The 71,777-nt window shown below is 45.7% G+C and overlaps 2 protein-coding genes across 5 annotated transcripts; one reads left to right on the plus strand and one right to left on the minus strand.

The window, feature by feature from the left end:
* Nucleotides 1–5,544: 5,544 nt before the first annotated feature.
* LOC117003003 (nyctalopin-like) lies at nt 5,545–6,825 on the plus strand. The gene has a single exon (XM_033072594.1). It carries the CDS (start codon nt 5,545–5,547, stop codon nt 6,823–6,825), a length of 1,281 nt encoding a protein of 426 aa, XP_032928485.1.
* A 2,769-nt stretch (nt 6,826–9,594) lies between these two features.
* On the minus strand, nt 9,595–58,057 carry PLS3 (plastin 3). Of its 4 annotated transcripts, none has more exons than XM_033072512.1 (17): nt 58,019–58,057; nt 29,585–29,671; nt 23,237–23,400; nt 20,754–20,883; nt 20,180–20,312; nt 18,810–18,891; nt 17,975–18,140; nt 16,750–16,892; nt 15,519–15,545; nt 15,311–15,406; nt 14,627–14,822; nt 13,907–13,985; nt 13,636–13,750; nt 13,383–13,516; nt 12,404–12,527; nt 11,692–11,816; nt 9,595–10,900 (listed from the first exon to the last, which is right to left on the minus strand). In XM_033072512.1, exons 2-17 carry the CDS (start codon nt 29,649–29,651, stop codon nt 10,768–10,770), a joined length of 1,914 nt encoding a protein of 637 aa, XP_032928403.1. In that variant the 5' UTR covers nt 29,652–29,671; nt 58,019–58,057; the 3' UTR covers nt 9,595–10,767. The 4 variants fall into 4 exon arrangements, with proteins under 4 accessions (XP_032928403.1, XP_032928404.1, XP_032928400.1 ...); XM_033072513.2 differs by lacking the exon at nt 58,019–58,057 and adding an exon at nt 51,713–51,829; XM_033072509.1 differs by lacking the exon at nt 58,019–58,057 and adding an exon at nt 40,107–40,224.
* Between the last annotated feature and the right edge of the window lie 13,720 nt (nt 58,058–71,777).

Below are 71,777 nucleotides of genomic sequence, written 5' to 3' on the forward strand. Positions count from 1 at the left end.
CAAAAAACAAACAAAAACAAAACAAAAAACAAACAAAAACAAAACAAAAAACAAACAAAAACAAAACAAAACCCAACCAACCAAACAAAAAAACCCAAGTAGCAGCACCACCCACAATCCAAATAGCACCTTCTGATCAACTGTACAAATAAAAAGAAAAGGATCCATGCACTCCAAGTCCTGGGTTTTGGATTTTGCAGGGAAGTGCTGCCTCTGTCAGGGATGGAGTATTCCAAACAATCAGCCTGGCTGTGCTGTCAGAGCCACCTCCTGAGGCTGAACCTTCCAGCCTGCCAAAGGCTCAAAGTCATGTGAGATCCAGATGCATTAATGAGCTTGATTTGCTCCTTTTGGAGAAAGCAAAAGGGGGAAAAATATTTTATAAATGTGCTCCCCTGGATGCACAACCCAGCATAGATCACTGTGGCTGTGTTTGATGTTGATTTACAGCAGGGTCCCTGACTCCCTGGTCCCAAGGCTGGCAGCAGGAGTTGGGGATCCAGAGCGTGTTTGGAGCACCATCATCATCAACAATGATGATTTTCATCATGCCAGACCCTGGGATTAGCTTGGTTGGATGGAGCATGGTGCCAATAATGCCAAGATTGCAGATTTGATCCCTGCATGGGCTGGAAGAGCTGGACTTGCTGATCCTTGTGGGTCCCTTCCAACATTCTGTGACTCCGGGGTGTGCTGTGCCAAACAACAGGCCTTCTGTACACTGTCTCCAAAACCATCCTGCCTGCAGCTGGGCTCCCCCAGCATTCCATAAACTTTTCTAAGCATTCCTCCTTCCTGCATTTGTTTGTTTAAGGGTTTCTTTAGGGATTCATAGCTCAGTCCTGCAAGTAAGATTGGATATTCTTCCGGCACCCTTCCCCAGCCCCAGAGCACTCCTTCAGAACAAGCTGATTGCTGGCATCTTTCCTGGGGACTCGGGGAAGGGAGCAGTTGTGAGCAGTGACCTTGAAGGCTGAAGGCTGAGGCAGTGAGTCCTACTCCCACCCAGCATCCATGGCTCTTGCTGGGTCACTTCTGGCTCTCAGCACTGCCTCGTGCCTCTGCAGCAGGATCGGTTCTGGCAGGGGGTGTCTGCCTGCAAACCCTGTGTTTGGTCAAGAGGGAGAACTGCCAGCATTCTCAAAGGCAAGACCTTGGTCAGGGTTTCACTGTCCCTGCTGGAGCCACGATTCCATGTGGAAGAGCTGGGCAGGCCTGAGGAAAGTGCTGCTTTTTCACTCCACAGCAGCACAGCAGTGACCACAAGGGCCATGCAGAGCCCAGCAGATACTCTGAGAGTATCTGGTCCCATTGAACAGACCTTCTGTGCTGGAAGAGGTCAGTTTTGGAGCAGATCAGTGAGTAACAGAGGCATTTGGGAGGGAAGAGGGATACCCTTTCCACCTCCAGCATGCAGAAAACTTATCCAAAGCCTTATTTTATGGGAGATGTTTGTGTCCAGCTAATAGCACTGCCAAGATTGAGGTTATCCTCTGTGACATTGTTTGTTCAAATTATTGGCTGTAAGCATTTTACAAGCTACTAAAAATAATAAAGAAAACAAGCACATAAGTGATTTTGAAAACAAGCTGCACCCGTTGCTATTAAAGGCAAGGAGTGCACACACACCCTGGCACTGCTGCCTGTTCTTGGGTTGTGCCTGCTCTTGCTGAAGGCAGCAGGACCTGGTCAGAACTCCACTCCTGAGTGCTGCACAGCTCCCAGCCATGCCCCCAACACAGATAAACCACCAGGGCTTGCCAAAAACAGGCACAGAGCCTTCATGGCCATAGCAGCATCAGTGGCAAAGGACAGCATTTCAGCAACAGAGAAAACACAGGGATCCTCAGTCAGCTTTCATAATTAATCATCAAAGGTAATTTTCTCCTGCTCACTTCTCTCAAACCTGGTGCTGTGATGAGTGTCTAGACACTGGTACCCATAGCTTGTGGGAGAGAGTTCCCTCCTGTCTAACTTCTGCTTCATTTGTACTAAAATAGTTGTATGTACCCTGGCATTTAAAGGATGTGGGAGAATGCTTCACATTTCTTTTTGAGGTCTCAAGGTGATATTTAGGAAGAGTTAGTACTCTCTGGAAAGTTTTATGGAGTTACAGAGTGCCCAAAGGGTCTCTTTCCAGAGATCTTTTAAAAATAAAAATCTTCCTCCCTTGGCTATTTTGAACTATAACCACTGCAAACAGCTTTTCCACTTTGTAAGTGTTTTTACTAGAAATTTCTCTTATGTTCCAGGAATACTGAGATACACACAAAAGAGAATTCACCAGCTAGATAAAGCTTTGGGGGTGTCAGATTATTTGATGTTTGCATATTCCACCTTATTTAATCAATCTTTTAACCAACAAAGTTATTAAGCAATTCTACTCATTCCATCTTTCCCCAACAAAAAGTTTAAAGAAAGCAAATATTTTAACTTATTAGACCAGCAAGACCATCCCAAAGTAGATGTTTGACTGCTGCCTCGATCTTCTAAAGAAAATTTGTCTCCTTAAAATCTACAGTGTTAGGCAAGGCTCTTGACATCAGCTACAAACAATTTCTGAAGGGGACGTGCTGGGCTGTAAATCCCAGCTGTCAGATAAATCAGTGGCTGAAAAAAAGACAAAAACACCACCATGGTCATGTGGTGGGTGGAATAGGTTTTAACAGAAGACCTGCAGTGGTTCAGCTTTTCCATAAAAGCTGGGTGGATGAGCCACCTCAGCCAAAACATGATGCACTCCAGAAACCCTCCAAGCAGATGGAGAGAGACAATCAAAATCCCTGCACGTGGAGCACAGAGAGCTGAGCCTGGAAAAGAGAACCCAAGAGCAAGATGCTGATATTTGAATGGACCATAAAGGGAAAGTTTGTTTAAAAGGTAGGTGGAAACTCATGTGTCAGTTCTTCTCAAGGAGCATGTCCTTACCTTGTCTCTGCAGCCCTTGGTGTGGCAATCACTGCAGCAGGGATGCCCAGGAGGCTGCAGCTGGACAGGCAATGCTGAGCACTCCTTGCACAGGAGCACTGGGCACTGCAGCACACACAGGACATTCCTGTGGCCATGCTCCTGGACCAGCACCCAGCCCACAGCAAAGGTCCAGCTCTCTGCAGTGCTGAGTGTTGCCACACCACTGCTCTGCTTCTACCCAAGGGAGCTGCAACCAGGGCTGCCATCAGCAAGTTCAGGCAGCCACAGCCAAGATCCTGCAAGGCAGCTGCCACCCCACCTCTGTGCTTTGAGGAATCTTTGCAGGGAGAAACTGGAATTGCCTAAACTGACAAACTGTAAAAATCTGGTCACTTTGATACATATGGGTTTCCTTGACCCTATTAGGCTATAAAGCAAGGAAACATTCTGCAGCTCTGTGGTCCTGTTCCACCACAGTGCTTCAGTCCAGTTAAGCAACATCTGGCAGCAATGAGCTCCAAGAGCTGCATGCTTTTGGTCTGAAAATTTCCAATATGAAATCGAGGAGAGTTACAGAGAGCACTGGGCTTAACTAAGAGCTAGAACTGCTGGAATTACAACCAGAAATAAAGCTGTGTAGAATAAAAAGTTACGACCAGAAATAAAGCTGTGTAGAATAAAAGGGACAACAGAGCAAGAGATCCATCTTTTCCAGCCTGAGCTACAAACACACAGTGCAGCTCCCTTGCTCTGCACAGAGATCAGCAGAAACCTGTCTCCTTCACAGGGTTGCACTGATAAAGTCACAGAGGGATGGATATTCCCAGCTGTGCTGCACCAGGAGGCAAGGGAGCCCATGGAGATCCCAGGAGCAGGACACCCCTCCAAGGTGATGTCCTCAAAGGAGCAGTCCCAGCTGAACCAGGAATACAGAAAACAAAGATTCACCCACCAAAACCTTCAGCCTGACCCCAGGCATGATCAGCTGGAGGGGGTGAGCAGTGCACATTTCCACCTTCCTCTGGGGCTCCCAGGACCAGCCCCTGGGCACAGTGCCATCACTGCTGCTCTTGGTGGAAACCAGCTTTTGGCCCCCAGAAACACTGCACCAAAGCCTGTCTAACTAAATAAATGATGTTGTTTACAGCTGGAAGATGGTCACCATTACACAACATGATCGTCCTGGCCAAGCTTCCAGAGAGAAGCTGTTCTTCAGGGGATTGTTGCTTGAAAAAATGAAGAAGAAAACAGAACTAGCTGAAGCCAACATAGCAATTTAACAGCACAGGAAACATAATCTGCTTCTGCTGAGAAAACAACAGAGCTGCAAACTTGTCCAGGTCACACTTACTGTTGGGCATACTAGATATCAGGGGGTTCAGCCACTGTCTGGACAGAGCTGGCAGAACAGGGGAGAGAAAGAAAACCCAATCTGTAAAACATGAAAAAAAGCAAAAAGCTGAGAGAGACCAAGAAATTAAGAACAAGGAAATGCACTGGAAGTGCACAAGGAAGGCAGGGGGCTGACAAAAGTTGCTTCAAGCACATCAGAACATATGAGAATTCCAGCAGAGAGAAGTGGGGAAAAAAATTAAAAGAGTGACAAAAAACAAGAGCAGCAATTGTGCCACTGGCTAATGACACATCAGCTGCAAGCCCTGGGTCTGGTCCTCCTGTCATCATAAGCAGAATGGCAAGTCTGGAGATTGCTGATGGCTGTTGAGTTCATCACTCAGGTCCCCAAATGCACTTCCCTTGAGCTGTGGATATAGGATAAAAAAAAGGGCAGGGAAAGGACACAGATTTTTAAGGACACAAGTCCAGCTCCAGTTGCTCAGTGCATCTTCAGACCTGCTGGAGACAGGCAGTGCCCTGGGAAGGACAGTGTGCCCTTGGGGGGCTCCATGGGGTTCATCTTTCACCACTCAGATGGCTCAGGGCTTATCCCAAGAAGAGGCACTGCCAGCACACAGCACTCTCCTGTGCTTTCCCAGCTGTCAGACAATGTGGAGCTTGCACAGCTCCTGGCAGACTCCCATTTTACTGCAGAGGAGTCAGAGCCATCAGTGAGGCTGTGCTCAGGGCTTGGTCACAGCTGCATTTCCCTGAGCCCAAGACATCTGTCAGTGTGTGCAGCCACGCTGGGGTGAGAGCCCTCACCTCACACCTGCATGGCAGAATCATCTTCCACTGCCTTTGCTGAAGTTCTACTGGAGAAAATCACAAAAATTCCTCCCAGAACAGTTTTTTTGAGCCAGCTGCCAAGCAGACTCTGAGAATGGTGATAACCCATGAGCAGGAGCCTCTCCCAGACAGTGACAGGGGAAGTCTGTTACCTGCTGCTGTTTGCAGAGGGCAGGAGGTGGGAAAAACCACTATCAGAACATGATGCTGGGCTGAGGAGTCTCCCTGCCTCTCAGGGCAGTGCTTAATCAGCTCTGACGTGCCTAAACACTTAATCCCCACGGGGCTGCAGCAGGAAGAACCAGCTGATTTATTTTCACTGTCGGGGCACAGTCCAACCAACCCTGCCATGCCCGTGGTTCACCTGCCCAAAAGGTACCTGTTCTTTTTCTTGCCTCCTTCTCTACTGTCCATCAGGTATTAGATGCTGTGGCTGACGTGTGGCTGGTCATGTTCTTTCTCGTTATATTTATATTTACTTGTGCAGCAAAGGCTGGGCTGAGTCTGAATGTCTCCAATTCATGCCCAAGCATGTGCAAATGTACACCTGAAGAGACCATACTCTGCCAGAGAGCTGGACTGAAAACCCTACCTGCAGAAATAGCAGCATCCACCATCTCTCTAAATCTCTCCAACAATTATTTGCGGAATTTCAACACCAACACCTTCAGAAATCTGACTTTCCTTCACAGCCTCTGGCTAGATGGGAACAATCTGACTTTCCTGACCCCAGGAACTTTCCATGCTCTCAGCAGGCTGCAAGAGCTGCACCTCAGCAGGAACTCACGCCTCACCCACCTGCACGCAAACACTTTCAGAGGACTATTAAACCTCATCAGCCTGGATTTGTCCCACTGCAATATCTTCGAAATCCACCCACTTCTATTTTCACACTTGCCTTCTTTAGAAAGGCTTGATTTAGCCTCCAATAACATGAGGTATGTCCCACAAGCCTTTAAGAACCTCTCCAGCCTCACGAGGCTGTCCCTGGAGGGCAATCACATAGAAGCCATCGGCAGAGATTCCCTGAAGGACCTGGGAACCCTGCGTGATCTGAATCTCAGGAAGAATCGGATATGGATCATTCAAAATGGAGCTTTCACAAAGCTTCTCAGGTTGGGCACGTTAAATTTAGGACACAACTTCATCACTGATTTGCCTAATCAGCTTTTTGAAGGATTGATCCAGCTCAAGACCATGCACCTTGAAGCCAACAGAATCACTGCTGTCGACTGCACCTTCCGACAGCTGCTCAGCTTGAGAAACTTGTACTTGAACAACAACCAGATCTCATCGATCTCAGACTCTGCTTTCTCATACCTCACCAAGCTGCACTTCCTCCACCTGAGCAGAAACAACCTCAGCTCCCTGCCCGTGCACTTGTTCTCTGACCTGAGCGGGCTGAGGCGCGTGCTGCTGTGGCACAACCCCTGGCGCTGTGACTGCAGCACGCTCTGGCTCTGGCGCTGGACCCCGCGCCGCGCGGCCCTCGAGGGGCTGGGCTGCTCCTTCCTGCACCCTCCCAACTCCACAGCACCTGAGCAGCCCCACCCTGCACACCTGGGGGACTGCACGGTGCCACTGCAGCCGGCCAGTGAGGACAAGTGCAGGGTGGCTGGCACCAGCGTGGCTCCCAGGCCCCCTGCTCTGCCCGGCCAGCTCATCCTGCTGGCACTTGCCTGCCACACCTGGTACAACGACAGGGGATGGGGCACCCTGCTGGTGCTTTAATGGTGTTTTGATTATAAAGTGGAGGTTGCTAAATTAATTTTCTTGAAATCTGTTTATGAACAATGGTTTTCATGACAGGTGGATTTTATATGGAAATAAAGGGGTTTTATTATAGGGATAAATTATTTCATTCATGGGTAATGCTCTAATCTGAAATGCTAACATCAAACTTTACTGCAATGCTCACATTGGCACGTTCAGGGCTGGTGCCCGTGCTGGTGATGTGGGGGTGGGAAGCAGGTTCCCCTCTGTCCTCCCCACTCCCAGCTGACCACAGCCAGGTGTGATCTCCCTGGCAGGAGCTGCCTCCCTGTGCCCAGCCCATACTGGGCATATTGTGAGTATTGCTGAAATAGGAATAAATTGCATGTGCTCCAGTATATCCAGGGTCCTTATAAAAGGCCCAGTCCCTCAGTGTCACTGTGAGCATGTGTTCCTTCCCACAGCAGGCACATGGGCATCTCTGCTGTTGGAATGTAGGACAGTGTTGGAGGTGTGGGCAAAAATACCACGTAAAACATTCTATCACTCAGCTGTTCCTCACAGCACTGAACCCCAGCTGACATGGCTCTGCATTTACCCTGCAAAGAGGTATTTTGGTCTGTACAATCTGTCTCCCTGCATGCTGTCAAGGAGCTCTGTCACAGCACAATTCCAGTGCCATACCCCCAGTCTGCCTCCCTTCAGCTGCTGGGAGACACAGATCAGCCTTCTCCGTGCTCCCACATGGAATTTTCCATCTGTGCAGGTACATAAAAAACCCTTATCCAATGTTTACTGGGTGCTTGCAGAAGGAAGCAACGGAATGTGTGCCAGACACACCACATTTGTCCCTGTCCTTAGAGGAATTATCCCAAGCTGATAAGAGGTAACAGAAAAACAAACCCTTGTTTAGGGCTGAAAACACACAAACCAGCACAATTTGACATGGGAAACCTGCCATGGAGTGCAGAGCAGGACCAACTTTGCTGTTATACCAGGGAAGGGACGAAATGGGGCTTCACAACAAAACCACGCACGCTGCATCCTTGCTATATTTGTGATTAGGTTTGCGCAAAGTATTTAATGGTCAACATAAATTTTTGCTTACATTGTTTGTGCTGTTTCACCATCCTCACTTTACTCAGCTTAACATACTTTGAGAAGTAGTGGAAAAAAACTCCAGCTGGTTTCTTGCTTTTGCATTCCTCTCTATCAAGCTGCAATAGAAAAAGGCAGGAGCAAAAAAAGCGAGTGAAGTCCACCTCAGCAATTTCCTAAGTCCCTAAAAGATTAGATTCTTTTCCATTGAATAATACAAATTGATGAAAAATTTATATGGACAAGAACCTTCTCTGAATGCTTTGAAAAAAACATTCCTTCCACTTTTACACACCACCTCATTAAACAGTGACACGAGCACAACTAAATTGCTTCCTCTGTGCTATGATAAAAAGTCATAGAAATATTTAGCAATTTATACACAGTACGCTCAGGGAGAACATGTGGCTACGTTTTTAATCCACATAAAAAGAAACTTGCAAGGAATACAAGAGGCCAGAAAACACAGGCCCTGAGAAGGCAGTTTGGGCTTGCAAAGACATTTGAAGGAGGACCTTAAGATTAAGGACAACAAGCACCCACAAGGGCAGCAGCAAGTCCAACTGTTTAAAAAAAATTCATTCTGAACAAAGCTGACACTGCTAAAAAAACCTTGGAAAGAAAAAGCACATAATTGAAGAAGCAAAACAAAGTATAAATACTAACAAATAATTTAATACTAAAGAGCAAAAGAGTTGAAGAAGGAAATGTCTTAAAGTTTACATCTCCTATTGGAAATTTTAGGTGTGTTTGACAAAATAAACTATTTGAAAACTGGATTTGTCCTGATTGCCCTGCACTGGATCTTCAGGGTGAGAGATCCACCTTGTTGGACCCCAAACTTTTCCTTCTTAAAGACATCCAATACAAGGAGATGCTTTCCCATTCTGTAATTGCCAAAGTGACCATTTCTCCCTCTTTAATGTGGTACCAGGAAGCAAAAGAGGCAAGACAGGAGACAGATGCACGTGGCCACTTCCAAAGTCCAAGAATTTTGACCTTAACTACACCACACCCCCAGCCAGTGCCATAAATCACCAGAACTCTGCTTCAGTGGGATGTCTGTGACTCTACTTACAGCACATCGCTCCATCTTGAGTGAAAACATGCAATTTCCTGTGGGAAGCTTTGTTAACATACTTTTCTTGTGAAAAAAATTGTACCAGTGGAAAGTTTCCAGCCAGCTCTGGACAAGGCTTCATGCAGGGAGGCACTGGGGTGGTTTGCTGACACTCCCCCCTCAGAGCAGGGAGCACTGCTGGTGCCACTGCAGCCCCTGCCCTCACCCCTGCAGCAGCCAGGGCTCCTGCTCATCTCCCCCCAGGTGCCCCAGCCCTGCTTCAGCTCACTGTCAAATTCCTCCTTTTCATCACCTGCCCTTTTTTTCATCTCCTACACACAGAAAAAATAAGTCCCTTTTACTCAATTAGCCCTCACACAAATGTTAACCTCTGAAGCCCCCAAGGCACAACAATACAGAAGCTACTGCTTTCAACAAACTTTGCTTTTCAGGGACCTTTCCCAGCAGCACCAACCCCAGAACATGCTCTGAAGGACCAACACCTGTGTCATATTTACACCAGGCCGTTAAAGATGAAGAAAGATTGGGTGTGGCACTGCAGCCCAGAGAACCAGCTGCAGCTGCAGACAGGCTGCCACGCTGGGTCAGTGCAAATAAGGAGAGAAGCATGTATTTAAATGTTTTTATTTCAACTAATGCTTTGCCACCATATTACATCACTTTGAATAGCTTGGAATAGCAATATGATCTCAAAATATAGCAAACAGCTTGCCAAAGCAAGAGAATATTAAATCCTATGGATACAGCATCTTCCTTCTTTGGCGACAATGCTTCCTTCCATTTATCTGTAAAAATAATTTTATATTCCAGCATATTTGCTGTTCACTTTATTGAACCCTGCTGTTTATACCATTTGCCTCTTCCCTGCACAAAACCTCTCCACAACGTAGTATGGTTTTGTATCTAACAGCATTTTAAATAAAAAAGTTATAGTTTTCATGCAGAATTTTGTAAAAATTATTTTCTAGGTGCACAGAACTGAACCAAGATGCATACAAAAATGCATTCACTTCCACTCTCAGGTGTAACCGTGCCATCAGCAACATGATCATATGTTACTGCAAGAGGTCCAAGGATGGTGGTATTATCATATGTAGTATAACCTTAAAAACAAACAAACAAAAAACCCCCTTTATGTAAGCAGCAAGAGAAAAAACTGCCATGCTTTATTTGTAAAGTAATCAAAATAGTTAGATGTACAAAAAAGCACCATGTACAAAGAATACCAGAGGAAGTACATCTTCCTAATTACACATTTCTCATTTAGCATTGCGAGCTGGCCTGCAGGTCCCAACTTGTACTGTAGCTTTATTTGCAAAATTAAGGATGTGGTCAAACCTAAAATGTGCTTGGACTGTATGATAGAAATTAAAGTGGACTGCAGATAGAAATTAGATTTGTTTCCATTACAACTCATACCAACCACCTTAAAGCCCTCAAGGGTAAAAAACCACACGTCAAGTATCTGAGAAATAATGGAGTGAAAACAGCTCCAGAGCAATATTGCAAGATGCAGGTCTGCTATGAATGCATTTCTGTGAGCTCTTGATAAGTTAAACTTTCCTTTGGGAAAAGAGCATGTCTGTTGGTTAAAACTCCTCCCCCTGAGAATTTTGATAAATTTGTCTTGCAAAGCAAAACAAAGTCCTTTGAACTTCAACAGTTCCAAGGCCAACAGCATTTCAACATGGTCACAGCCGATCTGCTACTCATGCACCCAGGGTGGCAGGTTGGGTTTTTGTTGCATTTTGGGTTTTTTTTCTTTATGTGGATCTTCCCTTTTATACTCGCTTCATTCCTCTGCCCATCAAGCAGGCAAACACGGTCATGACCATCTTTGGCTTCACCTCCACGAGATCTTCTGGAAGAGCATAAACTCTGGCACCAATTCTTCTTGCCATGGACACAGCATACCTATTCACCATGAAAAGATGAGGATGTCAGCACTGAGACTGCTACCAGCAAATGAAAAATTCTGTCCCATCCAACACAATTTCACCTATTGTTTATTAAGATTCAAGATGTGGAACAGTTTAATCACACCATATCCTATTGTTTTACAAGTTTTTCTCATTTTTGCCATTTTCCTTTTCAACAGTAAAGTGTTTTTAATGTGCAAATTGACCTTTGAATGTCAAGTCCACTTTACCAACAGTTAAAAAGGAATCTTAATTAATATTTGTTAGGGCTAATAGCATATATAATGAAGGATTAATCATGTAACACTTCCTTTTCTGTTTGCTCCTTATGAATAACAAAGTGAGACTATCATCTGCCAGAAACATTCTGTCACTGCAGAACAGTCACAGAACACACATTTCAAAGGCATGTTTTAATAGCCATACTTTAAACTTGACAATCTGTGATGATTCAACAAGACAAGACATACAAGGGTTCAATTTCAACACTCTGAGCCACCAGCTGAACACTTCAAATGCCTGAAGTGTGAAAGTGAGTATCACTGGTAAGAGCTGCTGGAGCTGCTCTGCATTTCTCTCAGCCAGCCAGAGCTCAGCCAACTGCTCCCTCCAGCGTCACAGGCAAGGACAGCAACTCCATTTCAGTAAGTGCTGCCTGCGTAAAAAGTGCCAAAAGAGACTGAAAACCACAGCAATAAAGTGTGGTCAAAACACCTGCAGCTTGAGGCTAGCACATTGAATGTGCACCCTTTCGATGCAAACCAGCTTTTGAGAGGGTAAACTTACTTAGCGTTATTGTGTTTGTCATCTTCTGATAGCTGACCAGTCTTTACTAGGTCATAGTTGATACAACCAGGCTGGATGGCATCAATTAAATCCACAACTGCCAAGCTCGTGCTGATAGTCTTGTCCTAGAGAATACAGGGACAGAGAAGTAAAGATGAGTGTCCAGTCCTTACAGCATAATTCTCACCTCAATTCAGCGCTCTGCAACATGCAACCAAAGAAGTTTTAAAGGAGCCTTTTCAAAGCAGCAGTGTGACTATTCCCAGGTGGACCAGAGGGAAAACCAAACTGTTTTTTGATTGCTGTCTCACCTTTGGTGCCAATACTATTACTTCAATTTACTGCAAGTGCTCTGAAAATCCGAAGAAGTAATCATTGTGCAGGCAGCAGCTCTCCCCTGCTGAGCACAGCCCAAGGCACAATGCTCACCTACAAATGCACACCAGCTCCAGCCCCTTGGCTTGCCAGCATCTCAACTCCCCTCCCTGCCCCAGATCCTGACCACCCTCCCTCCTCTGCCACCATTCCCCACTATGGGCAGTCCTAAACAGTCTCCTATCTCCTAGCTTGAAGCCACTCTTCTGTATTACCAGCACAGACTGAATCCTGTCCTGTTTAAACTCCTTTCTTAAGATGCCCCTGCTGTTCCTCCAGCTGAGGAAAAAAATTTTGGGCACTCATCTACTTTTGTAGGCAAGAAGGGAATCTGCACCTTGAAGTTCTGGATGGAGGTGGACTTGCCAGCTTCTTTCAGAGTCTGGTTTACCCAGCTGACTATAATGTCATCGTTGGCTTTCTGACCATCACCCAGGTCCTCGAGGACATTCAGTGTGTACCTGAGAACCAGCAGAAAGAACAAGATTAGGCACAGAGCCAGGACAAAGCCATGCAGCCAGGATGCAACATGAGCCACAGCAGCTTGGAAAGTCTTTACACAGTCTCAGGGTTTGGTTTTTTTTTAAAACTCCTTTAGCAAAAAGAAAGAACCATGTATCTTATCTGAAGTGTGATTTCTGTTAAAGCATTTAGTCTTTCCAGCATTTCATGTCCTTTAACAGGAGCTCACAAAATTGCCTGGGCTCAGGACACTTGTTAAACTGTTTGATCATTGAGCATTTGCTCCATAGGGGTAATTACCTAAAAGGTGTGGATTACCCCAGGAATTGGCAATCAAACCTTTAATGTCAAATTAGGAGCTAACACACACCTTTTTTCCAGACATATATTTGCATAATCTTATAATTCTTCAGAACTGGGTAACAGGAAGATCAACTTTATCTGTTATTAAGTTTCTTCTTTGTCCCATTCCAAAGCAAAAAAAGGAGGGCTATGAAGCAGCCCCAGCATGTTTCCCTCTCAATTTCCAATTAAAAAATCAGAACTTAAAAGTTGTGTAATACTCCTGCTCGGGGTTTCTGCTTGTGGACCAGACTTAAGCAGGTGAAGGAGAAGTGATCCTTGGCACAGGATGATCACAGGTCCACCAACAGGCTGTGCAGAGATGTCTGCTCCAGCCTCTCACGTGCAGGTCTATCACAGTTTTGTCCAGGTGTGTCTCACACCACCCAAAGGATAGAGGTTTTAAAATCATTCTGGGTGACCCATTCCAGGTACTGCAACACTCTCATGGAAGAAACTTCCCAAATTTTGTATTCCATTCTCAAGTTCCACATGTTTGAGAGGGGTCCTACCTTCTCATCAACTGCCAGACCAAGGCCAGTGTCAGTGTTGGGTTTCCATCATTCAGGTCTTGCCCTCCGATGCCAACCAGGGAGAATTTAGCTGGATGCTTTCCCAAGTCTACAGCGTAGTTACAGTTTTCCAGCTATACAGGACAAGAGTTTAAACAGAAAAATCACTTACAAATGCACTCACTTGACTGAAAACCTTGAACAGGAATTTCTGGTGTCCATGGCTTCCTTAAAAGTCTTTTGACATATTTACCTTTTTCATATTTGCTCCAAGTTTAGGGTACGGAGGCTTGTTAACCTTATTCCAGTCAACAGGAACTTTGATCTTTTCATATAATTGTAGTATTACCAGTGCATCTTGCAGATCACTAAAGTGGAAAACATGAATTTAGTCTAACATTTCAAGACCTGAGTGCACTCTGTCACATCATGATTAATTACTGTTCTTCACAGGTAGTTGCAATTTCAACAACACCCCTAAAAATAAAAAAAAAAGCTGGGTCTCCCAAGAGCCTAAAGCTTACCCATAGAGGTGATTTACGTGGGGGTTCACACCAAGGGAGTTCATCCAGTTGCGGAAGGTCCGTTCCTCGCGTGTCTCTCCTACAGGATGGAAAACAGGTTCACTGCAAATTCTGCAAGCTCAAAGCTGAGCAGGGATTTCCACCTTGCAAGGCAGGGAGGGAGCTTTGAGCAGCAGAGCTCACCAGGAGGTTTTGAGCAGAGAAAGAGTATTTTTTTGTACTATATTTTTTTCAAAGGAAGAGGGTGACCCTGCTATCTAGTCTTGGATATCATTTTGATTTCCTCAGGCCTCCGAAGAGCCTTTTGCACTTTCTACAAGAAAAAGGAGTAGAAAGGTCTTTCATACAGGTATTAGCTAACTGCTGTCACAGCCCAGTCCCAGTTGTGCCAATAATTAGTGCTCCCATTAACATCTCACTGCATTTCTGAGGTTTTCTTGCCCATCACAGGAAATGGCAAAACCAAATTCCCCAGCACGGTGAGTGATGGGCAGTGTGCCTACAGGTTCAGGCTCCACAACAAGGTCAGAGCAGCTGAACAAGGTGCCAAATGCCCATCTCATCTGCTCCAAATGAGTAAACAACCACTGCAGCACCAAAGCCTCAAATCATAGGTGTTACTTCAACAGAGATACCTCTGCAGGGCACAGCCTCCAGTGACACAACTGTTTACTTTAGATAATCCCCCCCTGCTAATTCTGTGACTGATACAGCCATTACCTTCCAAAAGGGTCCAGTCAATGTCCTGGTTTTCAGGCTTGGTAAGTGCTGGGTACTTGTTGAACAGGTTGGCAACGAAGGCCAGGTTCAGTTTGGGGTTGCCACTGACCACATCAGCCGGCGTGACGAACTGCCGGCAGCCGAGGCGATCCGCCTGCTGCAGCATGTACTCTGCCCGCCGCAGGTCATCCTTCTCCTGCCAGGGATCAAGGGACAACAGCTGTCATGGAGCACACTGGGCTACAAAGCACATGGGAACCTCCTGACCACACAGGGCAATGCCCAGATTTGGACAGCAAGTCCACGTTTGGAATCAGTCACTAAGAGAGAAAACACACACCAGCCCCTGCTGCTGTGCCATTGTCATGGCTTGTCTTGCTGTTTTTCTTAGCATGATGCTTTCCAAGCTCACATGCTGTCAAATTTTAATGCTTTTGGAACTTGGTAGTTCAAAAGGAGCAAGCCCACAAAGTATTTCTCAATCATCTCTGTTAATTGGAGGGTAGTGACCAGGCTGGCAGCAAGCACTCATTGAGCACACACCTGAGATGTGCACATGGCCACTGACACATGACCACACTCTAGAAATTAAGATACCAGGTTACCCAGATGTCACAGGGCAATGATAGGGTACAGACAGTTCATGATTCCCAAGGATGAGGACATGACAGCCTGAATACTTACATTGAAACCCGACATGTTAATATCAATCTGAGGCTCTCCTTCTTTCTGCCCTTTGGGTGCAATTTGATTGAGGAGGTGGAAATAGGCTCTGGAATCCTGAAATGAATGAAAAAGAAAATTCAGTTCCCTTGCACAGCAGTGAATACACCATAACAATTAATTTCAAGCTCATTTTTAACAAGTCACCGTGCATAATTGGCTTATGTACCTTTACTGAATTGCCAAAATCTGTAAGCTTAAAAGAGAGCACAATGGTAGAAATCCAGGCAGCAGGAAAAGAAACAAAGGGAAAAGGTTAGAAATATTTAAGATGACAATTATGTGTTTTGACTGTTTGCTACAAGCTCTGGTGGCACAGCCATGTCTGCAGTGGCTGGAGGAGGAAATGACCCCACGCTGCTCACACTCATGGCCCCCAGATGCCCCAAGGCAGCCCTAACCTCTAAACAAGGTAGCCATTCCTACTGCCACAGCAATAATGAAAATGGTTCAGTGAAGACAAATGCCAAGAAAAAGCTGATTAAAATATGCCTGAATATTTTCTCCTGTGCCTGCACATTAGGTAGAACAGCTTAGAGGAGAGAGTCCAGGGATGGTCACAAACCAGGAGGAGCCAACAGCTGTAGTGATTATTTATCAACTACATGTCCTTTTAGTCCTCAGCACCACGGAGGACCTCAGTATATCATGGCAGCCTAGGGGATGCACCAGAGAAGCCAGCAGCTATCAGCAAAACTGTAGGTAACTTTTTAGTTGGAAATAAAGAGTGACCATGCACACATGCACACAACAGAGCAGATCTATGATCCCCATACACCTCAATTAGCAATTTTTTTTCCTATTTCAAACTTCTTTCTCTTACTGGAAACTGCTGGTCATGTGAATAAGCTCCAGAAAACTGCTGAGACCAGTGTCCAGATGCCCCACTCTGGAGTCACCATCCTCCATTTCTCACCAGTGCCCCCACTCATGTGAAAAGCAGCTTTAAGAATCCCCACTCCCATTCCTACTAAACCCAGTGTGAAGAATAAGAGGTCTTGATTCCCTTCCTCTCTCCAGCCCACAACATTTTAGATGAAATGCTATCACCTGCCAAGAGTATGAGGAAGTCTCACTCTCCCTGTTATCTCCATCAAAAGATGGATTAAGGAAATTTGAAAACATGCAAGTAATGCCAGTTTCGTAGTTGATTAAAACACACAACAGCAGCACTGGAGGAAACAGACAGTTCAACACTGGACTCATCCTCATGGCAAGAGAGAACTGCACTGCAGGACCTCAAATCTAACACCCAAAACCCCCCTGGTAAGACCACTTGGTGTATTAGGGTCAGGAAAGGTCCTGCCTGAGGATGAAAGGCCTCATTTACACATGCAAACACATCCCTGTCCAGCTCCCATTATTTTCCCAGGCACTGCAAATCAGGAGAGCTTTGGTACCTTGATATCTGAGCTGAAGTTACTGATTTTGTGCCAGCCTGCGTTTTCCAGGTGGTAGTTGGCCCATCTTAGGAGCAGCTCTTCTGGGGATAATTTCATAAGGTCCTCCAGATTTTCACCATCACGAAGTAAGGCAGCAAGCGCTACAAGAACAAAAAAAAGTAAGGGAAGAGTCAAATCTGCATGCCAGAATTCAAGCTGCAGCAAGATTTCAGGGGGGTACAATAGCAACTACTGATTATGTCAAAATATTCTTGGTATTAGCAGAGTTTTCCTGAGTTGGTTGTTACACAAAGAGGAGTATAAATTATCTAGAAAAATACGTGTAAAATAGTATTTTCCCTTTTCTTATATAACAAAATTCTCTGGACTTTATGCACAGTCTTTTAAGCTGATGACAGGAAGTCAAATGCAAATGCACTTCTATCTCAATGAAAAATGCTTCCAAGCAGTTTCATAAGTACTGTTAAAAAAACCCAGAGAAGCCAAGATAAGCACCCTTTCAGCTGGCCAGTGCTTCCTTTGCCATGAATTTTCAATCTAAGCCAAACAATGTCTACACTTCATGATGGGAAAGCTTAAATAGAAGACACTGAAGCCCCTCCATCCATCTGGATGCTCTGATAGCACATGCAGGAATATCAGAGCTCTTCAGATGATTTGAAAAGTTTAAATTTTGGAGGCAGGACTGAGTGAGCACAGGGAGAGATTTGCAGCATCAGTCTCTCACCACCAAGGACAAAGCAAGAGCTGCAGCAGTGACAGCAGCAAGGAGGATTTTAGAACCAAATCACTACCACAGAGCTACAGCCCCCCTTTTTAATTTTTTTTTTTTTTTGAGAAAGATATGCAGCTGTCTATAATCCTAAAAGGATCCAAGCAGCTTTTGCCACATCCCAACACTATTAGGAACCTGCAGCTGGAGCAGCCTAGGGCATCACCAAGCAATGTGCTCATTCACTGCCAGGCTCAAGCCAAGCTGCATCCTGACTTACAGGCTGGTGTTCAGCCAGCTCTCCAAGGCTGATACACATCACCAGGATGGCACAACCCACCTGCACCAACCTGCTGCACAGCTACAAACAGCCTGGAGAACATTCAGCTTGGCCCTGATGAGCCTTCTTCCAGAGAAGAGGGAGGGAAGAGGTAGTGGCAAGGTTGGGGCTGACAGCACAAGCTGTGCTGTGTTCGTGCTTTAGAAGTAATCCCTCAGAATTTAATTTACCTTCATTTCTGCTGAGCTCGATGTCGGCGAACAAGCCGATCTTGATGATCTGCCAGAGCAGCCCAAGGACCAGGTGGGGCTTCCCTTCCCTCAAGTCCTCTGCACCAATATTGACAACATGACAGCCGATGGCAGATGCAGAATTCAAGGCCAGGTTCAGGTTCTCCTGCAAACAGCAAAGCCCAGTCAGACACAGCCCAGGGAGATGCTGCTTCCCCTTTCATCCAGCACCAGCAGAGCAGAGGTTTCCCCCTCGTCCTTGCTCCAACAGCAGCAGCTCAGAGGAAACACTGTGAGGAAACACTGGTCACTCTCCAGCTGAAATTTTAAGGGAGCTGTGGTGGCAGCAGGCTGAATCAATAAAAACTGAACTAGGCACCAGGGTTTAATTTCAGCCTCTGGTATTTAGTTTCAGTCTCTGAGTTAGTTGCATCTAGTGGCATCCACAAGAATAAGGCTAGAGAAGTGCTAATTTACACACACACACACACACACAGACATCCTCACAAAAACAGCCTGCCCTAGTATGAAATGATTTACAGCCAACACCAATAGCCACACAGTTTAAAAAAGTGCTATACATAATCACCACAGCAATATCACGTGTGCACATTTCAGTCACTTTACCCTTTTTGTCATTAATTCAGTATTTTTGAACCATGCCCACAGAACTGTCAATTATGCATGGTACAAAACTGCATTTAATAATTAAACAGAAGTTACAAAACTTGCTCCTTTCCAACATTCCACAGTAATGCTTTGAGCCACCATGCTACATTCATTAATTCTATCTTAATAGGAATTTCAGAAAATAAAATACAGAAATGTTTTATACCTGAATTATGAATGGTGTGAGTTTCTTCTTATTAATTGCTCTTTCATCAATTGTGTCAGGAACAGAAAGATTGATCATTTTGCTGTTAGGAGGAAAACCAATGATATTTGAACAACATTTAGTATTTAATCAAATACTCAATAACAAATACTCACTGTGACAATACTCACCACAACACATTTTCTTTAGCCTGCTTGTTTTTGTGTAATTTTTTTTTATTAAAATCAAGACTGCATAAATCAGAAGTTAATATTTACATTATCAAGAATGTATTTGTAACTAATAGCTAAGCCTGAAACTTTAAACATGTTCCCAGCCACTACTGATCTCAGGAGCTAGAGCAAAAAGAGCACATCAATTATTCACAGTGCAGTCCCTGAACTAGTCAAGACTCACTGCTCTGCTGACATCCACTGCACATTCTAGTAAGACAACAAACTTCCTCCTATTGTAAAGGTTTACTACTGCTGGCAAGAAAACCTGCCCCAAAAAAAGAACAAACACTTGGAGAGCCCAGTGGGGAGCATGTGAGCACAATGAAATTTTAATCAACACAAAATATAGCAAATTTAAACTTTAGGAACTATTTCCTACTCAGTCTTTGCCTAAAGCCATGAATTACTTGAAACTTGGGAAATAAATAAACTAAAAATATGCATTACAAGCTAAAGTTAAAAAATAAAAGAAATTAAAGGTAACTTACTTTGTGTATTGACAGAGTTACTGAAATTCCAGGTTCATCCAGTGTATTAACTCACTTCCAATAAAACAAATGAACCTAACCCATAAACCCAAAAAAAATCTCACACACAGAAGGTTGCTGGTATTTAGCAGTCCTGGATGCCTTCTGCTCTCAGCATGTAACTGAATAAGTCACCTAATTTACTTAGTGCAGTTATTAAAAAGAACAAGAAGATCCCCAGAAAAATCTGTTTTTGGGTTAATGCATAATAAGGTCACTAACATTCCCACAGAGGACACAGCCTGCCTGAACATCCAAGAGAATGGGCTATTTACCACATGTGCCCTCCTCAAGCTACCCAGCACCAGGCTGAGTTTGCACCAGGAAAACTCCTGCTCCCACAAAGCACCTCCTGCCCCCTCAGCAAACTCAGTCTCAAGCCCAAACAAAAGCACTGGATGAAAATATCAGCTGGCACCAAAGCTGAGGCATCACACAATGGCAATGAAAGCCTGAGAGACTGAGCCTCTTTTTATATGTGCAAAACGTTATGCACACACACCAGTCACAAAACCAGCCTGGAATGGGATGAAAATTCCCCTAACAACAGTTTGGGAAAGTTATTTTGCTGATTTTTGACTTTTTTGCTTGGTTATTTTTTTTAAATTCAGGAGCCATCATGACTTACCATAGCACAATCCCATCTCCCACAGCTTTGAACAGGTCATCTGTATTTGGGTTCATTGGAATAACATGTCTACAGTCGGGATCATTTTCCAGGGCTTTGTTTATCCAGTTTACAAAGGCATATTTCTCTTCCTCTAAGAAAACCAATGGTAAATTTAATACAGGTTTTTTCATAGCAAAGATTTTCCCAAAAGAAGCAGAGTACAACAGCCCAGGGAAATAACAGCCCCACTATGATTACCACACATTTGATTAGTCACACAAAGTTTAAAGAAAGAAGACTCTCACTTACAACTATCAGAATATTCCTGTTATTTACTTGTTACTTAATTTTATCATACTCAAGTGTGACACAAGGACTTCATCAGCAAGCACAGTTAACAAAGCAAGTAAGAACACATTTAACTCATACACTGCTAAATTTTCAGCACATAAATTCTGTCCTGCTATCACCCTGACGTGAGATCACTCAGCTCTCACAGCTAGAGCACAGCACAAGGCATGGTGACAGAAATGGGTTGGTTTTGGCACAGGACCTCCAAAAACCCAAGGGAAGAGTGGGAGGCAGAGTGTACCTGAGTAGGAGTGCTGGGTGCCCTCGCTGGAGAGCTCTGAGGTGCCCCCAATGGCACAGATTCCTTCCTTCCTGTTAATGGCTCTCCGGAATGTTTTAGCGATGTCGCTGCTTTTCACCTCTTGGAAAATCTACAATTTAAAGTGCTCTGTTAGACAAGAAATATTTGTCCTCGTAAAACAAAAAGGACCACAGAAGGAGCTATTTCTTCTCAGGTTTAAAGCAAACTTCACGGTAAAATCAGCAATTGTGAAGGGCCCAGCAAGGGTGTAGTGTATTAAATCTGACATGGACAGTGGGCAGAGTCATCCCACTTACTCAAACACACACTGCAAGTGCCTATTGAAACAGGCATTAGGCATGAAGTACCTTGCCTATATTTACCTTTACAAGTAGATTTCAAGAAAAACCCATGAAACCTTTGCAGTCTGAGCACAGGTAACACATGCAGCAGGTCCTGCAGGGCAAAACTTGAGAAAGCTGTGGTGCAATTTAACCCTTCTGTGTAAGCCAGATGCTCGTGAGACTGTGACTTTAGTTCACACAAAAGACTTTGTCCACAACTCAAGAAACAATTCCCTTTAAGCATGTAACAGTCAAATCTGCAATAAAGTGTAACAATGAGTGCTCCAGGTGAAGATTCCCCCTTCCTCAACAGAAGGCTTCAGCTCACTGGCAAAACACCCTCGTGCTGGAGGGCAGAAGAGATGCTTCAGCACAGGAAAACTGCACATGCCATTTGCACAGGTTGGATGCCACTGTTAGTGGCGTCAAGGCCATACAGAACTGAGCAGCTATTAGTAAAAAACACATTCAGTGGCTGTAAAACCTACTGCAACTCCCTCAAAACTGAACTAAATTAGTTTCAACCAAGTTGAAAATACAAATGGAACGTGTACAGGTTCTCTAAACACTATCCAGAAAAAGACAATGAAACAGCACTGTAAATCAGGACAGCAACATGCTTCTGCTAAAGGGAGAGGACAGCAGGCTGCAGAGGTGTCACTACAGGGCCAGGTTGCTGGTTGTCACACCCTACCTTCCCTGTGCCTTAAACACATCATCTTGATGATACAGTGCAGTTAAATCACCTCCTGATGGAATGCAGAGGTTGATCAGGTAAAGCTGACTGAAGATCTGAGAGCCCAAAATTTGGGGGGTTTCTGGTTGGTTGGCTTTAACCATGAGGATTTTGTTTTAGATCTATTTATTTTAAAACTTCCTGAGTTAACTACTGGTATTGCATATCTTCTTGAGAATATGTGCTCTAATGCTGAGGTACCACTAAATCACTTGGAACCAATGTAAAGTCAGTTCATGTCATTCTTTGTACCATAAATTCCAGCAAAAATGCTCAGTTAGAAAACAGCAAGAGTTCAGTTTGTACAAATCATACAGTGAAGCATTGCTGCTACCATGCACCTCAGCTGTCCTAGACATTTTGTCTTCACTCAATCATTGGTACCTTCCAAATGCAACAGAAGAGATTTATTTCATCCTTCCTCCTAGTGCAAAGTTAAGAGTTATGGACCAGTTCAAACCGACAGCTGAAACATGCACCCAGCATGCAAGTGTTTACAAACTGCAAACTCCAACTTACTAGTTGACTCCGAACTCAAAAAGTTCAGAGGGTCTGAAAACAATTAAGGAACAGAAAGTGAAGACAAATTAAGAAATATCAAGAAAACTGACATGAAAACAGTTCCCTCAAGGTAGTGCACATACTTTAATTACTCATTCAGCATTCAGTCATCAGAATGTCAAAAGGATGAAGAATGTACATTGAACCATTATCTCAGAAATCTTGTGCTTTTGTAAAAATAAATATTTTTTTAAATTGTGGTCTATTTCTATTAAAAAAGACTGATCCTTGTCCTATCACCTCACTCTTGTTCTTCCCTGTCAAGGTAAGAGATTTGAATTTTCCTAGATCAGCACCCACCACAAATCCAAGTGTGTTTTGAAATGCCCTTTCAGCTCTTTAGCAAATACTTGTAGTCCCATTAAACAGAGAAAGGAAATTATACTGATACACAGGGAAAACAAGCATTCATCTGTGTGCCCAGAAAAACTGAATAGCTTCCAGTAAATATTGTAAGCTTGGATCATTGCAAGACTTTTTTTCTAGTTGTCACCTCATGTGGAAACAATATTTTGGCCTCCAATGAAGCTATCACATAGGAAAACCACTTGGATTCTTCTTGTTTGTTTGGTTGGTTTTTGTTCAGACACTAACCAGTATTTTTCTCCTCTGTCCAAATCTAAAGGCTGTCAATAACAGCACAAAAGACTGATCATATACAGATACCTGTACGAAGAACTGATTTTTACATGGCTAGTCCTCAGAATTGATCAGTTTGTCAAAAGAAAATTAGCATTAGGATTAAATGGTTGAGAAATCAGGTTTAACCTCTTCTGTGGTCTTCCTCAGCTTTGTCTAAAAGGGGCCCCCCAGGCTGCTGGCAATTCAGAAACATCACTTACATAAACAAACTCTTCAAAACTGATCTTCCCATCTTTATTCTTGTCGCCATCAATCATGAGCTTCTGGATGATCTCTCTCACTTTGTAGCCAGGGAGAGGCAAGCTGGCCTCCTTGAACAGCTCGTGCAACTCATAGTCACAGATGAAGCCATTGCTGTTGAGGTCTGAGGAAGAGAAGAGGCAGTAGAAGGTTTTAGAAAAGTGCCTGTACCTCACAGAACTGACCCCCAACAGAGGGGCAAAAACCTCCCATGTCCAAGAGCTTTATGGAGAGCAACCTGCACACTGGGAACCTGCTGAATCCCAGGGCATGGGCACACAGCAGGATGGCCATACCAAAAATATCAAGGAGTCCATTGTTCAAAGGCACACAGTAAAGACACACAGCACATCCTCAGAGTGTCCCAGCACGAGTCATGGGAGCCCTCCAGCTCTGGGCAACAGCAGCTTTGAAGCAGGACTGACCAGGATGACTCTGGGCACATGTGACAAGGCTGGTGTTGAAGTTTCACAACAGAACATCTGTATTTTCATAAACAATCTCCAGAATGTCTCTTTTCATGTCTAAATACCACAGCCCTAGCATGTTAAAAATAGATGGTAATGAAACACAGCACCTCTTATTTTCTGAACTAAAAACACCAAGTCAGCTCTGCAGTTGCATTTTTGTCATGTTGTCAATTATGCTCTCCATTTAACACTGACAGCAAATTGCAAACAGATATTTTATTGCTGCCCAAGAATGCTCTGCAAGGACAATTGCTTTCACAGCCTATCACACCAAGCCACAGCAGCACCCTGTGTTTAGTGAGATAGTGTCACCTACTAGACTGAGGAAGAAAACAAGAATACTGTGACACAGGAGCTTTGCACAAAAGTTAATTTAGTGCCTGAAGAGCTGCACCAGCTCCAAAACTTGGTTTACTTCAAGGGGGAATCTCACTACGGCCACTGGAGTCAGTATTTATGGTTAAAGGGAGATAATTGCAAGAATAAAGAAAACAATCAGGATAGCTCTAAGGTCCAGGGTTATTTTTTCTAACCAAATTGTGGAGGTCAATTTAGTTTTAATGAGGATTCTGTGGTTTTTAGGTTTTGTTCCACAGCAGTGTTCCAGCACCACCACTCCAACTGTCCTCATTTTCCAGATCCATATGGGAATATGGGATTTCAGAATTGTTTTTATCAGTTAGCAAGAAAGTGAAACTCTGCTCAGTGGCAAATGTCCAAAGTGACAAGAGCAAACCTGTACTCCCTCCTACACCCCAGTTTCTCTGTCTCACACTAAGGAAGAGCATCAATTCCCGTGGATTAATAAATATATTAAACTACTTAATGGAAAGTCAGTGTTTACAATAGTGCTGAGGAAATAAACTGGTTTGGGGCAATGATTAATGATACCAATAGGTTGCTGCCTGGCTCTCAATTTTACAATTTTACTCTGAAATAATACAAACTTACAAAAGCAAGATTTATTAGCAGTCCAGCCTGAGATGTCATGAGCAAACTATTTCCCCTCTAGATAAATCACAGCTTCTTCTCTTGCAGTAATTTTATTATTGAATCTAACTTTACAATATGCACCTTTTCCCCTCCTTACAGTCAGTGAGGAAAGACAAGAAGGGATTTCCTAATCTCCAGGGCCTGTGAACCTAAAAGAAAACTTTGCTTTCACCCTCAGCCTGCAGACAACTCCCTTGTTTTTACTGTGCCTGACTGAACCAACCACAATCCCTCAGCATGCTCCCAAATTAAGCAGGAAAATCCAAAAACATCTGTTCACCCCTTCTTCCAACCAAACCACCACCTAAGTCTTGCATCTACCCAAATGTTAGAGCAGATGTAAGTAGCAGGCAAAGGATAGAGAAAAATAAGACTTCAAAATACATATTGTATCCTTGATGGGATCCAATTTTGATTCAGATTTGGTAAAGGTTTTCCTCTTGACGTGTCCAGGTTAAACATTCAGAAGTGTTTCTGATTCAGGCTTGCATGAGCTATGTCTGAGCCCATTCAGATGTGAAAGGGATAAAACCTGATATGGTATTTCATGAGGCAGAAGCCTCCTAGGTGAGACATCAGGAAACTGAGCTCCAAAGTCTGCAACTCCAATACGGGACACGTGGATAAAAGGATGTTGAAACCTATTTGGAGCTTGGTTCTATACATGAAGCCTTGCAGGGCAGGTATGAGGAATTTACTCCAAGCTGGGTCAACATCTGCCCAGTTTGATGGTTTCATTCACTCCTGCAATCAGCATCTCCCCAGTCCTCCAGGCAGGCTTAGTTCAAAGAAGATTTACCTTTGCTCACTAAAAAAAAAAAATTAAAAATTGGAACTCTGCCACATTAAGAGACATCTGAAATGCACACTCCCCTGGGAGCTCACATAAGTCAGGACCATGGCACAAAGATTTTGCCCATCAGGAAAGGCTGCATTAGGCTCAGACAAACAGCACAAAAATCAAGTGTGAAGGACACCTCTCAATTTACACAAAACCTTTGATTCTCAGGACTTGGGACCTAAGGTCGTGCAACTCTTAAAAATACCTCAAAAACCCGCGTGTAAAAGTTACTCTTCCATAGTATTCGGGGAAAAAAATTAATCACCAATTTATTTCACAGAGTAAAAGGGCATCTATGTGCCAAACACTTAGAAGTGGGAATTGCAAGTAAATCAGGTCTGTTAGTTTAACAGTAAGACCACACACCAAGTTACTGGTTTTGCACTGAAGATGCTCTCATTTCAAGTTTTAGCTTCTTGGCCACAGAAGGGCAGATTTGAGTGTCAAAGCCTGCTGGTTTTACCATAAAGTGGTGCTGGCCTGTGGTTCTGGCTTGGCAGCAGAGTCAACTAGTGATTAACTATGAGATGGAAAATGGATCTGTTCTTAACATGTCAACAAGCCTGATGTGACAAATAGACCTGAGACCCCATCCCACAGGGCAGCTGCTTACCTTCCTACTGTCTCTGTTCCCCTTCTGGCATCAAATGTACAAAGAAGCAGCATTTAAAAAAAAAATTTAAAAAAACCCCCCACACCTCTGCAGTACCAGCCAGTTCCAAATCTATTTCCAGCATCACTGCAGGCCCACCATATGGTGCCTTGCTGGATGTCCTGCAACAGGTCCTGACTTCAGACAGAGCTCTAACAAAATCTGAGATGGTATTCAACAGCTGAAGAGGCTGTCAAAATAGAAGCTGTCCCAAATGAAATCGTTCGGCGGCCTGCCCAGAATTACTAATGGAAGAAAGCAAAATCGTTTTAACAGACAAGCTACAGCCTGGATTCATTATAGTGTGCCTGATGGAAAGGAAACTGCAGCACATCTGAAGTTTCCTATTTCTACTGAAAGATGCATGCACGCCAGCATGCTGAACCTGGGGAAGGTCACGGCAGCAGCGCGGCACCGGCTCTGCCAGACGCAGGTGGCGCAGCAAAGCCGCGACGAATCCCAAAAGCTGCTTCAAGCTCTGGCTCAGCTTCCTCCCGAGGACAAGTACTTAAAATAGCTTAAATAACAGGATGCAAGAGGGGAAAGTAACCCACACGTTTCCTTTTAAGGACATATGCTCAGCAGGACACACTAGCAGGATCACAGATCCCCGTTTGCCCTAAGCCATCGTCTCGGAGCATTGTTTCACCACCTTGCAGAGCTGAACAAAGTGTTCGGCTGAGTTATGATTTTTGGGTACTTCATGTTTCCAGAAAAGATGCTTATCTCTGCTTATCTTAGAAGCAGGGAGAATGAAGTCAAATAAACAGAGCAGATTTTGTTCTGCCACGCCTCCCCTCTGAAGTGCCCCTCTTTGGCCAAGTACACACAAACAGGCACCTGTTCCACAGAACAAATTCAGAGATCCAACGAGGTCTGGAGCAACCTGTTCTTCTCCCACTAACCTGTGGGTCACTCAAAGCCTAGACAGTTCCAATGCCCCACTAATTACTGTTTTCAAACATCACAAAGCTTTTTTTCTCCCACTGTTCTTTACCACTTGGATCAGTTCCAAGACAAATAACTGCCTGTTAGGATGGTGGGAGCAGTTTCTCTGTCCTATAGCTGGCTTTAGTGATAACCTAAACTGTGGTTTCTCACCTGTGAATTGTTTTAATAAGCAGCAGGATGTCTATGGACTCATGCCTTTTGCTGGCTGTCAGAGAACAGCACATCAGCTGCATGGGAGAGAGCACACACCTTCAAGTGGCATGGAAGGCCAGTGGTGACAGAGCACATACTAACACACCTCACTGCCTTCCAGCATCTCCAGATGCCTCAATCCAGCCCAGCTGCAGACAGAAAAGCTGGTCAAACAAACACACACCTCTAAAGCCCCATCTACCTACCCATTCAGAGCAGCAACCTGCCCCGTGCTGGAGTTAAAGCAGGTCTCTAGGAAGCCCAACCAGCTGTGCATTTTGGAGCAGGGCACATCTTGGTGAGCAGAAGTCACCCTATGAAACATTTCCTTCCCCTCACATCTCCTTCATTACATCCTAGAAGCCAACCAGCTGAGTTTTGCTATAACCATGCTTCTCAGCTGCATTCTAAATCTTCCAGATAGCTGGGAGATGAAAAACAGGCTTCATTTTACACAGCAGTCTCAGTCCAACTTCTGTGCACGTCACTAGAGATGCTATTAGAAGTTCACAGTGAAAGCCAGTCACCCAGCCAGCAACCAGCTCTGTATCCCAGGGCAAACACGGCTCCTTTAGGCAAGAATAAAGGGAATGAGAGCATTAAAGACACTCCTGACAGGTGTGTCCCACACGCTTGCGGGCTCCACCATGCCCAAAGCACACAAAACAAGGCAGTTGAAAAGAATTAGCAGATCCTATCTCATTTGTGGGTATGTCCAGGATAATTACCACATTCCTCATTAATATTTAAGTTCTGACACTGCCTTTATAATTTAAAACCAAACAGGGACCCACCTCCTGAGCAGGGTGAGCTGGTTTCCTACAAGAAACCAGGATGTGACTTGCATTTCTCCATGTTTCCAACCTAATCTTGTTAATTTCTGCCACACTAATGATAAAAACCCACAGCACTCCAGAGAGGTTAATAGTTTTAAATGCATCCAAGGACAGAACAAGCTGCCTACATCCCAGTCTTATTGAGATCTGCACTAAGAGGCACATTAGACAGAGAGAAACATTATGCTTCCTCCCAAGGAACACCTCCCTCTGTGGCATCTCACTTCTACCTGCTGCAAAAGTCTTGAGAAGAGCAAGAGAGGAGAGGGAACTCCTTAAAATGCAACTTGCCTCAAGTTCCAACAGGGGATACTGCTCCTTGAGAATCGGTTGCCTCTGAAATTCATATTTCTTTTGGCAAACTGGAAATTCTGAGCAAGAGACAGTTTTCTAGAGGGTGGCATCCAACACAGGTAAGAGGCAACAATGATTTTGTATATACAACCAGTGCTCAGGTGATGCCCATGTCCAGTTAGGAAACCAAATGCTGCCTCTCACCACTTGAGCAACTCGAGCCTGGCCAGTGCCAGCCCTGGGTGTGGCTCCCCAGCTGCACACACTGACCTCAGTCCCCAGGGCTGCACTCCAGCGCCCATCCCACCCCTCCCTGCTGGGGCTCTGATCCTTCAGTAAGCCATATCAAGAAACTAAACCAACAGAAAACAATTTTTTCCATTATGTCAGTTTTTTGCCCATTTCAGCTTCCTGAAGCAGCCTGCCAGAAGTTTCTGCAATGCCAGTGCAGGGGGAAAGCTGGGAGGCAGGCAGAGAAGCCCCTGGGAGAGGCTGTGCAGCCCTGGAGCACAGCAGGCTGAGGGAGGTCAGCAGAGATGGAGCCACCAGAGGGCAATGGAGGTGTGCTCAGCACAAGGCACTGATCATCACCATAAAGCATTGATCATCACCATAAGGCAGTCCATGATGGCCAGGTAAACAAATTCAGTTTTGCTTACAAGCCCCAAAATGCACCCAGCACAAACCAGAACTGCAGCACCGACACTGACCACGCACATGGCTCAGCCAATCTGCTGAATCAACACCACCAGAACCAAGCACTGTGCAAGCCCTGAAGTGCTGCCAAGGCCCAAGCAATGCAGTACCTGTTTGGTACTTATTTCTTCTGCCATCAGGAAGCAACAAAGCCCACCCTGGAGCAAGAGCACAAGGCTCCTGCCAGTGCTCCCTGATAGCCAGACTGCCCATGTCCCTGCCTTTGTGCTCCTTGGCCAAAGTGACAAGCCAGAAGCAACAAAGCTGCCAAGGGACTCTTGGGCACAGAGACAACCACGAGAGCAGCTCATCACAGGGGTGGGATAAATCCAATTCAAATGTGCAGCAGACTGGAGCGAGGTGCCCTCCTCAGTGTGACTTACCAACTTTAGCAAAAGCCTCCTTGAGTTCCTCCAGCTCATCTTTGGAGATTTGCATGGTGTTGGCCATCTCATGAATTAAGGGAGTACCTAAGGAGAGAAAAAGAACACTGTGTGAAACCAGACTGCATTCAACACCACACAGCTTCAAACAGCAGCGTAGCAACAATCTGTACCGGTGCTACCACAGCTCCCGGAACCACGTTTATCTTTCCACTAAGAAAACAGATGTGTCAAACCCAGAGATGGGAAATGCACTCCTTAACAAGTCAAAACGCCCATTAGCCTTGTTAATATTTAGCTCTGTATATTATTTTATGATTATGCTGTTCTGCACATATTAAGGTACCTGCTGTCAGTGCATTCTGTAGGTCAGAACTCACATCTCCAGAGATTTCCCATAACTTCGAACAAAATCAGAACTCATAGTTAAAATATTCATGGAGAGCACACAGCTACCATACCCAAATAAAATATTCTGAACAGTATATGAAGAGGGTCTTTTGGCACAAAGTAGTATACCCGGTACTGTTTGAATCAACACTTGAATGTTTTCCCAGAGTGAGACTCCCAAAAAACTATAAGGAACTGTCTCCCTGAATGGCAGAAACCATGAGCAAGCACAGAACAGCAGGCAGTGACACCCCGAGTTCACAGAAACTCCACTTGGATCAGATCTGCTTGGTGTTTAAGAAACGGAGAGGATGAAGCACTGAGTTCCTCCCCCCATCTGCCATCATCCTCCTTTCCAAGGGCTGATTAGGTGCCACCCAGCCAGCCTGGACAGGAGGCATCACCACAGGGATGGGAGAAAGTCAGACACCTACACACTTCCCCATCCCAGACATTCGTGACAGGGCATCAGATGCCCTGGTGGCACTCGGGCTGACACGACCATGAGAGAACAGTAATTGATGCAACAAGGAACAGAAGCAGAGCACTGATAAGCACATTCTAACACTGCTAGCACTAGCTCAGGGTCTGTAATAGGCATTTAGGCAGGCTTGGTGTGATTTCAAATGAGATTTGCATCCCAAGATTTTCCAGCTCCCACAGTGTTCACTACAATCCTGAAGTTGAGAAATAAAATGTTCCTCCTCTGCCTATGGGAACAGACACAGCTGCCTCCTCCTTTGTAAGCAAAAGGATGAGGAGTGGATTGAGGTTTACAGACTGCCAGAAAGCAGGATCCTGAACAGGCTGGCTCTGGCTCAAGGCTCAAGCAACAAGAGACTCAGTTTAACAAATGCCTGTGCTCTGATTAGCAACCCTCTTTTGTCTGAGACTCCCAGCTGCCTTCACAAGCACTCCTTAACTTAAGAACACAAGTTTGCCTGTAGCTGTACATATTCATTTTCTGTAACACTTCACTCAGTCTGGAAAGAATGAAGTTGTTAGAGATGAGAGCGATGGGCAGGTGTGGCAGCCTGGGAAAGCAGCTCACACAGGTGCTCACAGCAGAGAAAGTCAACAAGAAGTTGCATCACTGCAAAGACACGAAGGAAAGCACTTCAGACCCCACCTCCCAGTATTAGCAGGCACAGAAAGATGTTGAACAGTCAGTAAAAGCCACCAACAGCAGGACAACAAACTTCTTTGGGTTCAAGTCAAAATAATGGGGCAGGGGGAAGAATCATAGCAAAGGTGTATCAGACTGACAGGGGTAAAAAAAGAATTTTTAATACAAGTAGATTTTTTACTGTTTCACAGATTACAGGTCAGGCTAATTGAGCACAGCAATGGTACCTGCAGGTCCCTACAAGATGCAGGGATGCTGTGTGCAGCACTGACCATCCTGTTTGAGGAGCAGTCTGGGGTCAGTCCCCATTCCTGGAGCAGCCCCTTCCCCGTAGCAATCCCATGGGTGCCTCAGCTGAGCCTCAGTGCCACCAGAACCTGCCTATTTCCAGGGGATAAAGGAGTTGCTTAGCAAGAAAATCAGCTCTGAGCAAGCTTGTTGCATGATACAGGAGATGGATTTCACAACTGGCAAAAACACTTGTAGAATGCTACCAAGAACAGAGCCAGCTTTGGCTATGCAGGCAGGTGGCACGAGCTGCCAGGCAGAGAGGCTGAGATGCAGACTGAAAATTCAGCCAAAGCTCCTCCACAAGTTCTGCCTTCTCAATTCTCATTTGCACCAATTTGTTTTCAAACCATGAGGATTTCCCTTAAAAAGGGATTTCCCAAAGCATCATTGCCTAACCACTTAATTGGAATTTAATTTGCTGCTGACTATCTCTAACATCTTCAACACCAAAAGAAGCAGCAAACACCACCATAAGCCGAGAGCTTTTAAAAACGCTGCTCTGTTTGACTTTATCAGGGCAATATTATGCTCTGGATATGCCCTACAGTTGTTTGTTATGGGTCTTGACTTAAAAAAAAAATCTTTCCTAGTTCCTAGACTGTCCAGCTCATTCCATAAAACAGGTTTCCCTCTCAGTTTTTATAACATCACTCTTCCTTCTGTTTCTCTGCTTGAGAGGAGGGAGGGAGAATTCAAACCAACAGAGAAAAAGCAGACACCTGACCTTGTCAGGGCTGTCTGTGAAGGGGAAAGGGTATTACAACAAAACAGTCTATGGAAAGGTTAGTGGGCCACAAAGTTACAAGCTCCCAAAGCAATTGTACAGAGCTTTTCTGCAATGAAGAGGTATTGCACCATCACTGGGACACTGGGCTGGGGGGCAGGGGACCTTTTTCATGTTGTGTGGGGGGGTTTAATGTTTGTTTGCTTTTAATAGCTGAGTCTGGGGCATTCAGAATCGTGTTTTTCATTCAGTTGCATTTTTAAACAAGAGGCTTTGTCTTGTGGGACATAAAAGGCCCTTTTATCACCCTGGCACAGGGATCACACATCAGCTGCCTCACTGGAAGCCCTGTGGGGACACACCACGCTGCTCACGCCTGACCATGTCCCACTCGCTGCTGCAAGAGAGCTCCAGGCAGGGCATGACAGAGAGAGGAGCTCACATCTAAACACACATCTCAGAGGGACGAAGAGAGAACAAAAGAAAAGTTCTAGTCTGGTGGCTGGCAGCCCATTGATCGATGCACAGATGTACAGAGTGTACAAGGAAGCAATCACTGCTGCAGATCCCTCACCCTGCCTTCATCCTCACCGCACAGGGAAGCACGGGCAGCTCCGCAACACATGGATGCACAAAGGCACTGACCTGCCCACAGCAGCGTGGCTGGCACACGGTGCAGCCTGTTCCTGCCCTCTGAAGGCTACCTGAGATACAGATCAGAGCTGCTGTGAGCACAGCCAGGGTTTGGAGCACCAACTCCCTCCCCAAGACAGGCTGGATAAAGTTCCTGCGCAAACAAATTTTACAGGTTCTAAACACACTGCAGTCACAGAATTGGGGTTAGTTTATTTGCAGAACTGCAATAGGGGCAGGTCAAGGAAAGCTGTCCCAGCGTGTGTTTTGACAGCTGTGAGCCACCTGGGGACAGCCACTGCAGGGATTGTCACTGGAGGGATGCCTCTGCTGAGCACTCAGCACTTCCAGCACAAGTGCCAGAAGCTAACCAGGATATTTGGGTGGATTAACTGCTCAGACAGCAACTTAAAACCACTCAAGCACAGAGGAAAAATGTTCTCAAGACTCTTCCCCCAAGAGGGGAAGCCCTGGAAGCTGCATCCTACACAGAGAATTGGTAGAAAACTGATGAAGGAGGGATATTCAGATATTTGTGCATCTTGAAAGTTGGCAGATTAATTCAAATTTGAAAGCACATGACAACCAAATATTTCCTGAAAGCCACTTGAACATTTCCAACAGAAACAGAGCTGGAATTTGCTGCTGATCCAAATGGAAGAATTTACTTTCTTAGCAGCTCTGTGTTACTCTGAAAACAGTGCTTCATCCCTTCCAGACCTGCCTCACTTTAATATCTCTACAATGACTGACTAACAATATCAACTTGTTTACTCAAACAGGCCAATGCAGAGACACATTAAAGTGTCAGCAAAAAGGCATTAGTATGTCCTATTTCCACCCAATTTAAAGAAAAAAAATCCAACCCAAGTGAGCCAGACCTGGTCTGGAGCAGTGACTCACTCCATATGTATTCCCCATTTCTCAGGAACCTGTGGTTTTGCTCCCTTATCATGACGAAAGCTCCTGACATCAGAAGACAAGTCAGTTAGCATTAGCTAATTAAAAATACCCAAACCCCACAGACCTGTGACCACTAGCCCAGCACATATCTCTTGGAATAAGCAATGGGATAGCCAGGGACCCAGTCCCCTCACAACCCTCAGGAAGCACCACAGCCCTCAGGCTTGGGCACTGACACAGCTGCCTGGCCAATTTGGAGAAAACCCAGAGATTCAGCTGACACAGGGCGCATCCCCAGGCTTCCTGTGGCTCACCTAATCCTCCTTTTCCTCCCTGTTCTGCAGGTAGGGCTGGTCCCAGAGTGGGATGGCTGTGTGCACTCCCCTCCTCAACCCTTCTGAAAGCAGCCAGCAGCACTGTGACCACCCCAAAAGAGCTCTGCAAGTTCCAGAGGTGCCAGGACAGTCCAGAGCAGCCACCCTCAGGACAGTGAGGGGAAGAGTCACTGGCAAGGGATAAAAGTGTAAGTTTTCTTTGCATCCCTTCCCAGGTAACTGGGAGCTGCAGAGGATGCTCCAGCAATCTCCTGGCTCTGCAGGAACCTTCCTCCACAGGAACAGACTTGGTTCATGCTGCTTCTGGAAATGTCTGCAGACACAAGAGGGCACAGATACATCCATTCCCATCTCCATCATCAGCTCTGATGGCTGCTTTTACTGGTCCAGTCCAAACAAAGCCTTTGGGGTTTTACAAACAACAGTCCAAACCTGACAGTGACAGGAGCACATTACAGTGCACACACTTGGTCTGAGGAGTCCTGAGGTAAATAGTTTCCAATGCTTTGGAGGGAGACAGGAAGGCTGAGGGATTGATGGCCTGTAAATGAAAACCTATTATAAAATCCATCCTCCCCTGCTCATAATCAGTTTGTGTGCTCGTCAAATGCTCACCACAGTGTTTTGCTCATCAAATTCCTACAAGACAGCACCTGCACCTTGCATGTGGTTATTACCAAACACCAAGCTGATGGAAGCACATAAACTTTTAATTGGCAATTACCTGACAGACAGCCACTGGTCAGAGTACTGGCTGAAACCAGACCTTCACCACACTTTGGTGATAAATGTAATCCTGGTAAGAGCAGTGATTAGGCTCCACCATGTTAGGGTCCTACCTCTTACCATCAGCATGATGATGCAGATTCTAAAATGAATTTGGTGTTTGTTGTTTGCACAATCGTGGTTCTTGTGCTCACAAACACTGTGGTGCTCCTATCCACTCAGGGACAGGAAAGGGGCACACCATGCTTTGAGAGGCATTGCTTTGTGGTACCAGATTTGGCTGAGCAGCTGCATCTCTCATCTGTGGATCTCCCCTTGAGTAAAGTTTTCCCAGCTCCATACACATCAGGCTCAACAGCAGTGAATCTACAGCTCTGCTGTCAGGCCTGCAATGCTTTAACTATTGAACACCACTGTACTCTAACACCTGCAAAGCCATTACCCAAATCTAGCTTTATTGCACTCTTAATTCAGCTTTTTTTTTTTTGCCCATGCAAAGCACAAAAAACTCACCTCAACAGGCCAAGACCAACTATATAAATTCAATTTTAATTCTGAATTACTTTAAGCTTGCCTGGCTATTTGAACTGACCATCTTACACCACCCAGTTCTCCAGCTCCCTCAAGCTACTTGTACACCTCAAGCACAGTACACCTTTTTTCTGATCCATGCTGGCTGTGTAGCTGCATCACAGGGAAAGGACACAGGACTGCAGACTGGGATTTCCACTGCACAGGCACCCTTCAGGTCCAGCTCCATATTGACATTACCTCCAGCTGCTGTTTCTGAAGCATCTCTAAAACAGCAGAAGTCCCATCAGCAGGTTTTACTTTATATTCTTTCAGACTTCTGCCACTGTCATGCTGGGAAAGGCAAGTTCCCTGCTATGCTTATGTTCACCTGGGAGTGGACCGTGAAACTTTGCTCCAGTTGTTGCACAACTCACCACTGCTGCAGGGGAAAAATCTGCCAAATCCATCAGGAGCAGACACACATGCTGGAGTTAGTCACTGCTCTCAGTTTGCCAGAGGTTCTCTCTGGATTTGGAGGCATGTCTCAATGGAGTATCCACCTCTGGACAATTATGTTCCTCCAGCAAATGCAGGTCAGTAGTTTCTCCTAGCTAGACCTGCACAGAATGATGCCAGCTGTTTTTCTGAGCAGCACTTGGGTGGACACCCAGCAGGGATCAGGGCTGCAGAGAGGCAGGGTCACTCCAACAGTATGGGAACAAACGCAGCAAATCACTATTCCTACACCTTCTGCTCAGACTTTAACCACTACCCCAACATCCACTGACAGCCTGGACAACCTGATCCTTCTCCTTTTGCATGCTGGTCAAAGTGTTTTCTCTCCCTTCATGACAGAACCAGATTCACTAGCTTCAATCATCTTAAATCCTTAGTAAAAGCAACTGCTGACCCATCAGCACATTTGCATGCCTTTGACAGCCCTGCACAGCCAAGGAAGCTCTTTGGGGTGTGGTCAGGCCTGGATAATGAGCAGAACCCTGACACAGAACTGAACTGTAGACAGCACCCAGAGAAAACTCAAAATCAGCATCAAACTTACTCACAGCATCAAATAGGAATTAGCCCCTTGATAAAAGCCCAGGAGAGCTACATCCTCCACAGCAGCATCCAGAATACTGGAAGCTGGGGATATGCACAGAAATTCACAGGGATTCAAGCATACAGAGAAAAAACAGAGAGCAAGCAGCTGAGGATGCTTGGTTATGTGATACCAAATTGCCCAGAGGCTGGAAGGAAGCACAAGTCAGAAGAACACAAATGCTTCCACTCCAGTTTCCCATGGAAAGGGAAAAATAAAGCTTCCCTAGCCCTCAATGGAATTTCCCCCAACACATCCCCATCCTCTGAGCCAGAGCTGCCTCTGATGCACATTAAGGGGTGAGATGCAATCTTGGAGCAGAGTGAACGGATGCTTGGTTACTCTTACCTTCCAGAAGAAGGCTGAAGAGAAACATAGAACTGCTGTGGGACTCAAATGGAAGAGAGAAGCACTAAGAGCTTTCTGCAGACCTTACAGTCCTTGAAGGCTCCTGTCATGGAAGACCAGGGCCAAGTGGATTTGGATGGATGGTCACAGAGGAGACAGCTGCACTCACACACCCCCATCATGCTGCAGGCTCACAGCCAGAGCACATACACCTTGCTCAAAATCTATTGCACATATCTACAGAGTACTTATAATCTACAGGGCACAGTAGGAAACAGATAAAATACTGCTCAAGGAACTAATGAATCAATCCTTAAAAGCCTCTTTGACAAATACTCCTACTAAGTATTGCATTTTGACACACCTCCAGTTTTAGCAGAGCAGCTACTCCAGGGTTAGAGAACATCTGAAATCATAATCCACTAGATTGGTTTAACCAACTTTTGAAATAGTTTGTTCATGTCAGTAGAAACAGAACAGCAATGTTCTCATTATCCAGCTAGTACAACATGGAACAGGTGATCCTTTCAAGACGTCTCAGGAAAGGAAGAGCTGAACACTCATCTACCTGGAACTTGCAAAAGCAAATAACATTCAGTGATTATTTAAACTTAAGTGCAAGAAGGTAAAAGAGAGAGGGGCTGAGGTCAGGTGTCAGTTAATGGACTGAAACTCAGAAGGCTTCATTTAAATTCCTGGCTCAGGCACAGAAAAGTCATGCAAGCCTCTCAGGAAATTCTTATGTTGATAGTAATTCTTATTCTTGCGCAGTTCCCTAAAAAAAAGAGCAGCATTAACACTTCCTTCTGCTTATTCTGTACCTTAACCATAAATGTCTCCAAGAAAGGACCCATTTCTCACTATCCATTGCAAAAACTCAGCATCCCTCATTTTTGAGGGGACTGTCAGAGCAATAGTGTAGAAGACAGTGGGTTCCCTGCCAGCATAAGCAAGGAGGAATAAGGTTCACAAGGCTGAATCAGCACAAATTTTCTTCCCCAGAAGTGACTGGGACATGCTTGCTAAGACCTGCAGGTTACCCTCAACATGCTTTAAGCATATGTCTCTTGATTTCCCAATATTCAGCCCCCAAAGGAGCCCAGTTCCTTAAAGGAGGGCTGCAGACCTGAGCCTGTACCCTGGCTCAGGAGCAGCTGGATAAAGCCCATGCAGCTCAGAATGCTCTCCATCCCCCCTGTACCCCCAGCTCTGCTCTCAGGAAGCACCTCTGGCAGGTGAAGGGACTGATATCCAGTGTGCCACGATAAAGCAAGAAGCATTACTCAGTCTGTTAAACTTCTCCCCCCACACCCAGGTGGGGGAATCAATCAGATCCCTAAATTAAATCACAGCACAGTCACTGCTTATTCAACACCAGCAAACAAGCTCCTGCAAGCCAAACACCCAGCATGACTGTGCTGATCCCCAGCAAGCTGGACAATAGGGAGTTTCAGCTATTAATTTTGGGAGGGTGGGTTCTATGCAACCTTTTAGAAGGTACAGCTGTGGTCAAGCAGTTTGCAAACTGTTTTATCAGTTGAAGGTAAACAGCACTGTCCAGAAAGAGCACAGCCAAGGCTGAAATTTTGGCTGCCCAGATGATAAATATTCAGAGAAATGTGTCCATTAATATTGTCTTAAATAAGAAACAAAACTCTAGAAACTACAAACATACCCTAAGTGTCATAATTATGTTTCAAAAGTGTCTTAAACCCCAGGAATTTCAGTAACAGATCTCTAACTAGAAAAAGCTTCTGATAAAGGAAAAACCATTTTCCATCCTTCCCCAGCTGTCTGTAATCTTGTTTAGAAAGCACTTGGGAAAAAGGGAAAGAAGTCAAATTAATTTGTTACAGAACAAGAAAGCAACATTAGACTACAATGAATCAGTGTCACTGCATAGCTGTCCTAGTGGCTTATGAAGTAGGAAAAATCTCTGTATATTCACTACTTATTTACTGTAGAATGATGGTGTAGATCCCATCTACTCTTCACAAAATCAGAAACATTAATCTCAAAAAATTAATGTGAAATGGCCAGAAGTGAAGGAAAGCTGCTGGCTTTGCCTCCCAGGAGGTTGCAATGACAGTGAAATCACATTTAGTCTAACTGCAGGGTGTTCCCCACACTTCTCCATAATTTAACTTAATATGGGGAGGAGTGATAGGGAGCCAAAGAAAGCAGTCTCCAGTTCAGGATCAGGCAAGCTCTATTTCATGACTCTTGGATTCTGGAGAAGCATTAATAACCTCCACAAAACGCACTCTATTTAGGAGGTTTCAAGATCAGGTAAATGCATCCAGCACCAATGTTAGGAAAATGCATCAGGCACTCCTGGAGCTGAGCACTAACTTCTCATTAGGTCCCTTCAAGCTGCTTTGCCTCCTCCTCCTCCCTCTGTCTTGCAGCTCAGCCAGTGCCCAATACCCCTAGGACAGATGTTGTGGTTAAAGAGATGTATGCACTTTAAACAGCATGCAACCTCATCACTACTTTGAATTTCAGGAGAGTGTGAGAGTCCTCCAGCTGTGGAAATCATTCTTCAGAGATTGAGATGCTTTGCAGAATAAATGCAGGGTAAAATATCTCTTCTCAGCCTTTTGTCTAAGAGTAAGTATATTATCAGTTTAATAAAACAAAACTTAGCAAAACCTCAGAGCAATACATTCAGTACAAACAAAATTAGGATGTGAAGAAGCTGGACGTAGAAGGGTTTTACAGAGAAGTGAAGATTTTAGCATAAAAAATCCAGCATTTTAGTTCAATACTTAAAAGTACTGGTATGCAAGTGCTTTAAAATAGTGAAGTGTTTAGAGAGGGTCTACACTGGCTTCCAGCATCAGGTATAGCCAGAAACCACAGCAAGATAAACTCTTCTGTTAGGAAACTAAATCCTGCCAGCCTGTACTGCCTCATGTCATTCCAGCTGGAGGGGCAAGGCAGCATTGAGAGCCCAGGTCTCCAGGACAAACACCCCAAAAAGTTCAGTGCCACCACGGCCAGCAGCCTACAGCCATTTCCCAAAGGCACCAGAGCTCGCGCACTGCCTGCGAGGCAGAGCTTTAAATATTTAACACTTTAACACGCAAGTTGAAGCAGTTCTGCTCTGTAAAAGCCTGCTGCAGACCGAGGTGTTACAGGGCTGGCTCCCAGGGCTCCGAGGGACACACCCTGAGCATTAACGCTGGGGATGTCCGGCCGAGCCAGCCCCGGCTCTGCTGCTCGCACTCATCAGGTGCGCCAGACACTCCGAACTCATCAAAACCCGAAATTCGCTCTGCCCTCGTGCGTCTTCCCCCATCTACTACAGCAGCAGGAATCACAAGAGTTTCCGCAGAGAAAAGCCAAACAAGTCCTTGCAGGACAATCCCCCGCAGCCAGCGCGCCCCGCGCTCCCTCCGCGGCTCTGCCCTCCGCGGCTCTGCCCTCCTCACCTGCGCTCCTCTCCCTGCCAGCCCAGCACAATCGCGGCTCCTTCCCTCGGCCCCAGCTCTGCAGCGTCTCCCACGCCCCCAGCCCGAGCTGGGCAGCCAGCATTCCTTCCTTCCTGCCTCCCTCCCCGCCCAGATGGGAGGTCGCTTCCCAGGGATGCGGTCATGCCGCGGGGAGATGCGCGACAGCGCCCGAGCATCCCGCGGCCCGGAGGGGACTGTCCCCAAAGCCAGCTCTGGGGCTTCTATTGCTGGGCACCTGGGATCAGGGAGCAGTAAGAAACAGAGCTTTTAGGTAAGCAAACTATTTATTTTAATTGATGAAACACAAACCCCAAAAAAAAAAATTAAAAAACCACAACCCTCTACTTCTCTTCACTCTTTAAACCAAATGCATTTTGATTTGCTACTTCTCAGTGTGTCCAAACAGCAAGGCAGAGCTTGTATTTGGCTTTATGTGCTTATTTTATGGATGTCTCTGAAGCAACCAGAAGCTCACAGAATACTAAGGATCCAGACCTATTTGATCTTAGTCTGCATTCTGCTACTTCACCTCATATTACCTCAAAAATTAAAATTTTAAAATAAAATTAAAAATTGTCTGAATAGATTAAATTAAATTCAGAGTTCAGAGCTGGCCCACACTGTAATACATTGCATTACCTCAGCAATTAATCCTTGTCTGCTCTAGATGAAACAAGGACAGACATCTGCTGCTAGCCAGGAAGACACAAGCAACAGAAACATCATGTACTGTGTGTTCCTGATGCAATGCACAGGAGCAGAATCAATCACCAGAAAGGTTAAAACAGCTTTCCAAACTATAATAATATATTTCAGAGATTTCTGTTCCTATTAAGTCCATAATGTTTGAGCATTTCCATAGCTAAAAGGAAAATATATCATTTATTAATAAACACAATATTTGAATTAGTAAAAAATTTGAAGAAGTCATGACTGTTCTAAAAATTATGGTCATTATGGTCACTGGGTGGTTTTTTTGTTGTTTCTCTTTAAAAATTACATCACCCAGGAAAGTGAGTCACTGCCTGGTACCATTACTTGGGTATCACCTGAAAATTTAGCTTCCAGCTGTAAAGTTTCAAAACAGGTATAAAACACACCCCAAAAAACAAAACAAAACAGAAAACCTAACCCAAAACCCACAGCCTGCCAGCTTCCTCAGGATGGTAAACATCATGGAAACCAAAATACAGGGTTTTATGCCCAGAACTGCAGCTGCAACTTAAAAGGAAAGAAGTTGGATTGAAAAAACACTTCTGCAGTCCACGGAGACCAGGCTGAGTGCACATCAGAGAGGATTTAGGGAAGAGCAACTTTAACTCTGCTCTGACTTGCACCAGCAACCAGCTTCAGCATCACATCAGCCTGTGAGTGCAGGGAGCCCAACTTGCTGCTCTGACCAAAACCAGGGACTGCATCCAGCCTGTGAAGTCTAGGGCAAAACATGGAACAAAAATGAGGAAACTCATGAAGTTCAGTGTCGCCACTTTCTGTCCCATATGTGAGCACATTGCATGGCATAAATTCATCCTGTAAGGGCTAGTGAGGCTTTGGAGCTTGAAGGTGCTGGGGAGAGCATGCCAGAGCCCAGCTCCCAAACCAGGTTATGAGTTTCTATCAGTCAATGGCAGAGCCACTGCACAAGCAATGTCTGATTTTGGGGGGGGGAAGAAAAGCCTCCTGTCCTTGTCTCTGTCATCTGTGCTGCTGGAACAGCAAGGCAGCACCTGCAGGTGTGCAGGGGGCAGACTGGCACTGCAGAGGCAGATGCCTAAAAGCCACCAGCCCATGGGTCTTCAGACCCCTGCTTACTCACTTTTCTTTTTTCAGGTAAGGGTAAAGCATCCCACAGGGCTGTCAGGTATAATCATTCAGGGACAGCACATCCCTGCCCCGTCACCAGGTAGCACAGGTCCTCCTTCAGTGGCTCCACCACAAAGAGTTCAACTCACACACAGTGCACGTGAAATACCCATCCTTCCACATTTGCAAAGGATCAGAGATAGCCAGTTTTTCCAGAGCTTTAAGAGCACTCTGCTCTGTGAACACTCGAAATCCAGTCCTGGCGGTCCAACCTGCAATTACAGTCAAACCTAAAATAGCAGCTCGGCAGTGCCAGCACCACTCATCCCCACGTCATGTCCCGAGACTGAGCCCGCCAGGGTGTGGCGATGGCAGGCAGTGAACACACAGTTCCCCGGGCACTCCCAGCACACTTCCTCGACACGCCTGGTCTCACACCACTCCCCACGCTCTTCCAAAATAGGAATTTTTTTTGGTAGAGGCAGTATACTGGTGTGTTTTCCTCTTCTTCCCACTTTAAAAAAAAAGCCTTTTAGGGAAGAAGAAGGTTCCTGAGGTGCTCAGGTGACACATCCACTCCCCTGCATGGAACATTGTGATGTAGGTTCATGCAGAGAGAGAACTTCCAGCACTGGCACGATTCCTCCAGCACATCATTGCGCAAGGGGACACATCTCCGCAGCTCCAGCTGCCAAGTTTCACTGGGAGGCCACTAATACGTATTTGCCCTCCAGAAGGTACTCAGCAATGGCTGTGGGAGGGGCAGCTGCTGCCTTCCAGGTGACAAGGAAGCAGAAAAGGTAAATTCACACTCATCTGTCACCACACACCCTCAAGAACAGACCCTTTGGTGAAGTTCTGGGGGAGGAACAGAGCTCATCCAGTGTGCTGGCCTTTGGCTACAGTGGGCTGTGCAGCCTCACTGCTCTCCCCAGAGTCCAGAAGAGGACAACCCTCTGCTTCTGGACACCAAGTTCTCCTGCCCACTCCAGAAGTAGTGTTTTCCTCACTAATGCCAAGAGATACCATGCTAGTGTTGGAAGATGTTTGAGATAACTTATGAAATCCACAGTGATAAACAAGTTCCTCAGCATGCTACATCTGTCCCAGTGATTTTTGGGATGGGTTTTAACTGCTGGCACTTCTGGCTCCTGCCTACAATATCTGTTTGCTGGGATACAGCCAGCTCCACTGTCAGCTGGGGGTATAGCACATGCTGGTCCACTCCAGGATCTCCATGCTAGAGATTGGCCACAGCAGCCTTGGGGGATCCCAGAGCCAAGAGAGCATCAGCAGACCTTGGCAAGTCTTCGGGAGCAGGAAAAGTGTCTCAGTCTCCTGCCTCTGCCTGCTCTGGTGCTGCAAATCTAGTGTTTTCAGGGAACATCCCCTCTCCATACAAAAAAAAAAAAGAGCAAGAAAGAATGGGGGAAGTTCAAAAGAATACTTAACTGAAAGAGAACACCAGGTAACTTATACAGTCTACTTCATCAGAGAACAAACACCATGCACTGTGAGCCAGAGCTGAGTGGCCAGCCACCACCCCATTTTGGACTGACATCAGTGACCATTTACCATGTGCAAGATGTTCTCCTCCTCCAGTTCTGTAAGGATTTAAAAGAAATAATGAACAGATAGAAAGGCTCTCATTTGTGCTTTCTGATACAAATTGAAGGTTTATGCACTTTTTGCTTTCTCCCTCAGTGCCAAGCCATAGCAGTGTATATCTCATCAATGTAAACAGCTATGGAAGGATGTGACAACCAAGGAGCAAGCATTTGACCTTAACTCCTCAGTTTATCAGTCTTTTCAAAGAAAAAACAGGTTCATCTTTGCTAGACTTCCCCCTTAAAAGCTTCCTGAGCTGCTCTGTCAGCGAGCCTGTCATCTGGAAGAAAGCAAGACATTAGTCAGGCTCATGCTTATTTAATAAAAACCTTGCATATGCAGGAGGGACTGAAAGTTGGTCTTTATTTAAAAAATGCCTGCAAACTTGAGTACGATTCTGCAGTGCAAAACAGATCTGAGGACTTGCCTGATTTACCCTGTGCTCCACCAGTGCTCAGCTTAGCAATTAACCAGCTAATTATTCACAGCTTAGATCAGGGAGCCAAGCAGTCACCAAAGAAGTCCACAAGTATGCCCAGATCACCACGCAAAGGATATTTCACGTCTTGCTATTTCATAAGGAAATTGGGAGGCTTCAACTGATGTCAGCTCCAGGAAATGAGCCACAGGCAGATGATGCCGGAAGCAGGAGGCTTTATATTTAGTACTGAGTCACCCACTTTATTAAATTCAAAAGACAAAAAAGGTGGGTGTGGAGAAGGGATAAATAGAAAAAAGTGAACAAGTTATTCTCTGGAGATCATGGGCCATGGGGAGTCTAGGGTTGGATGGAGGGTTTTTTTAAAGGGAGAAAGAAATTAGGAGATTACCTGCAAACCCTTTCTGCACATCCACTGGAAAAGCAGTTGCCAGATGAGCTGCACCACCCAGGGCAGAAGGCAGCACTGAAAACACAGCAGGAGTCTGCAGTGCCTTTGGGATCTCTGCAGCCAGTCCTGCAGCCTGAGCAGGGCATCACCAGTTCTGAGGCACTTTGCCATCCTTTCTGCTAAATATTTGAGCCAAAGGAGAAGCCACTGGAGGGAACTTGGAGTAGAGAATATTTTTAAGCCATTTTTGCAGCTCCACCTAAACAATCACAAAGCACACCTTGCAACAATCACACCCCAAAGAAAACACTTTGGGTGATTACAGAGTTACACTCAGTTTAGACACATCCACAATTGAGAAATACACAGCATTCATGTGGACTGCATCCTCATGGGATGTAAATATGGAAAAGGTTCCATTTAATAGGAATGTAGTTCTTTGAACTAAGGTCTTTTGACAAACTCTAAAGAAAGTATTAAGAAGCACCAAAAAGTCAATTATAATGCAAACGGTTGCACAATGCAAATTACAGGAGTACAGATTTGTTTAGAAGAGATTCATATTTTCATACAAGTCTGTCATAAGCCTTTTAACTTTCTATTAGTGACAAATACTCTGCAGCCTGAGCAGCAGCAGCACCTTTGCAAAGTTTTCAGCAACTTAGGCCAGATTTCTCCCCTGAAAAGATACACTTTCTAAATACTAAAACAAATACTGCTACCAAAGTCAAGTACTGCATCCCATTTCCATTTTAAAAAAGTCAACTGAAAACAAGAGCTCTCTCTAATGCCAGGGACTTGCCTACAGGAACACCCTATTACTAATAAAATAGGTGTAATCTTCAAAATAAAACTACAACAGTAAAAAAGATGTGAAAAATAATTGAAAAATAATCCATGGACTGTAGCAAGACTGGCAATTATGCACAACCAGAGGTCAGGAACTGCTTAATACCTTCCACCTACACACAAGAAGAGATTACACCTCTGTTGTCACAGCCTGCTCCAGCCACCAAATGGACATTTGGCCAACTGCTGGCCACTATGCAGACCAGTTTGCTGCACCCATTGCTGGCCAGTGGGAGGCTGTGGGAGATTGCCACTGGGTGGCTCCTCAGTCCCACAGGACCCATCCACATCTGCAGGTGAGCTCCCACTATCAGAAAGGTGTCAGGTACTGCCCAGCCTGGGCAGCAGCACACACACAGCCCAGCCAGGGAGGATGTCCAGGAGGGGACTTGTATCCCATCTGGACATCCTGCCAGGGGCACTTGGCTCATCACATTGTGCAAGGGGGCCTAAAAGTTCATATGTGTTGAGCTAGTCAAAAATCTCAAGGGACGTTGAAGCTTTTTCTGGTATTTAGCTCATGCACTCGTTGGCTTCTCTCCAACTGCTCTTTTTATCTCAGACCCAAACAGAAAGTCTCCTGTAAGAAGGACCCACTGGACAGGGTAACTCCAGGGGCACCTACAACTACTGCACTCTTTTCAAATGTGTAGCAAGATGGGGTAGAGCTGGATTACCACTCACACACACACTGTACATTGTCACCCATAGCCTTCAGGTCCCTAGAGCGCAATCTTCACCACACAGCTCATTACCCTGCTAATTAGTGAGCCATCTCCCATTTTCCAGATCATAAAAAAAACAGCTACTAGTAGCAGACTGATCTCCATGCTGTGAAGCCAGCCTTTGCTTTGACAGCAGATTTCTTATATTCTCTAGTCTGCTGCTGCTGTTGAGTTTAATGCTTTATGAATTAGTATTAAAGAAACCCTCATCCTAGAAGTTAACAAAACAAAACCAAACATCCACAGATCCTACATAAAGTCAAACAAAGCATGGTATTTGATAGAAGGCATGAAGTGACTTTGGAGCTCAGGTAGAAGAGGTAGATAGTTGGGAGCAATGACACCACAAGGTTCAACATGGATTACACCAAATGCTGAGCAAGAATATCAGCCACGAGTGTTACACATGAAAGGGCAATGCACTAAAGCAAGTGCAATGCCTTGCTGTGTGCCAAGCTGATATCAAACCAATGCACAGAGCTTTAATTGCTGAAGTGAATTATTGATTGGTACTGGTTGTAAAGGCTCTTGCGTAACAGCAGGTTTCAAGGACCGTACAGGGCAGAACCTCACTCCACTTCATGATTTCCAAAACTCTTTTTATACAGACCTTCAGGACACAGGGAGCAAAGGGACCAACTAGAAAACCCTATATAACCCAGAAAGTGTATATACTACTTAGAGAAAGGGGAAGAAGGGGAGGGAGGAATAAAAGTTGTTGCCCCTAGCGATGGATCTAACTAATGTAGGGTAGGCTGGGCACTGCCATTACCAGCACAGCTACAGCAACCTCAGGAGCTTCTTAGCTGGGCAGAAGCAATGTCAGTTTTTCAAGTTTTCAGCAAGAACTCTGACTATGCTGCCTTTGCCTGAGCATTTGGTTTATATAATACAGTGGCAAGAGCCCAGCTGGAAATCAGAACAACGAGAACATTACAAAGGGGTGGGCAAAAGAAGGGCAGGAGCAGGATTGCACAGGAACCTCCCATCCATGTCCCCAAGGAAAGCTTAGTCCCAGCCTCAGCCAAATAGTGCAGAAAGGAACAGGCTAAAGTTTAGGTCAGACATTAAGCTTATTCAAAATATTTTCAGTCTTCAGAAGGCCCAGTTTCCCCTCTCTCCTTATGGAAAGGTGAATTCTATCAAAGTGAGGATTCAGAAACTTGCTTATTAGTACCAGGAGCACTGAGAAACATGAATGCTTTCGTAAATATATTTCCATTTTTTCTCTACTGACCTTCAGAATGTCACTATCTCAAAAACAGTTCTTAAAAGCAAGGGCCAACTTTCTCCCTGAATGCCTGTCCAATACCAATCAAAACAGGGTAACATTATACACACCCACAACACCCTATGTATTCCCTAAAATAAAGTCCTCACAATCCATTCTTGGAGGCAAAACATTTTGTGCAAAATTCAGGAAAAAACAGCTCAATTGCAATATTGTTTTAGAACTCACTTCCTTTATTTCTGTGACCAGCTGGAGACAAGCACCTTGTTCTATGCTGGGTCAAGGAAATGTTTAACTACAAGATTTATAGCAGAATATATATGTGTATATATCACCACAGCACTGCAGCTGCTCAACAGTTATAGCAGAAGGCAAACATTGGTTTAGCCCAAGGAAAACAGGGATGGGCTGGAATATCAGCCTGCTCACTAACATCTTGCTGCAAAGGCTCCAAGGCAGGAGAGCATCCAAGCCAGTCCCTGGGACAAGACTCAGCATCCTGGAATCTCAAAACCACAGCCCTGTTCCAAACCCAAACAACACTCCATAAACCCTTCCTGGCTGATTAGCAGGAAGGAGCACGAGATTGCGATGGCAGCATAAACAAGGACCCAGAATTTATGATCTTTCAGACCCAGCTGAAGCACTGTTTCACCAAATATGAATACCAATTACAGGGATGGGTAGCTTGAATTCAAATTTCCACTTGGTTAGCGCTGCACTGGACAGACTTTGGTGCTTGCCCAGCAGTTTCATCTGCTGAGAGGGGCTGCACTGAGATCTTCCATGAAAACAGGGACAGACACTGAAAACCCGCAGGAACTCCTCCAGCTCCTGTCCTTCCCAGCAGGGCAGAGTCCAAGGCAACAAGTTCAGTCCTACAGTTTGTGAAAGCAGAGCAAGACACTCTCCTACCTTGTGGTAGAGAAGAGAGAGTGGAAGAGGCAGACCAGCAATCCCACTTCCCTGATATTTTGAGTAGAATCCATGGAGCAGAAATCCTGGTACATGGGTTTCTGCTACCAGGGCTGGGACAGTACCACATGCACTAGCAACATCGCCGAGGCAAAGATCAATACAAACATCCAAATACCCCAAACCTGATCAAAAAAGGTACTTTGAGGGAATGAGCACATAGAAATAGAGGACTTCACCTACAGTTTTAAGGTAATACAACAGGTAAGGAAGAATATTGAAATGGCACACGGGTGACTCTGCAAACTTGTTTCAGGAACAACCCACTACACATCACCTTCCATCTAATCCAGACAGGATACAAGCTTCTGTTATCCAAAGTCTTCAGTCTGAATTTCAAACATCTTGTGCATTCAGCTCTGGGAGCCCCTAATTTAATCACTAATATATTGGCAAAAAAAGCCACATAGATAGAATGCAGAATCAATGCCTTCTATTTGCTTTCTAGTATAGAAACACTTTTCATATGTCAACCTTCAGGAAAAAAAAAAATCAAGAGAAAACAAGGGGAATTTTTCTAAAAATTCTTTTCCCACAACCTCAAAAAGACAACAATTTCAATAGCAATCAAAGAGGATGGCCCCAGAACTCTGCAATCAATTCTTTCCATTTTCCCCCTAGCAAGACAGTCTCCCCATCACTTGGACACAAGGCAGGAGAAGCAGTTCTAGCACACAAAACTCCAGCAGAAGCTACACTAACAGGACACAGGCCAGGGGCAGGATTGCCTACAGGATCTCTCTGAGCCACAGCCCCATTCTGCAGCTGGTGTGGGAAACACTGACACATGCCAGCAGCATTTCTGATGTTACTCAGCGTGTCTCATCCACCAGATTATCAGATCTCCTTCTTTATGCTTTTCCCCAAGTTGGTATTTTGCAAATTTTTCCTTGTCTTGACCTGACCCTACAGTGAGCAGCAATTCACTTTGCCTTGTGTAAGTTCCTGTATACATAGAATTTTTTAATACAGCATGGTTAGCATATTTTCAAGAAAAATTCAGCTTCCTCTAGCCAAAAACAAAACAAAAAAGTCTGTAGTAAAGACCTAACTATATTAGCCAGTTTTTCCACTTTAAGAATTTGAGATATGAATAAATAGCCCCTTGACTCTCAAAATAAAAAACTGAGTTAGACAAAGACTGAAAGCTCATCCCTAGGCTTTGGGAGAAATAAAATCCTTCTAGTGTCCTTCTACAGACAGTTTCATGACTGTTTACAAAGGTTTTATGAGACAATACTTCACATGTGAAAAATATTTCACATTTAGGTTTTTTTACAGTCTACTCTAGAATAGAATTACCAGAAACAGAACAGACCAAGGCAGAGTCTACAAAAACTGGCGAGAAGGCAGCATTTTCTCTGATTACAGAGAGACCTTTGATCACCAAGGTCACGTAAACCCGGCGCACAGAGCACGCCAGTCATTAACAGCCACGGAACTGGCACTGGGCAGTCCCCTGCCCTCCTCCCACCACACTGCCCTGCTCATTTACCCCCACCCCTGCCCTAAACAACCACAAAGGCTGTGGCTAAGCTGGAGGAATTGCCAGGCAGCACCGCCTGCTTCCAGCTCCTGGCTCAGCTGCATCCTGCCTTTCCCCACGGAGCAGCCAGAGCCTGCCAGCAGCATTTCCTACAACGCTGTAAAAGGACTCCCTGCCCCACCAAGCATGGGCAACAACAGTGGAAAACAAATGAAACAACACAAGAAGTCAACATTTGAGGTTCATGAGGCAGAGAGCAGATGCCCAAGGCAAGGAGACAATCAGATCTTCCCTCTGCTATGCCACAGTCAACCACTCAGACTTGCCCAAGAAGCCTGGGTTTTCCAGGAGGCAGTGGGGGAATGAGATCACCACACCAGATACCAGTCAGCCTCTTGCCCTCAATGTTTTTTCTGTTTTACACAGAGGGAGAAGTGTGCAGCTCAGGTCTGGACAGACAGGACTGAGCTGGAGGCTGTGGGGCAGTCTCCTGCCCACTGGACTGCAGCACCTGAGCTGAGACTTAAATCTTAAAGTGGTAGCCTAATGCATAGGCTGTGGACTAGAGTTTGCAATTGTTTCAGGTCCTTCACAGTTAAACTTTGATCAACATCTATGATAACTACGTGGCTGGCAGTCAGACATCTGGCTCTACACCTTTCCAACAGTGGTCACCTTAGCACCTTTGGATTAATTAGCAGCAAACAGATTTTTTGAGGCATTTTATAGCTGAAGGGTTTCCTGTGGCTGCCAATACCCCAGAAACCAAGACATAGATGTGTTGTGTACAGTTTTCAGACTGATGAAAAGGAAGACTATTTTTAATCCAAGCCTATGTAGGGTGGGGCTCAGTCTCCAACCAGGCCAAAAAGCCACTATAATCCACAAGACCAATGCCTGGCAATCTTTGCTTGCGGCTGATGTCTGTTCTATTTTGGGGATGGGAGGAATTTAGAATAAAAAGATATATAAATTAAAAACAAAGGAGGCTATGAAAAGTGAATAGAGGGAAGGGCCAGACTTATCCTGTGTATTTTGGTCTAAAGAACAGGGCTCTAAAAGAACACAAATCAGAATTACTCTATTTTCCATTTCCCACAGTAGTTTATAATTTATAACATGGGTTGAGGAGAGTACAGCCCCAGCATATTTTTTACAGAAGAAAAAGCCAATCCATGGCTCCTTGCACAGCAGTGAGACCCTTGGGAGGACGAGGCAGGAAAACAGTCACCAGCCATAGACATACCACAGATCCCATACAAGGTTTCCTATCTCAGACACCAGTACAACAGCTGTTGGGACCATAAAAAAGGCAAAGCAGAGGACTGGAAAAGGTGGCGAGTTTTGCTCATTTAGGGGTTATGGCCAACAGGCAACCAACCCACTAAAAGCAGAGATTTTTTTGTACTCTCAGCACCTGAACAAATCCAAGATCACAGGGACTTCAGACATAACATACCACTAGGTTTTGTTTGTTACAGACCCTCTATTAACTTGGCATTCAAGCCAACTCAACACAGCCATTTACACTGCAACATCAGCCCCACATTCCTTGCAATGCACAGGTTATTTGTCTAAAAGCAGATACAGAGAGCCTCTCACTGTCTTCAGGTGCCTCTTTACCACCCATCCATAAACTGTGAAACACTGCATAGGCATCAGCATCTCTACAGCTCCTTCTTCACCTGGCCAGGGCTGGATCATTAACCCAACTACAGAAGTCAATTACTTCTCTAGGCAGAATGCAGAAAGGGCAGGATGGTACACTGGGACAAGTGGAGGACCAACAATGATGAACCTCAAGCACTGCTATCACTCTGGTCACAGACTTCTTTAGAAAAGCAGCCAACATCTAAGCAACATCGTGAAGTTTAACCCAAACATTGTAAGCATAGCATGAACACCTCAACACATGAGCACCAAGAACTTCACTTCATCCTTCTTTGCTCTACACACAAGTGACCCCATCAACTACCTCCTCTCACATACATCACTAAGGGCAGTATGTGATGAGGAAACAGTGAATGAGACAGTTAAGTCTATTGTCAGGTTTAAAAAGACAAAACATAAAAGCTTACTTAAAACATCAGTAATTAGGCCTCCTGCAGAGACACTACACTTTATCTTCTCCTGAAGATCACAGTAATAGTCTCTCTTCCCAGCTATTCAGTGGGGACTCCCAGCAGCATCTGTGAGCTGTCACTCTTTTTACAGGAACAAAAAACCTACTGAAGCGGCAGGAAAAACAGCTGTAAGCATTTCAGGGAAGGAAATGAGACAAGGAGACTTGTTAGAAGCATATGGCCCATACGGATTGACATGAGCAATCTGCAGCAGTCCTAACCAGAGCTTCCCATTTCAGAAGTGATCCTGCTCCCCACATCCTCAGACATGTCAAATCAATCATTATTTTATTTCTTTCATACTAATCCAAATGTTTGTAGTGCACAGGCCACCGCAGCCCATGGGGACAGCCTGGATGTTGCAGGAGGAGTCAATTTGCCCCCAGAAATGTGTGCTTTGTCCAGCAGCACAGGGTGCAGGAGAGTGCAGAGCAGCCAGCACAGGGGGACACAAGGAAGGGGACCTAAGGCAAGCAGCCCACCTGCCAAGGATGCTGCATTTCATGGGAGGGTCACCCTCACAGCTCAGCTGCTGAAAGGTAGAGACAAACAGGAATCAGCTGGCTAAACAAATGAAAGGGAAAGAATGACTGTGGATAGCTCCATCTCTGCTGGCATGGAAGTCCCATTTTCATCATCATGCCACTCACAAACCCAGTACAAAACTAGTCTTAAGTAGCCCAGGCATGAACCCACAAACCCAGAGGAAATCCTAGCTGTTAGAGGAGCACATGTGATATAATTCTTCCAAGCAGGCCAGACAGGTCTTGCTCATCATCTTTGGCATTTTAAATCTATTACCAAAAAAAGCCAATAGATTATAGATTCCCAGGAGACCAGCAGATGCCACAGTAACTGAGTGGACTGGCTGGCCACCACAGCTAAGCACCCTGCCCAGGGAAGTCCACACCCCTGATGGGAACTGAACTGCTGGGAGAAGATAGAGCAGCCAAGCAAACAGTCCTGAGCCAGGGCAGCTGCTGGTAAGCACTGATGTCCATCGTGGTCAGCACTGATGTCAGATGTGCCCACCACAGGGAAGAGCTCTCTCACCTCCAGTGCCACCAGCTCCAGATCAAACAGCATGGCACTCACAGAATGCAGATGTGCACGTTTTCTCCTCCTACCCCACTCTCCAGCCCTGTTAGGTGGGGACTTCTGTCTTCAGCTCCATCAAATAACCACATTTGCTTGTTTAGCTGGGGCAGATCACACAGGAACACACTAAACACCTGAAATCTCAAATACAGCACCTGCTGCCCCAACTGGGCTCTGCAGCCACAAACAAATAACTCCCATTTTCTGGCAATAATCAAATCCTCTCTTCAATCAACAGTTAAAAGAGTGAGCCTCCATCACTCTCCTCAGTGTCACAGCACAACCACCCCAGGTGTGCCAGTGCCACTTGTCAGTGGAGATGGGGTGAACTGGGGGCTGCAGCACAGCGAGATGAGGAAGGATTTCTGACAGCCAGGATCCCCTGTCCCCATACTGATGGCACAGTGTGGCAATGCCACTCAGGTAAAGCACAGGAAATCTACACCTTCAGCCCTTCACGTAGGAAGTATTTTCACAAACCAGAGGACTTTTCACAGACCATTCTGCAGTGCTCCAAGTAGATCTCACAACACATGGAAAGGTGCAAAGACTCCACTTCAGAGAAACTTGACCTAGAAGTAGGAAGGATATCCAGGGCAGGAAACACTAGCAAGGACAGGACAGGCTTGACCCATCACCTACAACTTCAGCATTGAAGAGCACAAAGTAGGCAGCTGCTAAGACTGAAGCTGAACTAGTGCTTCTGTGTCTAAACACCAGCCACCCCATACTTACTCCCTGCACAGACCACACTGGAGATACCTATTTTTAATTCAATAAATCCAAGAGAGACAGTAGCCCCACAGGCACACCCAAACCCCTGTGTACAGAGCAGGGGACACAACAGTAGTTCATTCAGGACCAGCAGTCACATGGCTGGAAGCGATTACAGCAGCCCAGTCACTGTCAGCTGAGCTGCTGCTGCTCAGAGGAGCTCCAGGATGCCCCCTGAGCATCATTTCTCCCAGCCACAGCACCCAGGGCAGATGTTGGGCCATCACCCAATTGCCCGCAGCCTTCACACTTCCCACCTACTTACCCACCAGCAGCAAGAGCAGCAGGGTTAGAAAAGAGCTTTAATGGTGCAAGCAGCTGATTTTGTATAAGAGTCTGAGCAACTCTCTGGGAGGGTCACAGGGGAAACAATCCTTTCATGCCCTCCCCTACCAGCAGTGCTGCAGGCAGAGCTCTGCCAAGACATTACCCACCACAAACACAACCACTGCTGCTTGTGCAATAATCCAATTCCCAAAGTGCCAACAGGAATTATGTGCAAAGATGTCAACAGATGCCTATCAAGAGGCTAGGGGGCCACGGATAGGTGATGTTGTGACATTTGTTACAGTAACCCAACAGATACTGATTTAATTCAAACTTGCATCACCCTCATTACAAGAGCTGCTCTCGGTTTTGCAACATGCTTAAAAAGAAAAGATATTCAGCAGCGTTTTGATTTGTGTATGCATTAAGGTTATTTTGTAAACTTTTAAAATTCAGTACCCACTTTTCACACATCTGCTGGTAGGGGTTTCTGGATTCATGTTTGGCTTTTTTGATCTAATCAGCAACTCTAATTATTTCATGAGCTCAATGTCCAAAAAGATACAGAGATTACTAAATGCACACTAGTATTTAGTCCAAAAAGTGCTGAGCATGAAAAGACCAGTAATTGGTTGATAAATATTAACATATCACGTTGCGGCTACTCCAAATTCGACAAGAATCTTAAAGTTAAAAATTAATATCTGCTATTGCACCAGGCAGGTTGATAGCTTGTCAGTCACATGTTTAAACAGCTGGCCTGGAGAGATGAAAATCTGCTTTTTTTATGCTGAATTACTGCTCTAATATACGTGGAGGCAGAGTAGTACTCAAAGCCTGAACAAAACATCAACTTAAACCACGTTTCTTTTGCTGCTTAATGCTACTTGGTGGTACACAGATAAAAACCAACTAGCAGCCACATAAATTTCATCTGTCCAACCCTCTGCACACTGCACAGCAGTGCTGTAGCAGCTGGCATCTCCTCCTTCTTTTCCCAGCTTCGCTTTCCACTCTGTGGTCAGAAGCATCACCAATCCCCAGACAGGGTTAAAGTGCCTCCCGATGTGGCAGGTCAAGAGCTGCCCTTGTGAGCACCATTACAGAGCCAGGACTGTGCTTTGCAGGGCGCTGATGGATCTGTACAAAACCTGTGCTGGAATAACACAAGCAGGCTTGATGCTGCTTTTCCATCATCTCCTCTGCCACAGGCAATTCGCGTGCAAGAAAATGAAGCTAACAGGCTTATATCTAAAGAGGGACAAATGTCGCCAGAGAATTCCAACCCACATTTCTCATCTCTCAGTTCTATGAAGCAAAGAGATGCAAAACATGGTAACTTAAAAAACAACCCCAACCACAAACAAGAAATACCTCATACTGATATAAAGCAGAACTTACTTCGTCTTTGTCTCTGCAGAAAACACTGCCCCTTTCTGTTTCACCACCTATTATAATGCTGTGTAAAATACATTACCAAGAACCTTATCTGTGTGTTGGGACACGTCACCAAATAAATTATCACCACTTAAAATATCACTACCAAGACAACCTCAGGTGTGAAATGAGCTGCTGATCGCATCATCTACTTAGATAAGGAAGTGCATTACAGTATCTATGATGGGCACACCCTCTCACTGCCAGTCATGTAAAAGAAAAGTATTTATCTTTTCAATGCACTGTTATATATTGTGAAAAATGCAACTGCCATACTGAAGCTCCAAGTGGAGCACTTGTGTTTCTACTACACAAAAAGTGCAGATAAAGTGGTTCACAAGGCACACAGATGACTTAAATCACCAGCAGCTGCTTAAGCACAACTACTGAATTGTGTCCCTAACATCCCTCCCAATCAATCACTGAGCAGCACTCTCCTTTGCCTCCCTAAAGTCAGAACTGTTGTATTTCCGCTTCTCCAAAGCCGTTTAAGTCACTGCACTAGAAAGCCAAGTAAACACAGGAAAGAGTTACTAGAAGATCCCGCATGAGTGGATTCTGCACAAACTCATTTAACAAGGCTGCAATTCCTCCACTCACCATCTTAATCTCACAACAATTGAAACCCCCGAGCAGAGAAGTCAGCAAGGGAGCCCCAGGGGAAGGGCTTCCTCTGCATTTTTCCAAATACCTAATGAAGTCATCAGCCCCCGGAGCCCCCTCCACTGTAAAGCTCATCTAGCAAAACTGGTAAATAGGCTTCTGGAGTTTGGAGCATTCTTAATCTGGGGAGATGTTTGCGTATTTTACAGGAGGGGAAACTCCATCAGATTAACTTTGATAAGAGAACAAAGACCCTGACTAATCACAATTCTTTATATGTAGCACTGAATAACCGAGTTTAATAATCACATTACGATCTCTTAACTCAGACAAAGAATGAGTAATTCACCTTTCACAAGCAAAAAATTCCTTCAAAGGAGCTTGGTTACAACCAAGCAACATCCTCAAATTGTTAAACCGTTGGCAAGATTACAGGCTACGATAACAACAGCGCTTGGAAAATGTTTCATTTAACAAATTATTTTATTATCTTTTTTTTTCCAATAATTATTTAGATGCAAACAAACAGATCTGGAATTTTAAGTCTCTGTGCGTGCACACACCCCACATAAAGCCATCAAACACCCCCAGGGCAGAATCAGCTGCAGAATATTGCACCCAGGGGACTTGCCTTGTGTCCACTAATCCCCCTGAATCACTGCTCTCCACTCACAAGCTACCAGCAGCTCCTCTTTGCACAAGATTTCTTTTCAAAACAGATTGAATTTCTATACATCACTATGCACAGCACTAGCACATGCTGATCCCGGTAACTATTCCCTCTTTATATCCAGGTTCCAGCTGTTGTCTTTAAAGTTACTCTGAACAAGCTTCCCAGCATTAAGGGGTTTTGCTTCTCAGGTTACCAGGATCACTGGAGAAGTCACAAGTGTTACTGGCTGAACAATGGCTCCAAGTTGTCATGCAAAAGCAATTTACTTGAGATATCTATTATCTTTTATAGTCGCTTCTACAGATTGACCAAAAACAGGAAGCCCAGCTCTCACATTCCACTGGAATTGTGTAACAGCAATAACAACCTCAAAGGCTGATTCAATGGCATTTGCTCAGATCTATACCAGCAGCTCTCCTGAAAAGAAATCAGCGAGTCCAAGCGATGCCCTGCTTGAAGGTAGGGATGCTCTTACAGAGCAGGCACATAGAGCCTGTCCCAAGAAACCTTTAACTGGAGGTCGGCTCCCATCCACATGTTTCACCACTATTTCTATTTAGAAAAACTTAAAACTGGAGCAGTCATGCCTGCAGAGCTGTTAACTCTGTGAGCACTGGGACTTGATGCTATCCATTACAATACTTCCAGCCAACATTCGGGTGCCCCAGCAAAGGAAAGTTTGAAGCTTTAAGTTCCGAAAATTCCCCTGCTCTTCTCCTTCCCTTCCCAGGCTCCCAACAAGAAGCCATTGTTAGGAAGAGCAGGGTGACACTTCCTCTCCCAGTCCAAATTAGAGATGTATAAAAATAAACCCACGCAGCTGTCCCACGACTTCACTTTATTTCACCCCGCTTCAATTAGATGAGAAGCCGTTCCCATTTCCTCACACCCTCTGCTTTGGGAATACTGCCCTGCACAAAAGATAAAAGCGGAATACAAACCGAACCCCTATTCAGCGCCGCTCTGCGGGAGCCCCCAGCGGGAAGCGGCACCTCCCCGCCCTGGGCCGGGCTCGGCTCCCACCGCCCCGCACAAAGCCCCGAGCCCGCCGCAGCCCCGGCTCCAGACAGCGCATCCCGGGGCCGGGCCCGCCCGGCTCAGCCCGCGGGCGAAGTTTTGCAGAGGGATGAATCAGACAAGTGCCTTTCCATGGCCGCGGGGAGCGGCGGCAGGAGCGCGCCCGGCGGACACGTCCCCGCGTCCTGCCCGCCCCGGGAGCCCCGGGAACTCGCCAGGTCGGCAGCGGAGCCGCGGCAGCAGCGAGGGCCGGGCCGGGCCCGGCAGAGCCGCTCAGCGCCCCACCGCTGCCGCCGCGGGCGGGATGCTCCGGGCGAGCTGGCGCACATCCAGCGAGCCCCGCAACTTTGCCCGAGTTGTATCCGCGCCGGAGCAGCCCCCGCAGCACTCACCGTCCGTGCCGCTCCGAGCCGTCCCGCCGCGCCAGCCCCGCCCGCTGCCCGCGCTCGGCGCGCCCGGCCCCGCCGCGCCGGCCCCATTGGGCCGCCCGCCCGCACATCAGCGGGGCCGCGCTGCGAGTGGGCGGCCCAGAGCCACTCAGGGCAGGGCACAGCTCCGCCACAGCCCCCAGCAGGGGGACGCCCCGCCTCGTCCTGCCGCCGTCGGGCCGCTCTGCCTGGCTTCTCTGCCTGCCTTCATCGCTCTTGTCCTGCGTGTGTTCGTCCTCGTGCCCTGCGTGTATCCCCAGTGCCGGGCATGTCTCACTGCTGCCCGGCAAGCATCCCTCATTCTTCTCCTGTGTGCGACTCCCCTCCAAGCAGGCATCCTTCCTTCTCTGCAGGCATCCCTTCTGTGCTCGGACAGGCGGTGTCCCGGCTCCCATGGCAGCCCTGGCTGCCTCAGCCCTGCCACGCAGACAGACAGAGGAGCTCTGGGCTTCCCTTGCAAATTCCCTTTGTCTGCCCAGGAACACCCTGCGGGAGATGCTGAGGATGTCCAGGGAAAGCTGGTGATGGTGGGCACATTGGGAGGGGAGCTCCCCACAGGGCAGAGCCATGGCAGCACAGAGCCGGGGCAGCACAGAGCCGGGGCAGCACAGAGCCATGGCAGCACAGAGCCTGGGCAGCACAGAGCCAGGGCAGCTCAGAGCCAGGGCAGCACAGAGCCTGGGCAGCTCAGAGCCGGGGCAGCACAGAGCCAGGGCAGCACAGAGCCGGGGCAGCACAGAGCCTGGGCAGCACAGAGCCGGGGCAGCACAGAGCCAGGGCAGCACAGAGCCGGGGCAGCACAGAGCCAGGGCAGCACAGAGCCTGGACAGCACAAAGCCTGGGCAGCACAGAGCCAGGGCAGCACAGAGCCAGGGCAGCACAGAGCCTGGGCAGCACAGAGCCTGGACAGCACAGAGCCAGGGCAGCACAGAGCCAGGGCAGAGCCAGGGCAGCACAGAGCCTGGGGAGCACAGAGCCAGAGCAGCACAGAGCCTGGGCAGAGCCAGAGCAGCACAGAGCCTGGGGAGCACAGAGCCAGGGCAGCACAGAGCCGGGGCAGCACAGAGCCGGGGCAGCACAGAGCCTGGACAGCACAAAGCCTGGGCAGCACAGAGCCTGGACAGCACAAAGCCTGGACAGCACAGAGCCTGGACAGCACAGAGCCAGAGCAGCACAGAGCCAGGGCAAGGCAGAGCCAGGGCAGCACAGAGCCAGGGCAGAGCCATGGCAGCACAGAGCCAGGGCAGCACAGAGCCAGGGCAGAGCCATGGCAGCACAGAGCCAGGGCAGCACAGAGCCTGGGCAGAGCCTGGGCAGCACAGAGCCAGGGCAGCACAGAGCCTGGGCAGAGCCTGGGCAGCACAGAGCCAGGGCAGCACAGAGCCTGGGCAACACAGAGCCAGGGCAGCACAGAGCCTGGGCAACACAGAGCCAGGGCAGCACAGAGCCTGGACAGCACAGAGCCTGGACAGCACAGAGCCAGAGCAGCACAGAGCCAGGGCAAGGCAGAGCCAGGGCAGCACAGAGCCAGGGCAGAGCCATGGCAGCACAGAGCCAGGGCAGCACAGAGCCAGGGCAGAGCCATGGCAGCACAGAGCCAGGGCAGCACAGAGCCTGGGCAGAGCCTGGGCAGCACAGAGCCAGGGCAGCACAGAGCCAGGGCAGCACAGAGCCTGGGCAACACAGAGCCAGGGCAGCACAGAGCCTGGGCAACACAGAGCCAGGGCAGCACAGAGCCTGGGCAGCTCAGAGCCTGGGCAGCACAGAGCCGGGGCAGAGCCAGGGCAGCACAGAGCCTGGCTCCCACGAGCAGTAAGCCAAGTGCAGGTCCTACCCTTTGCTCCTTGTTATTCTGTGCTCCTGGACAGAGGAGCCGTGGCCTTTCCCCACGCAGCTTCCAGCTGTCCAATTTGGGATAGGTGACCTCATAAGTGTCCTAATTTCTACATTTGCTACACAGATATTCACGCCGAAAATTGCTAGAAGGGTTCAGGAAATCAAGGGCCTTAGGGATGCTTTTGCGTAAAAGTGGTGGAGAACAGAAGTTAATCCAAATAGGCCTTGAACAGAGAAAGAAAAAGCAAACACCTGCTGTGGGAAGAAGAAGGTGAACAGAGAGGAGATGGAGCCAGATCTGCACTTCAGACCTGTGCCAGAAAAAGGGGAAGTTTTTCCCTAAATGGGAAACTTCACACTCTTGGCCAATGCTGGCATGTCCACCAGAACCGGGAGAAAACATGGGTTCAGATATCAATGTCTTCTTCTGATTTTAGGAGAAAAGCAAATATGCATTCAGGCACAAAAAACCCTTTCCAGGCCAGAAAGATGAGACATTCCCATGCCTGGAAGTAAGAAGAACACAAAGTAATAAATTCATATAACAACCAGGAATACTAATGGAAGGTGCTACCTATTATATAATGTAAAAGCACATCTCATATTTTGCTGTTTAGTGTCAGAAAAATTAAACTTGCCAAAAGGTGACAGTTACCTAACAGACTATTAATAGATAAGGCACACACCAGCATTAGATCATTCTTTCTCTTCTCTGTCAAACTTAAATAAATGTAGGGCATATTTAGCAAGAACTGCCCAGTGAAATTGATGGCAAAAATACTTAGTTCTCTGTGTTGGTAATGTTACAGGTGCACATCTCTGGATCTGAATTGCACAGTCCTATGTTACGAATTTTTATATGAATTATTTACAGAAAGGCTGTCAGTCTGATCATTATAGCATAAGGTTAAACACATTTTGTTGTCAAAACTGCCAGGAAAATTCATTTTGCAGTTTTTTCCAAAGCTACAAAATGACACGGTCTCATAAAGTTGTCCCACATGATGGAAGCGACGTGGCTCACAGTGGGAGTTTCCTCATCACATTAGCAGAAGCAGCTTCCTGAGAAGAATCAGACTCTCTTCTCATCATCCTTTTATTCTTTTTATACAGTTGGATTTCTCATTGGATATCAGAAACTCTTACATATTCATCAGTTTATTAGGCTGGGTCTGGGAGGTAGGAGTGGTAATTTTAGACTGATTTAAAAGATTAGTTCAATTTTACGTTCTGTGGTGGTAGTCTTGTGTTTAGATTAGAGCAATGCTTCACACTGCCTTGCAAACACAACAGAGCTGGGAATATTTCTGATTCTGATTCTGGATTTTAGCAAAAATATATATATATATATATATATATATATATGTTGAATTACTTCTTTTCCTCTTCTGCTAGCATGCCAACATAAAACAACAGGAGACATGAAATCATCTTTGTGAATCTTGACTATTCAGAAAATGCAGATTACACATTTCCATGCCCTGCTTTTGTCCGAAGCAGTAGTGTGAAACAGGCAACTCTTTGTTCTCTAAATGAGGGAGTAAAGTATTAAACATATTGAACATTTACCAGTTGCCTCTTTATTAGGATTTCCCCATGTCTTCTTGCACAAAGAAAATTGAGCTATAGTAGACACATCCATTCATTCAGCTACAAACAGTGCTTAGTACACCAATATAGTCATCAAGCTCAGTTTAATATTTTTATTATGTACTCAATGTAATTACCGTATTCTGAGTAAGATGTCAAAATGTGGAGTTTCATTTACACATAACTAGTGAACACCTTGTTTGCAAAAACACACAACTGCACGTTCTTGGGTGATTATTTAGGGTTAAAAACACTCTAACACAGATATTGGTTTTCCTTTCTCAGGGCTTTGTGAAAGAGTGGGCAGACTTTTTCAATATCACCTGACAGCAGGCAGTTGGATTCTTATTTCATTGCATCCACAGGTGATGTAACTGGTGAAAGGTGAAATTCTGCCGAAGGTTACAGGGGAAAACCAGTCCCGTTAAGAAATATCCCATGGAGATTTTAAACAGAGACTGAAGCACAGGGTGGATCTGGAATATTTGTGTTGGCTGGATCCTGAAATTGTATTTGGGACATTTTTAAAGCCCTTTCAAAAAGGTTGCTATTTAGAAAATGACAAAGAACACTGTTTGCACAGAGGGACTTTCCACACGGTGCCATGAGAGCAGAGGACTTAGGGCCAGACAGGAGACAGATATTTCCAACCTGACTTACAGCAGGACTAACGTTATTTAATATGACTTTTAAATGAAGTTATTGTGCAATATTCTTGTAAAAAATATGCAGACAGAGGATTCTGACTTCATAAACTACTAGCACATAGGAACTTAGGAGGGAGGAAATAGGCCATACTTTTTGAAGACTTGTTTAAACAGTGCTCCATTAATTCTCTTCTTCAGCAGAATACAGTGAATTTAACAGGTGTTAGAAAATGCCCTGGCTGCAGAACCACAATGGAAGGAGACTGTTTCTACTTGGATTTAATTTGTAAGGATATGGGTTTCTACAAATGCAGTTTATTGCCCTAACAATCACCAGGCAGATGGAGGTTTGGCCCCACATCCAGTATGACTTTGTTACTGATTCCAGTGGAAGCTTGATGGGCCCTTAAGAGACTTTGCCACTACCAGGTTAATGTTAGTGTGACTCCGTGCCTAGAGTACTAAAATGAATTTTTATTGTCTCTGTTGAAATGTAAACTTCTTATCTGGCAGCTTAGCGATGCTTCTCCTGTACTGCTTTTCCATTGTGTAAAAGTAAAATAATTTCTCTTGGCTAGATTATTGAGCAATGCTAATATCCACAGCTAAGATAGCTGCCCTAAGATAAAGATCATCACAGACCATAAGTGAGGGGTGGTGACAATCAGGAAAAGGGAAAGGAAGCCTGACAGGGCAATTAAAAACTTGTGTCTCTGCTGCACAGTATGCCAGGGAGAGGAAAAAACTGCAAAACACACTGTAGGGGTTCATATGGGTTCAGAAGAGGCCTTCGAGGAGCTGGTGTGAAATTCTTCCATTAGAATTAGGGCATCTGTTCTCAACTAGACTTTTGTTTTGTTTTCTACAAATACTTACCCACAACATTAACAGAATATAAGAACTAGGATATTAATGCCAAAAACACTTGTCATCAATCAAAGAGAACAACTGAGTGGTATTGTGAATAGATTAATAATTTGGAACTATTTTTTTTTCCATTGCAAGAAAGCAGATGGGACTCTGCATAATATTTTGAACTACAGAAAATTGAATTTACCTCCCACTAGAAACACTTACTCAAATAATTTTGGGCACTTCTTTACTAAAAAACAACTTTTGGAGGATAACTATCAGTGAGTTTATCCATCAAGTTTGTCTAGTGCAGGAATCCATATTCAAATTCTACAAAAGTCTCTGAGACTCCCCACCTGAGTGCAGCTTACCCACCAAAGTTAACATCCTGCCAGGCTGTGGGCAGGCTCCCTTCCCTCTCACTGTCCTGGACATCACCTCATGGGATTCTGGATTGGGTTGTGAAACCACCAGTGCCTCCTATTTAATCTGCTCTTGCTTTGTTGAAGGAGCTGACCAGGGTGTCGTGTTGTCTCTATCCTGCAGTTATGTTTTATTTGTTTAAAACTGTATTCTTTCTTGTCAAGGAGAGTTGTTCAGGGATCACCCATGCAGCTTTATAAGAACTCTTCAGTTCCAACTCATCAGTGGCAAGGCAGAGTTACACTTGTGATGCTTTGTACAGCCCTCAAGTACAGGTTTTATGGGTTGAGCTAATAGAGGATTCACTGACCTTCAAAGCACGTGGGAGAGTGGGTGACTTAAGGTTTTATTTGCAGTTCATATCAACGGGTGAACACCCCTCCTTCACCATTGTGGATCAAAATCCAAAAAAAAATGACAGTGAAAAAGTGATTTTGTCTCTTCTCTTTACTTGATTTATCAACCCAACAAGACCAGATCCCGAAAAATTACTGAATCCACGTTTCCTTTCTCCTAACTAAGGTACAAGCAACTGCTTACAAAGAAAATCATGTTTCCAGAGAACATGAGATGCAGAAGGTCAGACACAGGTAGTTTTGGGCAGAAGAACCAAGCAGAGTTAGCTGCAAACTGTGGAAAATACAATCTCTGCCATGTAGCTGACAGTTGGTCATTTTTCATCTTGGGTGACACTCCAGTGTTCTGTAACCTGGTTATTTCCAGGCCTGATGTTCTGCATGCAACTCCTTATTATTAAATCCTGGCAATGTGCTCAGAGCTGGACAACATTACCCTGGAATGAACTTTTCAGTGGGGGTTTGAAGGGGAGAAAGCCTGGTGGTTTGGCAAGATAGACGTGGTACAATGCTTCATGCAGTTGGTTTTGCACTGGAGCAAGACTGGAGTCAGGAAGCACAAGAGCTGCTTATGCAGGCAATTCTGTATGGTACAGAGAGCTCGGGATGGGATGAACAGGGACATGTACAGGGCCTCCAGGGAGGGATCTTGGGTGCACAGTGCTCACCTTTGTGCCTCTTGGGCTTGCACAATGGCCTTGCTTTCATTTTTCTCTCCACTCTGCCTTCCTCTGGCTTAAGTCAAAATGAGGTACCCAGAGACTGCATGGCAGCTAATGAATTATATTCATCTGCTGCAGGCAGAGAGCTGGAGGCTGTGCTTGATAACTGAGGAAGTGTTCTGCTCAAGGACACTTTTTCTTATGTTCCTAATACTTATTAATTTGTTCATATCTTCACCAAAAGAGTTGAGCACTCGAACAGGCTGCCCAGGAAAGTGGTTGAGTAACTGTCCCTGAAGAGACTTTTAAATCTTGTAGATGTGGCACTGAGGGACATGGTTTCATTGTGGGCTTGGCAGGGCTGGGTTAATGCTGATGATCTTAAAAGTCTTTTACAACCTAAATTATTTTGTGATTCTAACTAATCTAGACTTCTAGTCTGTAACATATTTGTGAATATTTTGTTCTCGTATTCTCTGGACTCTCTCCTTGATTTTTCTTTGTGTTTTCCCACTCTAGCTTTTGCCTCCTTCCTTTTACTCATGCTAGCACAAAGTTCCTTCAGCTCCTACAAAACTCAGTCATCCCACAGCTTCCAAAATCTATGGTGAGCGGAAGTGAAGCAGGGCTGTCTACATTCCTGCAAGCCCAGGGCTTGGGAGATGGTGTGGATGTGTGCCAGTGCTAATAAATAGGGAACTATTAGTGACTGTGTAAGGCAGGAAAATTGCAGAACAAGATAAGACTCACCAGAATTCTCTTATGCTGATTTTGGATAAGGATATTTACCCATGGAGGAAAAAAAGTTGTCCTTAAAAGTAAAGCTCTTTCTTCGGCTGTGTGTGTGTTTGTGCAGGAGCTGTGCTGTGTGTGACAGCAGCAGGACCCTCGGTGGAGGTGTAGCTGTGACATTCGCAGTTTTGCAGCCCAAGCTGTGGCTGTTCCCAGCTCTGAGGCCAGGCTGCACCACACCTGCCAAACCAAACATGCTGTGTAGCTCCAGCAGGACACATGAAACCCAGTGCAGTGGCTGACACAAACTCAGTGGAGCAGTTTCTTTAACAAGTCCAGCAACGGCAAGGCTTTGTTTGCTTCTCCTGTGCTCTGCAGAGCAGACATCAGGCCAAGTGCCCTGATCTGAGCAGATCCAAGGAAGGTGCTTTGCCCTGGGTTGCATCTCCAGGTAGCTGAGTGCTGCTGGGGCAGGGCTGATCCTGCTGATCAAAACCAGAAGTCTCTGATGGGTACCAGCCTCCTCAGGATGTGTGGGTGCATGGACTGGTGCTGGTGCATTAACCCACATTTACATATCTGTTCTTTGCATTCCCTAAAATTTCCAAGGACACAGCAGGAAAGAGAGAACTGCTTTAAAGTAATGTGACTTTTGTGGTAATTGTGTGTGGGATGGGGCAGAAAGCAAAGGAACTCCTTGTGGTAGACAAGAAGAACATAAGGAATTACAGAGACAGGGCAAACAAAAATCAGTCTAGGATGGTCCAGGTTCATGTCTGCTGCTCTAGGATATGGCTAGTTACCCTCTCCAAGGCACCCTTATCTCCTGCTATTGTCATGCCTGTTTGTTGCAGGAAACACTGGGATTTCTGTCCTTTCCCATCCATCTGTGCAGGATCCCAAGCAGCACAGAGAGTGCAGCCACAGGCTGTGTGTGCAGTGAAGTTAACCTCATTTCCAGCCCCATAAGTGGTGCTTAGCTCCATCCCCCTGGCACAGGAGCATGGATCCATCCTCCAGGCATCAGCATGCGGAGCGTTGCATCCAGCTGGCAGCAATGCCTTCGCCTTCCTGACCCCACCACTGCACTCCCTGTGCTTAGCTCCTGCTGTTCTAGTTTTTGCTGATCCAGACGTGTTAAAATTAATTTTTCTCTTGGTGCCTGACTCCAGGGAAGGTGATTAGATAGCTGGGTCACTGCAGTCTGTGACTGTCAGCTGCTGAAATAATTTGCATTGGGCTGTGTGCTGGTAACCCACTAAACAACCACTTGTGATGACTAACCAGCATCAAAATTCCTGCAAGTTTCATTTTAAAAACAAGGAGTATTTTACTCAAAGAGAACAAGAAAATGTATTTCCGTGTTGTAAAATGATTGGCCTTCATGTGTCAAGAGCCCAGCTCAATTTCCCTCTCCTCTGCATTCTGGAATCATTACCACACTTATTTCCAGTAGTGCAGAAAGTCTTTTCCATATGCCTCCACTTCAGCCAGTAGTCTGTAGCTAGTGTTTAATGTCTGCTAGGCAGGAGGAGATGGGGACAAACCAACAGCTCTGTTGTGATGACAACGACTGTAGAAAACATAAAACCTTTCTTCAAAAGCAGTTCTCACCTCTGAAAGAAAGCCCGACCCTGCAGGGAGTGCTTGAACCCCTCTGAGGAGTGTGCAGCCTGTCACAGACAGTCTGTAAAAGGAGCTCACAGAAAGCTTCTGTGTCCCAAAAAATCCTCTTTGGCCGGAGCAGCATTGTACTTCATCCTGGCTGAGGGGAGAGGAATCAGCAATGAAGATGCATGAAGTTAAAAATTCATTTGGACATTAGAATTCATAATAAAATGTGTTTTGCATGGATATTTGCTTTCACAGCATTGAAGGACATTTGTGCCAATGAGGTGAGATGGGTGAGAAGATGAGCACAAACTTCATCTTCTACATTCACATAATTTGCATCACAGACTTTTAACTGGACACTGTCCTGGCGTTTCACATTCCAGCCCAACAACAGTCCGCAGATTTTGACCAACGTGCTCTATAAAAAAAAGTAATTTACTGGAAAAGGACAGTAAACAGCTCATAAAAAGTGTTTCTCAGCATCAGCTGCAGACAGGAATTTCCCCCAGGAGCCCCTCTTGCTCCCTTTGTTAGAGCTGATAGGTGTGTGCTGCATCAAAGGGAATTCATAGCTGCGACATGACTTAAACATAGAAGAAAATAATACTCTTGTGAAAAAAAGAAGTGGCTCTCTAGTGGGCTGGGCACAAGCAGAATTAGAAAACAGGCTGTGTTGTCCTCTAGCAAGGGCATTCCATGTCCTCCTGCTTCTGCAGCAGGCACTGACAGTCTTTAAAAGTGGCAGATGAGAGCAGTGGGAGGCCCTTGGCTCCTGTGTGTGGAGGACACCTGAAGTGACCAGGCCTGGCCATGCTGACCTGTAGAGAAAGGACAAACTGGTTCTCAGAAAGGCACCGTGGCCCCCTGCTCTCAGCCATGCCAAGCCAAGGATATTCCTCAAGCCATGTGCCCCAGACATTTTATGACCTCAGTTTTTATGGGCACCTCTTTTGTGTCCCTGCCTCAGCAGCCACTCCAGCAGAGGAGCCCAAAGCTCAATTTCTGTAGAAATGCAGCTTTTTGACAAGGGCTAAAAGGTCCAAGACTTGTCCAAGGGCCACACTTGCGGAGAGGTGGCCATGTGCAGTCCCCAGGAGCTGCTTTGCAGGGTGGGGGCTGCAGTTACAGCTCTCCCAACCTCAGCCCCTCCTGTGCTCCATGGGACAAAACACGGTTAAGAGCTGCCAGCACCAAGTACCCAGGGAGAGCAGGGCACTCCTCTGATGGACAAAGTAACACACATCTGTCCCACAGAGATCTAGTCTCATTTTTGACTTGGCAATGGGAAGAGTTTTGATCTCTTCCTGCTTTTTGTTGTTGTTGTTGTTTTAGCATTATCTGTCCTCGCTTTTCATATTTTTGATGTTCCATCCAGACCAACATCAGCTGCTGTGACAGCTATGAATAAAAGGCTTTCTTCTAGAAGCAAGGCAAGCAACATTTGGCTTTAGTTTTGATTTTGTCCCAAGTACTTTTACAATTGACTTAGTTTTTGTGTTCACACATGTATCTCATAAGAAATTTGAGAATTAAACACTGCCAAAGGCATTAACACACAAAAACATTTTTCAACCACTAAATATCCCCTCCTCATCTGTAAAAAGAGGTTTTTTCCAAACATTGTTTGCTTATGGTCCATCAGATTGGTACTGGAAGAAAATCTGAGGTAGCTTTCTCTGTCACGTAGCTGCTACGTGGCTCATATTTGCTCAATCTTTTAAAACATACCATTTTTGGTGGTGATGACATCAATACTGTCTGGTGGTTTTGTCAGGTCAGCTTGAAGGCAGCTTGAAAAACCTGACCTTGTTTACAAGTGATTGCAAAGGTCAGTGTTCCTTGTGGATTTAATTCCTGTATTAATGTAACTACTTAAGGATAATCTCAAAAGAGCTGTTTTACAAAGATTTGGAAATCACACATTATGAGAGGTCCTGATGGACTGCAGCTCATCAAAAATTTCTCCAGCATGGGTTCCTTCCATGGGGTCCTCAATTCTTCAGGAAGAGGCTGCTCCAGGTGATTGATAGAAAGAGTGGAGCCAGGTCAACCTCAGCAAATCACCCCAGATCCTGGGGAATACAAACTCTAACCACAGATTCAAGTGCAATATTTCAAAGCACAATCACTTGATGTTTATTTTTGAATGTGAGATTAAACACTTAAAGGAGGCTGCAGGTGTTGAAAATCTTCAAGTTGATGCAAAACGAGTTATTTATTTTCACTCCAGCTACAACTCATCCTTTTCCTGTTTTGTTTTGCCAGCAAAACTGTGATTTTCTCATCCTGTAACTCGGAAAAAAGAATCTAACTTCCCCACTGGGGACCAGCCTCACAGATCTGGGAGCTGGGAGATGTGCTGTGTAGCACACACTAAATAAAACCTTTGCCCTGCAATTCAAACAAGCCTATAATGGTTTTACATTCCCAACTGGGAGGAAGGTTTTTCTACATCCATGCAACTTTCATGCATACATAGCTCCTCATGTTTAAATGTCAGCTTGAGACCCTGACGTCTTCTTTTCATCATAATAATAATCTACAAGTGAGCAAAACAGAATTATTAATTCTTCCCCTATCAAGTCCCACCCTGGCTAACGCCATCCAGCTTCTTAATCCTTACGACCTCTGGGCTGAATATTCTTCTTGGCACAGCCCAACATTTTTTGTAAAGATTTGCAATATTTTGCATGATTTTTTTAAAATTTGAGCTCTTCCTGAACAGTGCCACCTCCTTGAATCCACCACTGTGTGTCTACCCACCACCTTTCACTCTTTATTCAGAGCATTTAGATAATTTGAGATAATGATAATCATGTCCCCTGGCCATGTGCCATCAAACACAGTGGGTGCTGATCCACACATGTGGATTCTCAGAACCATGGAGGCAGTAGTGACATCACAGAGGGGCACAGCAGGGTGATGGGCTGTGAAAGGTCATGGCAATGCAAATCCATGTTTTCTGCAGACAAGCCCCTGGATGACACAGATGCTGTGATCTGGGTGACCTTTAATGACAGCTTTTTCTTCTGGCCATGGATTTGCCAGGGGCTGACAATGCCTCTGTCCCAAACTGCTCTTTGCCATTTGCCCCTGGCACCATGTGCAGCTCTGCTTTATCAATGTGACCACTGCCTCCACCCCAGGACAGACCACTCAGTCCCCAAGTGAGCCCTCCTCCACAGTGGGAACTGCTGTGAAACCCTGGAGAGAAAAACTTTGATCTTTATCAGCATGAAAATAAAGATTTCTTGGAGGCCACCCTTCCCCAGCTGCTGTGGCCAAGTGGAGCTGCAGCCGTGGCTGGCAGTTCTGGGCATGCCAAGGGAATGCTAACACGTGGTGGGGGATTAGGATGACACAACTATTGGAACAACAGCTGGGTAGGGTGACCCTGGCCTGTGGTGTGGCCAGCCAGGGTGGCTTGTGGAATCACCTGTTGCATGGGGTGCTGCTCCTCTCAGGCCTCTTGCACTCCCATATGTATGAAAAATTGTTTTTTCATTGCTTATGTCCTCACCTGCTGTATGAAAATCATGATTCAGCTGGGGACAGTCTGTACAACTGCTTGCACCTGCATTGGCCTTCTCTTCCCTTTTCCTCACCCAGTGCTCAGTGTGGAAGAAAACAGGCACACATGGAAGAAAAGAGGTCCCACACGGTCAGACTGTTTGAACAGGATGGTTGAGACAAGAGGCTGCAATTGTCTGGTAAGGACCACAAACACAAATCCACCCAACAGGGTTCCAGCTGTCAGCAGGTCCTCCCCAGGATCTCCTTTACTGCTTCTCTGGCCTTGACCATGAATTAGTTGATCTGAGCTGCTCCCTGTTTCCTCCAGCAGCCTGCTGTGAGTCCACAAGCTGCTGGGCAAACACTCTCTGTTTATTTTTTATTGGCTGTGCTATCTCTCTCCTAGCAGCACAATTATCTGCTGTGTGCATAATACACCAGCTCTCCTGTAAAACTGCCTGTGTTTATGGGTTTGTCATGTTCCATGACATTTCTGTGCCCTGAGGAGGCATTGGCAGGAGGATCAGGGATGGCAGTACCCCATGACAGGGGATTGAGATGAGGGCAGAATTAGACAAAGCTGCCTATGCAGATATTGAAACTTCCACTCATCAGTCTGCTGGTCTGTATCTTTATGCTGCCACTTTTGGCTGTCCCTGATGATCTGGAGAGAGGCTTTGAAGAGTGTGATAACCACCCATCCTAAAAAAGTGAACAGTGTCAGGAATCCATCAAAGGACAGAACCATAAAGCAAGGAAGATTATTGTGTCACATTGTATCTCCAAAATGCATTGCTGAGCTCAAAATCCTCGGAATCATGGTGTCTTGCAAAGTGAGGATGCTTTCAGGAGTGAGAAGTGATCTGCAATATGCCAAGGGACACCCAAGCAACCATTGGTGCAGGAAGGCAGCCACCCACTCACTGGGGATGAGAGCTGGAGCTGCTCCCAGGCTCAGCCTCCATGGGGGAGGATGGGGACGGGGTCTCTTCCTCTGCTGCCACCCAGTCATTCTGACAGAAAAGGTTCTCTGACCTAGGGAATTAGCAGGTGATATAAAACTCATGATAAGGGAGGACTGTGACCCCATCTGTGCGAGTACTCACAAGAAAGGTATAAAGGGTAATGCAGGGCCACGGCCTTGGCTCTGCCCAAGGTGAGATGTGCAAGAAGACCTGCTAAGGTCAGATTGGCTCTTTTACTAGCAGAAAAAAACATGAAGGGAAAGTATAAGTGTCCTTCTTTTCTCCTAAAAGGCACCTCAATGCAGGTTTCCACAGCTCCATCAGCCTGCTCTGCCACAGCCCAGCTTGCCCACGGGGCTCAGCGTGCCTGTCTCCACCATCACAGGGCTGAACATTCCTTTTCTCAGCAGGCAAATGTGCCAAAAAGCAGATATAAAGGTTTCAAATTCAGAGAGCTCAAGGCAAATGAGAACACCAGGGGGAAAACAAGAACCTAACTAAAGGTGCACCTACTGTACCCTCAAGCAGGCACG

This window comes from Catharus ustulatus, chromosome 14 (genome assembly GCF_009819885.2).
Source record: "Catharus ustulatus isolate bCatUst1 chromosome 14, bCatUst1.pri.v2, whole genome shotgun sequence".
Taxonomy (NCBI): Eukaryota; Metazoa; Chordata; class Aves; order Passeriformes; family Turdidae; genus Catharus; species Catharus ustulatus.

What these genes read in the sequence shown, in the direction of transcription:
- PLS3 (XM_033072509.1), bottom strand. Translation starts at nt 40,209, where the DNA reads ATGCTGGCTGCCCAGCTCGGGCTGGGGGCGTGGGAGACGCTGCAGAGC. An exon ending in TGGCAGGGAGAGGAGCGCAG is followed by an intron (nt 29,672 to 40,106) that starts GTGAGGAGGGCA and finishes TTCTCTCCTTAG; the next exon opens with GTACTCCCTTAATTCATGAG. An exon ending in CACGTAAATCACCTCTATGG is followed by an intron (nt 13,751 to 13,906) that starts GTAAGCTTTAGG and finishes TTTCCACTTTAG; the next exon opens with TGATCTGCAAGATGCACTGG.
- LOC117003003 (XM_033072594.1), top strand. Translation starts at nt 5,545, where the DNA reads ATGTTCTTTCTCGTTATATTTATATTTACTTGTGCAGCAAAGGCTGGG.